This window comes from Parus major, chromosome 7 (assembly GCF_001522545.3).
Source record: "Parus major isolate Abel chromosome 7, Parus_major1.1, whole genome shotgun sequence".
NCBI classification, from domain to species: domain Eukaryota; kingdom Metazoa; phylum Chordata; class Aves; order Passeriformes; family Paridae; genus Parus; species Parus major.
The window spans coordinates 15,717,727-15,789,815 of NC_031776.1; the positions used below are offsets into that span (position 1 = coordinate 15,717,727).

Sequence of the window (72,089 nt, forward strand, 5' to 3'; positions counted from 1 at the left end):
TTTTATTGCATTTTCATCTGTCTGAGGCCATTTTTAACAGACTTCCATCATTTGTACTTAGCTTATTATCAGTGAGGACAAGGGGAGAAGCTCCTTACTTGTCTACTTTAATAAACACTCCAGCCAGTTCATGATAGGTGGATAAGGGAAATCTCCTGATCCCTTTTACCCCACTGTGGTTCTTGTGGTTCTGGGAGGGTTATTTCCTTGCATTTACATAAATTTATGTTTCTTCTTCAACTACCCCTTAAAGCCTGGGGTTTGCCTCTTTGCCTTATCCAGCACCCTTGCCCCTGCTCCTTTCTCTGCTCTTTGTTCTAGATGACTACATTAGACTATCATTCTCCAAAAGAAAAGCATTTTTGTTTTTTTCTTAATTTTCTCAATCACATCTCATTTGTCTCCTCAGTCATCACAACTCTCTTATCTTGTCAGGCTCAAAACCTTGGCACCATCATTAGGTATTTGCTTTCTGTTGCCAGTATCTATTCCACTACTCAGTATTATAGATAACCTTCCCCTAGTACATCTGTTTTCATCTCTTTCTGTACATCTTCTCGCTGTTCAAACTATGGAGTGACTCAGCTCTATGCAGCCTCTTCTTGACATGGCTCTGTTTGTATTTATTTAATGAGATTCACCTCAAACACTCATTTAAAATTTAGGCTTGTAGACAGAGGTCAACCTGTGAATCACTTGGATCAGTCTTTGAGTTGAACAATTAGCAATTAACTCAAAAACAATAAGCTGTTGAGGTTTACTAACAGAGAACCAGTCAGTTCTGCCAGCATTGCACTGTAGATGAACAGAGCACGGGTCTATTCCCAGACACCAAATTAACCTAGGTGTTTCAGAAGGCAAATGCAGTGTTAAGGATTCTTTCCCCAATATTTGACATGCAACAATACTGCGTCACTGTGCTGTGAATATCTTGCTGCTTGCCTGTGATGCAGTCCACAAGGCACAACAGCTATGAAACGTGGATCCATCCGAGATAGTTCATGCTTGTCAGGTTGGAAACCAATTTGTGCTGGTGATGAGACTTGTCTGAATTTCTGGGCATTGCAGGCCTCTTTCTGTTTACCTTGCCAGCCCATTTGCAGGCAGCTGTTCTCCAGCAGGAGACAATGTTAAAGCAAACACACACATGGATATTGTCCGTAATAATTAAGATCCCAAGGCAGCAAGTCCCTTAAACATGTGCTTAACTTTGTTTAATCAGGTGACCAGTCTAAAGCTTCTCCTGAAATGTCTTCTACACTTGTCCTATTAAACTTTCCTCAAGGTCATAAGAAATGGTCGTCCATGGTCTTCCATGCATATATCATCCAAAAATGCCCACGTGGCTTTGAAGTGGGCATTTTCCTGCAGCTGTTTCAAAATTTCTTTCATATTTTTGATTCCTCCCCCTGTTGATTCTCTGACAGTATTTTTGCCCACCAAACTATCAATTTGTTGAAAATTTCTCTTCTCACTCTTGATGACTTATGTTATTTGAAAATAGAATAAGACTCTTTATTCATTAAAAAAACTGTTTATATATCCTATCTCCGCATCCAAGATACCATGGCTTATGTGCTTTATGGGAATAAATGTGCTTAATAAATGTCTTTGAACATGATCATCTTGGTCATTATCATCAGTATTTAGGAGATGAGCTTCCCCATATATTGTTGGTATTCATTAGAAGATTAAAAGTTGTTGATATGCAGAAATGGAAGCAGATATTTGTAGCAACTTGTAGTCTTGGAGGAAACTTAGTAATTAGACAGATAAAGCCTGATGTAATAAAAGGTCCTAAGGCACATGACTTATAAAGCAGACATAGCCAGTCATGGGCTCAAACATTCTTCTGAGGGACAACCCTTGTCAGACCATCTTTCGATTCTCATTTTTGCAGATTTCCAATTTGTGTCTGACAGGTGAAGTACTTTGGTAAAACAGAGTTGCCCCTGTGGAAGAGAGGCTTGGTGGGTTATAAGGCTGCAAGGACACAGAACAAAACTGTCAGCTCTCCCCAGATGGGCATCACTTGTCAGGAACACCAGAAAGGTTTGGTGCAGCTGTACAAATCAGACTGTCTGCAGTACAAGCAGGCTCACTGGAGCTTTCAGCTAACACAGTCCTCTGCTCTGGGTAGTGGGCTTCCCTCTTCAGCAACTGCAAGAAAAAACTATCAGTAATTTTAGACCTGAAAATTTCTAAGAGGAAGAAATTTAAGAGTCTGACCTTTACTAGAAAGCCCTTCTGGCCATCACTTCTCTGACTGAAGTCTATCACAAACTTGAGGTAAAAAAGCAAATACAGACCATGCAGGTTTCTCCACCACGGTTAATTCTTAGCCTGTTACATAATACATACACAGAAAAAACTGCTTCTCAGGATCTGAGTATCAAGAACCCCCAGATCTGCAAGCTTGCCTCAGACAGCTGTATGCAAGCCAAAATCTCCTGCTTGGTGACTGGCTCCCATGTAAATAGAGAGGAGCTACGCTGCTCCTTTCCCATCCTCACATGGTGGTCTGAGGAAATACCGGAGTGGACATCCCAGCACCACTCCTTGTTCCTCTGGAAAAATAAAAAGGAGGAAAAAAAAACAAAAAAAAAAGGAGGAAAAGCTCCACAATGGTTACTTCCAAATGCCATTAACCTGATATCAAGAAAAATCTACACCACTGCATGACAACAGAGCTGTGCTTCTGAGTATGATGAAGCATAGTGGAGCCATCCACTTGCAGTGTGTGGCCTGAGTCTTGGGCCACAAGAGTGTCTGCAAAATTTGTAGCACATTTCTGAATGTCCCATCTCTGCTGCAGATGTTTCCATCTGCACTGCAGTGTGGTGCTGTGCATCTCACATGCCATAACATTTGCAGCTCCTTAATCTCTATCACGGGTAGTTCTAATGGTGCTGGTTATCATTTGCAACCAGCATTCTTCCCCTCATGACTGGATGGCATGAGATATACTAATGGTGGTATTTCATCTCTGCAGCACCTGTCAGAGACCCTCAGCCTTCTGAAACATTGCTATCAGGAAAAAAAGGACATGAGTGTTTCATCGCTTCTTTTGAGGGACTGTAGCTGTGGTGCCACCATGGCAAAGGGGCAAGAGAGGGTTACTGGCTTCTGAGAGATCCATTCCTGCTGTTTTGCCCTCAAAAGAGCCACACTGGGGATGGTGCACACTCCTGTAGGTCCACACTGTCCTGTTGCTCAGAGCACTGATCCCTCTTCCTGTTTAAAGGGAATCTCAAAGTGGAATATGGGGCAAATCCCCAGAACAGAGAGCTGAACAAGAGCTAAGAAACTGAATTTCAATGGTGTGGAGGATATTCCCCCACAAAGCCACATAAAAATCATAAAAATTGAAATCCAGACTCTTAGAACTCTTAGCCAGCACTTTTAGACAACATGGATACTTATTATCATGTCCACATTGTAAGGGTTTTGATAATCTACGATGTAGCATAGATACAGTCCCAGAGACTTTACCTACCTGCATTTATCATTCCGGAAAGATCATGTCTATTAATCACAGATAAGAGCACAGCCTATTGTGTCCCTGACAATTAGAGATCTCTGCCAGCAGAGCAGACACAAATGCTAAGATGAACAAAATGTAGGGTCTCTTTACAGGGTTCAGGTTGTTTGGGTTTTTTTCATAAAATCTCCTACATGCTATAAGTAGGGTCTTGAATTGCTGTGGTGTTCTGTAAGTGAAACACCAGCAGGGATGGGAGGGCAAATATCTGTTTCTAGCTGCTAAAAAGATATTCTGCAATTTTCAGTAGGGTTGGAGGGTTGCCATGTCTTTGTGAGCTGTGCTAGAGAGAGCTCTAATTGTTTGTGCTAATTTGGTTGTGCATTTTTTAATTTTTCTAATTGCTTGCTCTAATTTGGTTGGCAATTTTAATTTCACTGGGCCTGGATAAATAACAGTACAAAATAATATTTTATCGGATTTTTTTGTCAGAACTTCTTCATGTGGTTTTATTACCTTCCCAAGTAGTAAGCCAGTTTTAAAAAATAACAGATTTTTTTCTGAAATTCAATTCATTTATTCCTTCTGTTGGACTCTTGTACACTCTTGAGGGCAGATCTCTAATCTTCATCTGTCAAGCATCTAGTGCATAAGGCTGTAAAGCACTGATGCAGGGACTTGGAAAACTGCTCTTGTTTTTTTGTGGCTCCCAGTACAAGGGGTCCAGGTCACAAATGTGTTTTTCAGGGTTGGGGCAGCTGATGGTACATGCTGGGAGCTGCCACCTGGGAACCCCGAGGCAGCTTTGGGATGCTCAGGGCTGTCAGAGCCATACCCTTCAGTGTCCTTTCCATGGAAAGACAAGGGAGAAGCTGGGATCAGAAAACCCAAGCACATCTGGGCCTTACCTGCAGGAGGCTCTGAGATGGCTGGAGCAAGCACTCCCACCTCTGGGTGCACACTCCAGACATACCCTGGGTTTCCTCTCTCAGATATGGCCCAAGGGGCTGCTGCGGTGCAAATGATAATTTATGATACAAGCACATACATCTGCAAGAGTAACATGTTCATAATAATTAATAAATGCTTTCAAGGGTGATTCAGCAGCCATAAAGAGCACTTTAATTTGCTTCTTAATTTCCCCAAAGAAGTTACCTGCTATATGAGAAATCCAAAGCAGTGTTCTTCAAGCCCTAGCAAGATATACAATCCTGAAAACAAGACAAAAATTGCTCCCATTTTTTTTTCCTTATAAACTGATTTGTAATTTATTTCTGTCAACATTCTGAACTCTTGAGTAAGCTTGCTGCTGGAAGAACAGAGACAGAGAGCACATTTTAAGACTATTTAGTTTTTTGAATTTTACAAGTTCGTAGAGAAATAACATTTACTCTTGGTTGCTATATATTTCCCCTATATTTATTTTCAAATCAGCTGAGTTTTCTGCAGAAAACGGGACTCTCCTTTTCTAGGCCTTCTATAGAAGGATTTATTTATGTTTTAATTCAGGAAGGCTGCCATTTTTAATTTACTGTTGTATATCAGATTTTATCTGACCAACAAAATATCTTGTCATCCCATCAACCAGATCCTGACCACCCCCAATATCCCTTCAGAACTCTTAAGAAGCTCCTGATATTCATGAACATTATGGGTGTTATAAGACAATGGTAATTTTTTTCATTGTTAGGTAGAATAAGATGGGTCATTTAAAACTGTTGGGTTTGGGATCAAAATTCTCCCTTCTAACCATGCAGAAAATATAAAAGGCAAACTGACAAGTTGATGTTAGCTGAAGGCTTAGAGATCATTTACATGCTCTATTTGTGGGGGTTTTTTTAATGTTTTTTTATTTAGATAAATTTACCTTTAAATTCTTACATGCAACTGAATTGAACCCTAAATAATCCAGAGCCTTGGAAAAGTTCTTGGGAAGAAAAGGATTTCTCTACAACAGGGAAATGCTTTGAGAAATGTCAAGAATTAAATCTCTGAGAAGACAGGCAAATGAAAATTTGTTGGAAGACATCAATGGGGTTCACAGGTGCTTTCTGTGACTAGGAGTGTTTGGGGTGTTGGAAACTTAGCCCAGGTCTCTGTCACTGGGATGAATTGATGTCACCTCAGCTGAGCTGGAACCTGTTTGCCTCTCATGTCTGTTAGGAGGGCTGTGCAAAGTGAGTTGCCAGTGTGGATGTAGCCTTTAGTCAATAAGGGATTCTCATTTGCAGGACATCCTTCATTGTTTTACACAGGGGTTTAGGAACCAATGGGGCTTAAGCTGAGTCACGTTGTGGGGACACAAAAAGGGAAGTCAGTTTTTTTCAGCTAATCAAATGGTTTTGAAACTCCTCTAGAGGTAAAGTAGATCTGTGTCTGAAACAGTGTATTAACATTTTTATTAAAATATTCTTTCACTGTCATTGTGTTCAGGGACATGCTCACTAGCACAGGCAGATGTGCAACTCAAAACATCTGAAAATACAGCACTAAAATATCTAGGAACTGCATCAACAGGCAACTCACTTCACACAGAACACTGAAGAGACATCAGATGCTAATGAACTTGAGCCTTTGCTGAGGTGATGCAGCAGCATAGGTCATTGAGTTGAATGAGTAGAATTAACCCAAAAGCATTCATAATATTTGATTAGAGGATATAAGCATTGCTAAAAATACAAATTGAAGTCACACATGAGGAATCAACAAATAATTTGCATGCTGAAATATGCAACTCTTATCACCCCACACATGTGCAGGATAGAGATGCTCCAGTGTTGACCTTATTCAGTCAGCACCCAAAACTAAAAGCATCACACTAACCCGGTGCCTTTGCTTGCACTTAGCCCAGAGTGACATCATTGTGCTAAATCACTTGTGCAGGCAGAACTGAGATGCTGAGTGTAACAGAGACATCTTCAAAAGAGGAATTTAGGAAATCTGTTCTGCAGCCATGATGCTGACAATGTTCAGAGTTGGTAAGTGCTGTAAAGGCTGTGTGCCATGGAAATCAAGGAAAGACAATCAGCCAGAAGTAAAGTGACCAATTTGTGTCCAAGCTGTAGTATCCCCTGCTGCATAACAGGCACAAGAGTAAGCTCCTGGGCAGCCAGTGATATTGGCTACATTTTTGTTGAATAGATATGCTTTTAGAAACCCTGTGGAGCTCTCCTACACTCTGCTCTATCAGTTCTTCCTCCTACTGAAACCTTATCTTCAGCCTTTTGTTGTTATTCCTTGCCCTACATTTCTTCCAGATTTTACTGGGAAAAACATGGCATTTCTGTTCATACAGCTTGAGTTTCTCCCCCTTTCTGAAAAGCAGAAGGAAAGAAGGAGCAGAGTATTAGAAAAGCCTCAGTCTTATTTTAGTCTCATTAAGAGTTTCACATAAGTTATCATAGCAGTCCCAAGCATAGAAAGTACTATCTGTGAAACAGTTTTTATAAACAACATTTTGTAAATGTTTTATAAGCTGAACTGATCTGCAATACCTAAACTTTTCATGCCTTTTCATGGCAGAGGAAAGATGTTATAAATATGTAAAATAAGGCACTAGTACATTAACATAAATAACTAATAAATTGTAAAGCTTTGTGGAAAACAGAAAACTGCTAATGGAATAATGCACATTTGTTGATTCTTGGAGCATACACTGGCCATACATCATGCACCAAAGCAAGTGCTAAGAGCATCAGCACATAATAGCATTATTTAAACTTCTTTTATGGGAGAGATTAAATAGTCATTAAAGCAGCCCATACTGAGTCACTGGTTCCATTTCCTATTTTCCATTTTTTGTTTGCATACAAGACACTATCACAGGATTTGGAGTTTTCATTTGTACTTATACCCTTCAAGCAATTCAACTTCATGGCAGCTGACCACCAAATTATCAATAATGAAAACTGCCCTTCCAAAAGGACCAGCCCAAAGATCAGAAGTATAAGATTCAGTAATTCCATTGGGTCATCCTACCTCACTTAAGTTTGCCAGACAACTTCAGGAAATTGGTATCATGTGGTCGGTCATTCCATTTCTGTGCTGCTTTGACCAACAGATACAAAAAACAGTGACAAGATAAATGATAATTAGTACTGGTCTTCCTACTCTGGCATAGATTTAAATGAAGGAGTAAAGGACATAGACAAAGGCACATGAAGATCAAAGCTCCTGCAGAGGTGGTTGTTTTCAAAAATATGGATTTGTATGTAAAGATCTTGATCAAAAAAATTTCCCCTGCATGTTTCTGCAGCTCATAGGGTTCACTCACATTCTTAAAATTAAGCTGAAATGGAAGCCAAAAGCTGCCACCCACATAAGCCTTCCTCCATTCAGAATTAGGGACACCAGGAACAAAAAGTAACCCACTCTTCTGAGGAGGAAACTATTAGATCCCATACTTCCAGCCAAAGCCTGGGGAAAGCCAAGTGCCACTGCTGTGCTCTGGTATCTGCTGCAGCTTTGTAAATTTGGGCCTTCCTTTCATTTAGGAATGAAAATAGTTTAGAGCCAAGTTAAAGGGATGAATTGCAGATTGAAAGTCCTTGGGTTGTTGATGCTCTTTAGGCCAGATAAAACAAATAATAGAGCTCAATGGAATGGAAATCTCCATAGTCTGACAAACACTGAATTTGTTTATGGTTCACATGGCACCATTTTTTTCCCCTTGGACAATAAATGGACTTTTAAGCTGAAAGTAAATTTTTACTTTAAGCACGCTCTTGCTGTAAAAAATGGACAAATTAACAGCAATGAGTACTTTCACACAGGAGAAAATGATTCATTAACTGTTCTTTCACCACTGTAGAAAAGCCCATTTTTGGCTGGTCCTCAGAGAGTCCAAGGATGCTCATAATACAAGCAACATTTAGAAAAACTTCATTGCACAGAGAAAAATCCAGGCTTCAATTTTCTTCTTGAGAGAGTTCAGTAGTTGCTTTATTCTCTGTGTGTGTGTGTGTGTGTCTGTGTGTATGTTTATACACAAAATTAGGTTCTAGCAAAGGGAAAGTGCATTTATGCAAAAAGCAATTCATCAACCACTTCTGTGCTCAGAATTCACTGAGGTAATTTAGATACTTTAATGGCAAGGTAGTTTAGGTAAGGTATGCAATAAATGTTTCCCCCAACCCCTTCAAACAGTTAGAGTAATGGAAAATGTGCGCCCTAAATGAATCTTTTCAGTAAAGTAATTCTTGTTTTAATTATTTATCAGTTAGAAAATATGAAATATAATGACATAGCAAACTTCTCTGGAATCTCTTTTCATGTTGAGGGAGCACTCTTACATTAGCTGGAGTTTTATGCGGGCTGTAACTAAAAGGCTAACATAATGCAGTGTGCAGCACTAATCTGTTTCTCGTAATATTAAATGTGCAGCAAGCACCTACCACAATGAGGAGACCCTTTGGATCTATTTGAAACATTTTCACCATGGCCTTGACCTTAGTGATGTCAGGCATATATTATATCTCCACTATAATTTACTATTGACATCATGGATTAAATTTGTTGTTTCAGCTAATGCAACAGAGCAAGCAAGGTAGATTGTGAAACAAAGCCAGCTGCTGAAATACGAGGGTTGTCAAGTATAAATTTACAAAAGATATTCAGACAGAGCACAGAAGACAAAAATAAATGGACAGAGAAGCTGTTTTTGACAGACTGCAAAGGGCTAGAGACTTAAACTTGAGCATTGTAAATCCAAATGTCACAAAACACTGCTACAGAATGTGAGACGTGTCTATTTCTCAGGAATATAAATGGTGATATAAAACCAAACTTTCAAGATGCTGTGCATTTTTGAAAAGTCTATCACTATCTCCTGATAAGAAACTTAGTGATCTTTTCCTCGTAGCCTTAAAATAAGGAAATTCATCATTTAAATCCAGTGACCAACATAACAACTGTATTTGGGACAGGTAGTTTATAAAAATGGAAAAGAAAAAAAAACTTGCTATATTTTTTTGGATCTCTAGAAAAATATATTAGACTGATATGTTTGTTCTCGGTGAAATTTAGCCAATCATATGTAATTAATTCTTATTAGGGCATTCATATGGATAGATGGTAGGTTTAGCTGTTACATGTCTGCGGAAGAACAGCTCTATACAAAAATAAAATCCTTTTTTTATTTTTAAAGTGTTACGTCAGTCACATAACTCAGGGTGGGTTCTCTTGCCAAGGGTTCTCTGTGATTCCCAGAATGATGTACTGCCTGTCTGCCTGAGAAAGGACTCGGTAAAGAGAGACACCCACAGAGCAAGGTGGGCAGCGCTGCTCATGCAGGCCTGCAGCTGAGACTGGGGAGCGTCCTGCAACGGCCTCAGCTTCCAAATTCTCCTATCTTGAAGCTCAGTAACTGAGGCTGAAAAAAGAGGCACAGCATATTGGCCAAAGGCTCCACCTTGGAGACTTTCAGCTCCGTGTTTGACTCAGCAACAAGCACGCCCTTTCTTATTTCTTTGCAGCTGAGGGAATAAATCTAAGCCAAGGAAATTAAACTCTGACTCCATGACCTAAATAAGTTGTCAGCACAGATTTAAGAGGAACATACCATAGTCACAGGACCATCAATGAAGCAACTGTGGGTTCTACCAAAATATAAACAGGGGGCACTGTTTTGGGATAAACGCAAGAGAAAGGAACGATACCTTTCTGTGTGACATCTGGAATACCTCCAAAACAGCTGCATTTTATGGAAACCTTTCTTCTGGTGCACATGCATTCATGGCCTGAGTGATGGGGTGGCTACCTCTTGCAATTGAAGAGCAGAGGAGGTAAAATAATGGCTAGCAAGAGCAGGGTTTGTTTTGAGGGGGCTTATCATTTCTTGTTGGATTTTTTCACTACTCAGAAGGCCTAATATTAAATAAAAGTTGGGATGGGTTAAAGCAAGGTTTTGACATGTGAATAAAAGCAGTGTTAAGACAAATGGTCTGTGGCTTTCTCTTACTGTGTCAAAGATGCTGTGGAAGATGATCAATGTAGGCCAGACCCAGAGAGATTCTATGCTCCGCTCACTGCAAGCATCTCTCTGGAGCAGCTCGGATACACTGTGCTGCAATAGGTAAGAGCAACAGCATGCCACAGGAGCTTAGCATTAATTTTGATTCATTTTGCAGGTCAAGCATGAAATGCCTCTTGTAGTGCTCTCTGGTGCTAAACGATTTACACCAGTTTAGAATTTTCCAATCTTAGCATCAATTATTTGTGACAATTTCAGATAGCTATCTAATTTTGGCAATCCAGTATTCATTCCTAGGACTACATTCCCTATATATTGATTTCCTCTAAGCTCTGTTTTTTGGGGAAAATCTTTTCCAGTGATACACCTGGTTAGCAGATGTGGCTGGGCTATTATATGTGATGCAATTAATCTGGAAGGCTGGCGTCACAGGACTTCGGGTGATGCTGTGGCAGCATTATTGTGATTCATTAGCGCCACTTCCTCAGCAAGTTGTAATTGGTAGTGCATATTGTTTCTGTAAAAAATCACTCACTGTGGTGGTAGGAAAAAGAATGGCATATTTTCTTTTCAGAGGAAAACAAAGGTTATCCCTGTTTACACATCGAGTGTAAATGTAAAATGAACAAGCTCCAGCCTTAATTTGCCTCCTCTACCTCACTGCAAAGCCTAGGTGTTAGAGGATGGCGCTGAGATGCATTCACCAGACAAAAAGTGTTTCCTATTATTAATGGCTGGAGGAGCCCTGTGTGTAATCAAAGGGCACAGCTGCAGTGATATACAGCCAGTGACAAACGGAGAGATCTTTCCTTCTCACTGCTACAAGCTTGCCAGCTTGCAGCCAGCAACTTCCAGCGCTGTGTATCTGCAAGATAAATAGCACGAGATATGAATATACGCAGTGCTTACAGTCTTGAAAAGTATTGTTATATCCCCCACATACAATCATTCTAAATATGACTTGAGTGCATTTTTCACAATTTCAGAGCTATTCTTACTGCTTGGAAAAAGATACAGTTTCTGAGCAGAGATCTAAAACCTAACAGCGCTGCTTTCGGAGGTCTGGTTTGGAAGCGGATGTTGTACAGCTGATGGTGTCAGCAAAGCAGCTTTCATGAGATTCATAGCTCTCTCTTGCAGTGACAGGGAGCATTGAACTTTTCTGTGAAAGGAATCAGCTAAGGGATATATAAAAGAAATATTTTTTTATTTTCTGATGCACCTATGACAAAGCAATCTAAGGAAAGAACTCATTCTCTTCAATATGAGTGTATTTCAGAAAAAGCCATGTTAGCCATTTCTTTTGTAGCTGTTTCTAGTCCCATTTTAGTCCTTTTGTTTTTTTTTTAAAAAAAAAAAAAGATTTTCTGTGTAGCACCATTCCCTTAAGCAAAGGATGTATCTGAACAGAAACAAAACTTTAAAGCTAAATAGGGAGCAATTTCCAGCAAAAAGCAAAAAAAGGTCCTTGGTAAATAAAAAATTATGTGCCCTTTAGCCTGGTTTGCCATTAGTATAAGCGAGTCCAGATTTCCACAAACATGAGACCAAAACTGTCAGTGGGCAAGGCCAGCCCTAGCGTGGAGCCAGTGTCAGGAGGGTGTCCCCACGCACACACACGCACATGCAGGCACACAGGCACACACCGAGGAAGTTGGTGCCGCTCTGTGACCTTTCCATGAACTTTCCAGGAGATGCAAAGATCAGTCAAGAAGCCAAAGGTCAGCATTCATGCTGGTCACAAGCAAAAATCAGTTTTAACCAGTCACTGGAAGAGTGTTTCTGCGCCTTGAGTTATCTCAGCAAAATACTAATAATTGCATTTGGTACAGTGGAAAATTGACTCAGTCAGTGTTTAGTGTCTCAGCATGGCTCAGCGTTGTTGCACTCATTTGACAACTTGTTAGAAGCTATGTTCACTTTTCCCCTGTAATATATCTGTGCAGGGGAAAGATGGAGTTAAATAATATGAAGGAAGTGGCACAATGTGAGAAAAACCTGGGAATTCAACGTGAACAGTACCGCTGCTGGTGTTCGTGAGACACAAAAGTATGAGCTGAAGAAAGGAAATTACATGTTGATTGCCTATGAAGAAAAACATTGAGTTAAAAGCAAGGCAACAGTAAAGGAAGTCTGCAATTTCAGTTGTAATTGACTTGTCCAGCCTCTCACACAGTACTTGGTATCAGATTATACCACAGTGGTATCTTTGTTTAAATCGGAGTTTAAAAAAAAAAAAAAGAAAAAAAAAAAGAGAGAATCAGAGTGATATATACAAGTAATATAATCCTACTTTCAGCAGGTCAGAAGTGAAAACAAATGTGGTGATTTTGCTTCAGCGGTAGCCTGAGGTGGACATTTGCCCATGTGACAGCATACAAGATACATTTTAGCACAAAACTCCCATTGACTGCAGCGGGACTCTGATCGAACCCAGACACAGCAAGTGCTGTATCCTAGAAGAAGCACAAACCTCTACCATATGAGTGTCTTTTCTACAGCAGGCTGGGAGGATCTTGTTCTAAGAAATGAGTAATTAGGAACATTATTTTGTTTCCCCTTGCCTTTGCTTTTCTTGTTGGCACAGTCTAATAAATTAATAGTAAAGTTCCACTTAGGAAAAATAATGAGTGAAACTCAGGAGATGAAGCTACAGAGATGTGAAATTTTGGTTATGGATTGGAAAAGGATACTTTGAGTTTTTAACAGTGTACTTTAATAAAAGCAAGTGGTTCATGAATATATTTTTATCTAACATATTATGAAATTTCTCAATATATTCTTCAACTCAGAAAGTTTCCCAAGTAAAACAAAGTAAAGGGAAAAGAACATAAAATATTTTTCCCATATTGGCTTATCGGTGACTTCAATTATTTCTCATGCTTTTTCTGTTTTAGAATCATCTGGATTCTTTTGACGACATTTAGGGGTCTTTTAACTCCTAAAACAAATTATTTTACCAATAATTGCTCATTCTGGGGCTTTACTGTGCTTTCTTTTGTAAAAAAAAAAAACAAACAAAAAAACAGAACAAAATGGCTCAGCTCATTGTCCAACTTTTGCATTAGAATATGAGTGAAAATGTCTCTGCACAGCCAAAGCTGCAGCATTTCCTGCCCTGTCACTGAGAACTGAAGTGCTTTTCAGAACAGGGTCAGGAGCCATCAGGAGCACTGAGGGTGCTTTGTGCCTGCCCGAGCAGTGGGAAGGCAGCTCCTCGCAGCTGGGAGCTCCCACCTGGATCAGAGCTGGGCTGAAGTTTCCAGCTTCATCGTGAAGGGGTCTGGGGACTGTGGACTCAATGGTAATTCTAGATGAGGTTTGCACTGGGTTAGTAAAGTAAGGCATAAATTGAACAAGTTCAGGGCAAGCAGTATTTAATATAATAATACAGGGAGGACTTAGAGCCAGGGCTACTCTTCTGTGCCCTGTTACAGAGAAGAATAATGGAAAATCTGATCTTTTAATCTTTCTGCAAATATTTTAACTCCTTTTAAAGTCCTTCTGATGATTGCATTTACTTCATGCTTGTGCCAGCACTTCTGTGTGTGGGAGTGCTCGTAGATCCTGAAGTGACTGCGGAGCCTCTTCTTGTTCCATCAGCCAGTAGAGAAATATTACCCAGCAGCAAATAAATGGTGCTGGCCAACTTCTACTCGGGTATGAAAGCATCTTGCCAGGGAACACTCTGATCTGCAAACACTGACTTCTTTTAAAAGCTGGAAGAGTCTGAGAGGACTATAAAAGAAGCTAAAGTCATGCTAATGTTTTAAAATGGTCAACATGATGACTAATAGACATTCAACCTATTAAGATGAAAAGAGGCATCATCCCAGTCTTGGAAGCTTAACATTGGAGACAATCAGTACATAATTAAATGACAGCAGCAGAACATTCATCCTGGCACATTTTCAGGGAAGTTAAGTCTTGTCAGACAAGCATGGTCTCAGTTTTTTTTATGAAATAACAAGTTCTGATGATAAAAACCCCAGCAAAGCTACATAGTCACATTGAATGGACTAAACCAAACAAAGAGTAACTGAAAACTGAAAGTCACCATGCTCTGTTGAGGTGTCACATGCCTCACCCCTCTCCTGTTCTACAGCTGATGGTGACAGCAAGGCAGGGGCAGGAACACACCACCCATACAGGAACAGAGCCAGTCCATTGACAGTAACCAGAGTCAGCCAAAATCCACAAGCCAGACAAGTCCACAGAGCCAAGGCTGCTCTGGGGTTAAGCAAGGGCAGTCAGGTCAGCAGGGCCAGACGGGGCTGGGCACAGAAGGAGGTGGGCACAGACACACCTAAAATGTAACTTCAGCGAGGACCAAGGGCAGAATCCTGGCCTTAAATGCAGCTTGGAAGCCACTGGACAAAAGCCTCACAACAAGGCTTTCTCCAATCTTTCTCATGCAGCTCTTTCTCACTCAGGCTGCTTTCACAGCAGCTTGATCCAGGGTTCCACACCTGCATGGCATTAGAGCAGCCCTGGGGTGCAGCAGTGAAAGCCATAGCAGGGCTGAGGAGAAGAGCCTGCAGAGCAGCTCAGGACCTCAGCTGAGATTTGGGAATGACGGTAGCTAAACAAAGGAACACAGACTTTTCATACAATATACAGAGGAGGATGTGAAGGCAAGAAGATACACAGCTTTAACTGGATTTCAGAAGGGGCTACCATATCTGAAAATAGCACTAGTGAAAATTCTCGTGGGAACATCAGGCTGGTTCTTGAAGTACACTATCAAACTTTTAAAAAAACAGGTTTAAAAAACCCCCAACACTCAAAGGGAAAAAAAGAGTCAGAAAACATGCCTTAATCTGTTGAGGTTATCCAAGAAGGAGTTAAAAAGTGACTTAATCAAAGTCTGCAGGTATCTACATAAGGAAGAGATTTCTGATAACAAATAGCTATTTAGTCTAACAGAAAAAGGCACAATAAGATCCAATGGTTGGAAGCTGTCGTACTTTCTCTAGCATGGGCCATTAATCATTGGAACAACCTACCACAGGATGTGGTAGATCATTTGAAGTCTTTAAATCAGAACTGAATCTTTACAAAAGAAATTCCTTCTCTCAAACAGAAAATCTGCATCTGATGCAGAAACTAAATTGTGCAAAGATTGAGATGAAAGTCTTTAAAGATATATAGCTCAGCGGAAAGATAGTTAAGACAAATAAGTGGGATGTTATAGGGCAGCATAGCAGATTCCTGTGCTTTTGTCACTAAAACTCACATAGCTGCTTACAAAAACAAATTTATGGAAAAGAACCAGAGAGGGGAAAGGAAAAAGGTATTCTTTCTAAAATATATATCTTCTGTCCTTTAAACACAGTATGAAAAAGACATGCTTTTTCCTTGAAGTTCATCTGGTGGTGTCCTGACTGCATATGGTGATGGGCTCACCAGTTGTTATTTATGAAGCGTGGATTCTTGGGCATGGTTTAAAAAATACCAGTTGGCCTTCTTTCACTTAAATCCCATTCCTTTGAGATAAATTTAATCATGCCTGAAAGATATCTGTAAAACAGAAGCACTTTGAGTTTCCTACAGAGAAAAAAGGAAGATACCAGCCTGCTGGAGAGAATACAACTCTTATGCCAAAAAGAGCAAACAGATAGGGTGCAATTCCAGGGCTATACTTTTGAGTTCAGACCACCAAAGTTTATAGTCAGAGTTCCCATGAGGAACGACAGGAATATTTGAGTGTATTTGCTACTTGTTAGTAGCATTAAACATTTATATAATTCTAGTGCTCTGCTTTGATAGGAATTTCTTTGTGCTGGGAGCTGGAGCAAACAGAAGAGAAAAGGGCTGGGAGCAGACAATCCATGCATGGGAAGAGAGCTGCAGCCCAAAGCCTCCAGCAGCACAGAAAACTTGAGCTGCTCCGTCAGAGCAGCTGAAAAAGGCCTCTGGTTTCCTGCCTGCTTTCACCATGGATGAGAAGTCTTTCTCTGAGACTTTCTTTATGATTTTAGACCCTGATATGCAAACAGCCGTTGGATAGAAGTTTGTGTTCCAAGTTCACTGAGTTTTTCATGATCAGAGAATAATAGTAAAGTGCTGGATGCCGAGATTATGCTGGCTTTGCTCCACCTGTCCTTTGGGATCCAGTAGTTATGTCCCTAACCCTTCTGCGACCTAAGCACATGTACTACATGTAGCATGGCTCGAGACAGCGCCTTAGGAAATGAAAATGCATAGGGATATACCCGCTAATTTATTATCTGCATACCCAGGCACACAGAAGCACAGCTCACATGCTCTGTGAGCATGCATGCCACATGTGCCCCCCACCCCCTGCTGCAATAGGACAGATTCCCAATTGAAACTGGGACCTCTGTGAAGTAAGTCGTTCATGCCTGCACTGTTCCTGGAAAACCTGCTGCAATACAAATAAGAATCAGTTGCAGCAACTCAGTACAGTGCTTTCTGTCAAGTCTTTAAATTCATTAGCCATTACACATACTCTGCCATTTACATTGTTGGATCACTTCTTCTCTTTCCGTAAGCTTATAAAAACAAACAATTAGTTAAGACAATTTATATGGCTTTTCTCTCCACACAAGTCATTTTTAGCCTTCCTTTTTCTAAAGCCTGCTGTTGTGCTGAGCAGCATTTTTACCCCCTGGCGTCTGTGTTTCACCAGTGATGGTCACCAGATGAGGCTGTTTGAGGCTGACACAAAGTACCATCTCCACAGAGGCTGAACATCTCTGAATTACCCCACAAGTGCTGCTGGCTAGAGGAGCCAGACGTAGTTCAGCATGTCACAGCACCAATCTGTCAGTCAGCACAGCCCAGATCCCACACAGAAACCTCCATGGGCTTTGAATCAAGCCTTAAGCATTATAGGACTTTGAGACTGTGTGCATGTGTGTGGTTTCTGGGTGTATGTTTTGATTTTGTTTTGTTCTGGAAATACCAAGCATGTCCTTTGAGACCATTAGAAATGAAGTTTATATAGACATGGTAAAAGACCACTGTAGGCAAGGATAATAAAATATGAAATTATTACGAGAGACATAACAACTGGTTTAAAATAGGAAGTGCTGAGTTTTTCAAGTTCAGCAAGTATGATTATTTTTCTCTTTCATTTTCTGAGCGCCTGTAAGTATATAGAGTCCTAATTTGAGAACTGGAACAAACTGGATTTGTTTATGAGCAAGCAATATAAACTCATCTATCAGATTCATCAGTACATGGGCCAAATCATAAATTACCATCTCACTGTTGGCTTTTAGAGAATAGTGACACTTCCTCCATGTGAAGATATGCCCCTTATTTTTGAATCAGGAAAGCTAAGAGCTTTGCTGCTGGCAAGGACAACTCTAAAAAGAATCATTCCTAATGCAATCTGCCCTTGAAATAAAGCTTCCTCTCATCTGCATTCCCCGTGTCATCTGATACGGGCTTCAAATATAAAATTTTCATTGTTTTTCTATGACATTGTCAGGATGGGAAGAAATATTAGCAACATGATTCCTAACAGAATCTGCATGAAGTCGTCACACATTTGACTTCCTGCTAGACATAAATCCATTATCCTACAAACTGTGTTGCTCACATGACATTCCTACTAAGCAGCTGCAGTTGATAAGAGCTATTCTGCATAATTCGCTTTGAAGTATCTTTTAAGATAGGATTAACCAGATGATGTATTCCTTTTTTTCTTTCCCTCTCTCCCCCTGTCTTTCTTGGTGGTGTTGTTGTCACCATCATGGTCCTGCTCCTACAGAAAGGTTTGTGGACTGCAGATACCCATGTGGTATCCGTATACCTTGTGAGCAGATTGTCTGTATCTTACATTAAATGTGTTTAAACCTAAATAAAACTAAAACTAAAACTGCCAGAAATAACATAGAGAAATCTGGAACTGCTAAAATCAGAACATAAAGAGCCACTGTAGTTAGCCAGTGTGACTGCTTGAAAATACATCTCATTTACCAAGAAATTAATGTTCTGTCTTTCCATCAGTTTGCTTTCAAGTCCCACTATGCGTTGTTTTTCAAACACTATCTCATTAGCAAGAACATTTTGGCGTTATCTGAAAAAAAGAGAATAGTTTATATTTGTACTGAGTGACAAAATCCCTGTCTCTAAGACACTGAATTGTTTTGTAGCTTCTTCCAAGGGATAGTTTTGTTGTGTGGAAAATCACATCTTTGCCCACTTGTTTTCTGCATCACTTGCCATACACAATGCAAAGGAAGTAGCTGTGAAAATGCAAATGAATATTCACATGTAAGTGGTGCTGATATAGCTAATATAGCATGCTGTCCATCTGAGTGGCTCAGAAAAATAAAGGGCACCATTCCGAACTGTGGAAACATGAGCCATGGTGAAAAAGTTGGAATTCAGATTTATTGCTTCTTTCTTCTCATCTCCAATGCTTGAATAAAAGAAAGAAACATTGAAAGGATGCAAGTTTAAGTATCTTAATCTCATCAGCTTCGGCTTGGCTTTTTGCTCTTCTATTTTCAAATGAAGCACCTCATCAAAATTACATTACAATTATAAATAAAATCAAGGTCCACTTTTTATTAACTTTTGCTTTTTATCCTCCCTCTGTTTAAACGCATTGGCTCTGAAGTCTCCTGGCTGCAGCCGCTGGGTGTTTAGAGGCAATACTGCAGACTTTTATGTTTTATGGATTCTACAAGAACAATATAACATGATACTGACAATCATAAACAGATACTAAGTTGTTTCAGTTTGGAAACAATTGCAGCCATATAACCCTTGGTGGGCTCTTTTATATGAACTTTTATTTTTCTCCGTACAATGGCTAACATGGGAACTATCCCCCATCCAATAGAGCAGCTTGTATTTGCTCAGGAAATGGTTAAGTTACAGCTGGTCACCCCTGTTACTTCATGGAAATGCTTTGATTTGTCTTCCATACTAAAACAGTTAGAGTCATTTGTTTTACTAACAACTCCCCTCAGAGCAGAACCTCAATACCATCTTAAAGCAAAATTAACTTCACACATGACTTTGTCGAGAAGCTTATTTCCATCTCAGGAGAGTTCAAATTTCATGAAATCTGGACACAGTGTAGTTAGGAGGGCAGACTTTGGAAATGTTATTTCCTTCTTTATGCTGCACGTACTGGCCATTCACCCAAGCTTTTTTCAGGTAACATAAAGGCAATGCTTTCTTAAGTGTATAAAAATGCCTGTACTTGACCGGCTACCCAATCTGGCCATTGCCAAGAGGGCACTGGGCAAAATATTAATTGCATCTCCAACATGCACTCTGACTTGTTCAAAGTGTAACCTCAAGGATGTGTCCACAGCAGCTACACTAAAATAACTTTTATTTTTACAGCTTCTGATAATTTGTAAAATATTTGGCATATCTAAGAGAAGGGAATACTTCTGGACTGGCTCACCACTTCCAAAATGAGGAAAATGTAGCTGCAGCCTCACAAATCGACTGGCAAGGCAGTTTAAAGACACCAACAGGAGTAGATGGACAGCAAACATGGGATCTGTATGAATCTTACTCCACCCTTCTCTGAGAAGTCATATGAATATGAACCCTTTTACTGTTAAATTTAAGTCCTGTAAAGGGAAACAAAAAAACCAAGCAAAACAAAATAAATAAAATAAGCAAAATATTATTGCAGTTTAATGATGCTAATTCTAGTTTGTCTAGCACATCCATATCAGTTGAGAACACTTTCTGGACCTGCAACAGAGAAAAATGAAAGATTTCTCTTTGTTAGAATTTCAAAGCACTTCGCATTCACCACAACCCGCCTGCAAACAGTAAAGCTCAGAATACCAGCCTGTATCAAGTCATTAACCTTTTAGGACTCAATCAAAGCAGTGTTGTGTGACATTAATGAATGCTTTAATGTGGTATATAAAAGCTAACAAACATGGAAACTGGCAATGATTCATCAAATTTAATATTCCATCAAACATTTAATTTTGAAGACTGACACTTTTTTAAAATAATGCTATAGACTACAAGTTCAGAAGAGTGCCTTTAATGAAAGTCATTCCCCTCTTTTTAGGACTTTTCCAAATGGTATTTAGATGCCCAACAAAAGCAAGAAAAGTGCATTAAAAACTGAAACAGTTATGCAACCTTCTAAATAACATTTGAACATATTTTATGGAATTTGTTGAGAAGAGTGAAGGAAGTTGTCCTTATAAATACACTTGCAGTTTAGGTCACACATTGTCTGCAGTCATTGCTAGGAGGCAAAAGCCCTGTTGTAAAACAGCTGGGCTTCTTGGCTTGGGGCAAAGGCAAATTCCACAGCCAGAAACCTAATTAGACACTTTTGGAATTCACAGCACCCTTTCACGCTATGACCTTTTCCTTTCTGCCTTCCCCTTGCTTCTCTACAGCTCACTCCCATATGTCCTCCTCCCCCCTGTCCCCACATGAACATCTGATCCTCTCCTTACTAAATATGTTGCTCTTTATTGCATAAGTACTGTCTACTGGCCAAATTCAATCCTGCTGGTAATAAGACCAACTTGGTAGTCAACAAGTTTATGTCATGGATAAATTTCGGCCTGTGATGCATTTAACTTGTAAAAGACTCGGCTTATCCAGTCTCCTAAAAGTTTTTGAAAACATGGACTGCAGAGAAGTGATTTCAAAGAAACAGTTTTATCTATCCTGTAAAATTTCAAAGTTCCCAAAGAATCCTCATGTTTTCCCTGGAAAGAAAAGACAAATAGTCTGACTTTTTTTAAAACCCATCGACACACAGTCCAACCCTGCCCCGTTGCCAGGGCACCCAGAATGCAGAAAGCCCAGGTTCAAATTCCTGGAGGGACTTGAACCTGGGTTTTCCACATGTGACAGGTAGATATGCCAGCTCCTGGTCTCACACGGGCTTCTTTTTGGACTGAAGTAGCCATTCTGTTCTGAACCTGGCTTTTTTCACTGAAAGATTTTGCATACCCACAAAGCATTTTTCCTGTTGACAGATAGGTATTTTTTAACAAACAGTGCCTCACCACAAATTTGCCAACCTCCAATACCCTCAGGCAAACATACTCAAAACTTTTCTAAAAGACTGGTACACTTTAATTTAAATGTTATTTTTGTCAAGGGGAAATAATAACCAAAACCACATAGATACAAGAATCTAGGTGTCTTATAAAATAAATGTGCAACTGATAGAAATGACAGGCTATTAAATGCCACTGAAGATGTATAATTTACAGTGAGACTATTATATATCATTTTCTTAAATTGTTTCTATAACATAAGCTGCAGTTCTTATCCAAATTCATTTTCAGCCGAAGAGCATGTTCCTTCACACAGATTTTTCACTTAACTAAAAACTGCAGGATTCATTCCATTAAAAAAAAAAAAGTATGATAAATAGGATATTTTAACTGAATTGGGTAATGGAGAACTGCTGTGCCACTCCTGAGAAATGTCTGTAATTCACTTATGCCTTCTGGTATTTGTATAGCATGTTGACTCATGAATCACAGAGTAGCTATCATAAAAAAAAAACAACAAAACAATGTCTCCTTGACAAAAAATACATTTAATTCAGCTGAGATTTGCAGTTAAGATTCATGCCTACATTTTTTTAAACTCACAAATGCTATTATGTTACACTTGGGGAACTGTTTTTGTAAACCTGTGCACATTGGTGGTACATTTCCTGTTCCAAATCCCAGAAAGCACTAACAAATTGCTTCTCACCACATTCCTGGCAGCATTATTCTCACCTTGCAGGTGGTAAAACTGAGGCAGAGGAGCTCAGTAACGAGATGAGGGGAGAAGCAAAGTTCAAAGCCCAAAGCAGAGGGCAGAAGTAAATGCTGCTTTGGGCAGCTGATGCCCAATGTTTTTTATGGTTGCCAGCTCCAACAAGAGGTACCTTGCTTCCTCTGCAACTTCCCACCAGCAGCACCTTTCCTCTAGCTGCCCTTTTGCAGAACCAAGTGGACTTAAAACTTTTTGGTTTTTATGGAAATGCATTTTTTTCACTAGCCAAAGGTATTCTGATAACTGTGTTGGCCCTTGAGGAAATAAACAGTAGGGTTTAGGCAGATTTTTATGAAATACATAGAGCAGTTGGAATAGGAGCAGGTGAGAGGTGCCTACCGGGGGGACATCAGTATTCTTTTGTCACATCTGAAATGGTGAGAAACAGCATTTGTCTCAATCATCAGCAATGGGAAAGGGAAGAAAATACCTACAAGCTGTGCAGAGGAAATGGCCAGATTTGGGTTTTCCTCCACAGAAAGAGAGTTCATCTCTCAGGGCCTGTGAGGCAGAGAGTAAATATCAGTTGGTATTTGGAGGGTGTCAGAGGTGCCAGGTGAAAGGAGATCCTGCAGAACAAAGTCCAAATATCAGCAGAGAAAGAAACAAAAAACCAGAGGGCTCTCTGTGACTTCAAAGCCCACAGAATATTGCCTCTACCTTGGCAACTGGGGATGTACAGCCCTGGGCTTTGCTTCACAACCAGAGCCAGGCACCTTGGGCTGGCTTCCAGTTCACCCCAGCCTCACCTCCTCAGCCAGGACTGAAGGGGTGCAGCATCTCCCTCAGCCTGGGCCTTAAAAATATCTCTTATTTCATCTTCCCCAACAAGCATCTATCTACTACACACTATTGCTTTTTGCTTGAGATTAAATATTTGAATCACTGAAAAATACCATTCATTATAATTTGCAAATATAATTTAATCGTAAACTAAACCTCAAAGGAACACTAAGTGTGTGTATGATTGCTAAATGGTCAGCATTATCAAAGTCCCCTGGAAAAACTAATTAGTATGTTACTATATATCTGCATACCTGGGAAATAAATGTTGTTCTCATCCCCTTCTCTAAGGACAGAATGGAGATGGTTCAGTAAAACACCCAACCTCTTAATATGCAGGGTTTGTTGTAGGAGCAGCTCAATTCATATTTCCACCAGTTTGATGGTAAGTGAGCAGCAGTAGCAATATTAATCTGCAGTAACCTGTCAGTGAACTCTACAGCTAATATGATGTAGTTATGATTTTACCATCAATCAGAACTGAACAGGCCCTGGACAATCCTTACAGCACTGCCTCAAAAAATCTAATTGTGCAAAAGCTTCATCGGTTTCCAACATTTCTTTTTTATCTGTCACAGACTTTTGGCCTACTACACAACCTTTTATTATTGGTCTTATTGCATTAGCTTGTAGGACAAAAAAGAAAAGGCTAAATCTAAGAGTTCCCCTGCATTCCATCATTTGTTACCCTGTAGGATCCTATTTGACAGTTCCATATTATTTTAGATTTAGATAAATATTCTTAGGACATATGGCATTGCATGAACTTTTGAACCACTGATTGCCAATGTATAAAAAAAGGCTAGCAATATTTTTACCTCTGCATTTGCATGCTCAAATGTATAATAGATAACAAAAATGGGAGAATGAAGCTGTAACTAGAATTGGATTAGTCAAAATGCAAACCCAGACTTTGTTTTTTCTTTTAATTAATTGTATTCACAGAGCAGAAGAATAGTTGAAAAATGAATTATTAACAGCAAATATGAACTTCTACAGGAGTTAGAGTTCTACTAGTAATTAAGATAACTGTTCATTATTCTTTTCAGGCATTTTTAGTACAACCATTTATTATGTAATTTTGTAGCTTAAATTAGATGTGGATGTGTGTGTGTGTGTGTAAATATCATAAAATAAACACAGACAGGCATTCTGAGCCATAAGCTTTCCTTCAAACAGTGGCCATAAGAGATTACAACCTGCAGTGAGAAACATTACAACCACACTATTTCTGGTGAGTTTACTATGCGAGAAGTTCTGGTGTAACTTTTGTGATTTTAAACATATAAACCCATCAAGGAAGATGAACTATTAACATTATCTGTTTAGTCATTTTAATCTTTTGCATCTTAAATGTAATCAGGCTTTTCAGAACTGAAAGTGCTAATCAGCATGTTGGATAAATGTTTCCATTTTAAAATGTGCACATCTAGACATAACAGCTGGCTGTAAAGAATATATTTATATATGTGATTTAATGTATCACAAACTTTATATTTGATTTCATTTAGCTTTACCAAGAAACTGAGAAAAATTTTGCTAGCATGATCTGTTTTGACAGCAGTTTTACAGCAGCAGAAAAGCATGGAGTAATAAATGAGGTGTGCATACAATGCATTATGTAGTCTTTAAAGCAAGCATGTCTTTTTAACAAAGCAAATTTTTTCTACACAATTTCAAGTGATTTCATCTCTTTCTAACATGAGCTCAATTCATGCGAAGCAATACAGATCGTGCATAAACAGAACACGGCACTCTACTACGATGGCTGTTCATTAATTTAGCAAACTGTCTTCAAAACTGAGGGGAAATATTGTTTTTAGAAGAATTCTAACTTCAAAGAAATATTTTTGATGATATGAACATCAAATGAATAGCTGAGTTTTAGCCTTCAATCAATCAAAAGGTAAAGTAATTGTAATCTAATAAAAATAGCCATACAAAATAAGGAAATGGCAGTTGCATCCTGTTAAAAACATGCAGGAATGCAGCTTTGGAACTACTGAGAGAACCGAGGCTGTAGAAGGACAAAAACAGGATGTTAAATTCTTACGACAATTGGAAGCAACTGATTTTTTAAGCACCCACCACCACCCGTGATAATTTGTTCAGCAGCCTCTAGGGGGTTCTGTGTGACTGCAGAACCCTGCAATTTCGTGTGCACCTAAAAACAGGTTATCAGAGATACAGGCATTTACACTGATGTTGAAAATGTCCAGCTGCATTGTCACTGCTGCAAACTTGACTGCTACACTAGTGCCAGTGTTGTCTAGAGTGAAAATCACAAAAGTTCTTGAGAACTTCAGCCCACTTCAGAATGTGTACTGTCATCATGGCAATAATAAAAACATTTGTTATAATTAATACAATTATATTAAACTGCATATAGTCATTCCTTAAGCAAGTATATTTAAGTGCCAACCACTAATTTATTCACTTTCCTTTATTTTTTTAAGAATTATGTAACTCCGTGGTTTAGAAGACTGTAAGGAACACTAGTTTTCCTTCATTATTTCATATTTCTGTTTTTGCAAGAGGCTGGAATTTTACCACCACATACTAACTCTCCTCTGTACTTTAAGAGTCAATTACAGGATATTATAGGATTCCTGCTATTAAAAAAAAAAAATAAAAAAAAAAAATCACTAGACCATTAATAACAGACTGAAAAACAAAAAATTAAGTTACTGTGGTACAATGTGTCATGCCTGGCCAACCACAAATATAGCAATAGAATTATAAGCTCAGTTGGTTAGAGAACAATAAAGCCACCTAAAAGTTCAAAGATTAATAACAGTATAATTATCAAAGAACCTCAAGTCATTCTTTGATGAATACTACAACAAAAATAACAACATTTGGGGATTTTAAAATGTATTAGTCTGGATTTTTCAAACATGAGAATGTGTAGACAGAAACCCTGATTTTCTGTAGGGAAGGTCATTGAAGAAAAGGATGAATATTAGCAGAGCCTGCTAAATTATTCTGGTTTGCTATGATACCTGCAAAGCAGCTCATACATTGCAACAAATTGGTCCTCTTAGTCATAGCTGTCACAATAATCTGATTCTTACCTTATACTTGTGGGGAAATTGATAGAACAAGCTCTACAAATAATTCCTATAATGAGCATTTTCTTAACCTTTATTATTCACATGGCCTCACTGTTAGGTAAAAGGTAAATAAATGAAAGATCTAGCTGACACAACTTTAACTGCAAATTATAAAACACCTCTTGCTAGTCAGTAAGTTAATTTTAAAGTCAATCCTAGACATTCTAGAGAACAGGGCTGGATGAGACTGGGAATCAATGCCTGGCTTTGCTGGCCTCATAGCTCATAGCTAGAGGAATGTTTGAGTACAATTACTTCTGGGGCATGGTCCTTCTTGTGATGGACTGTCAGGCAGGGATGTCATGCCCTCTTGTGCCCGACACACTTTGGTCATCCTACATCTTTGGAAATCAAAATTTAAATGAGGCTTGTCCAAAATGGAATTGAATACCCTGCAGTTTAAGCTGTCTGTAGGACTTAGGGTGAGTTTTGTCCTGGTCACAAACCACAGTTACACACAGACTCCACCACAAGTATGCTGTGACTGGGTCAGAGGTTTGGTGGTTCCTGTGGCATGGGAAAGCTCCTGGACAACCTCCTGAAAACACAGCCCCACCTTCCTGTGGATTTATGGCATGGAAATTGAAATAAGATTAGTAAAACCAAAGTGATGGGCTATAAAAAGGATTGCAAAATACACAGTGAAATTTGATATTGCCCAGCTTACAAGAGAGTGTTACACTGCAGCCAGAACACCAGTTACCTACCAGTGAGGTCACTGTACCTGCACACAGTTTATTTTGCATTATGCCGGCACTGCAATACAAGTTGGAGTAAATACCAGTTACGAGCAAGCAGAGAAGCAGACTATTTAAAATTGCCAGGTAAGACTGTGAGAACACTGGCACATAATAGGTGTGGGGTTTTTCTCATTTAAACATATTTTTTAAAGATTTATATGTATTTCAAGACAGTTAAACCCAATCTTTTCTTAGACTACCTACTACTCAATATACATTACAGCAGCTACTGCCTATTTCATCTCCCAAAACAGATGCTTATCTAGTGAAAGCAAGAGAGCTGGACAGCATCTTCTCAGCTTCTGCTAACCAAGAGTGATGTAACAAGACCAGGATGTTCAGAACTCTCCAAAAGGATACACTGAGAATCCATTTTTTCCAAAATGTCATTGAGAGATGGGTAACATGCATGCATGAGATGTGGACTATCTCAGAGACAATCCAGGAAAGAGGCAGACAACATGAATAACAAATGTTACTCTGAGGTCAGTCATAGGAGACCTCACTCAAAATACAGTCAGGTTAATAACATTTTAAATGTTTAATCCAAATTAATTTGTCTCAGATTCTGTTTAACTATGAACAAGTAAAAAAAAAGGCTTCCTTTTGTTAAAAAAATATGAGATATCAAAATCCACAAAATTTAAAATAAAATGTGACAGGCAATCAAACATGTCCTTACTAATTTCAAAATACTAATATTTCCTTTTTGGACATTTAAGCTTGTATTGAGTTAGCCTAAGTTTCAAAGGAAAATGTAACTTCAAACAATTTTTGTTTTCCATTAAGAAGATGTTGACACAAGTCCTTCAAAAATTAAAATGCTTTCCCACTACTTTCTAAATCAAACAATTTTGAAACTATGACCCTTCCTTGAAATCATTTTGGTTGCAATGACTCACTAGTTTTATGAGAAAACATACCATTGTGACTACACGTGATTCCCTACCCCCTTGTGAAATCCCAGAGAGAGCAAATTCCCATCCTGTCACACTTTTGGGTCCATTGCTTAACATTTCCTTGAACTGGGTAGACAGTTTGGGAGAATTTTAGTTCTTCCTTTATATAATAAAAGAAACAACCAAAAAAAAAAAACAACCCCAAAATAATCACCCCATTGTATTTTCTGTGACATGCAATAAGGAGATTAATGTCAATCTTAAAAGGAAAATTAACTATTAAATAAAATCCATAATCAGGGCATGAAAGCTCTTGAAACTAGCAGCTTGACTGGCTATTTTCTGATACATTGACCCTATGTACACAGTGAGGGCAGTGAGCACAAGCCTGTTCTCCATTCCCATCTGGGCACAGGGGAAGGGTTACAACAGCCCATCATGCAGCTTCTCTGCTTTTATTCTAAGCCAAGAGGCCAATAGTTTCCTCTGTAATTGAGCTGAAGGATATTTAAAAATAATTAATTGGACTTAGTGCAACTACTATTATTTGTTGTGTTGTGTGCTTTCTAGTTTTTTATTGCCTGCTCCCAGAGCTTAAAGACTTTTCTTCAGAAAGGTTGAATACCAACTCTTCTGAAAGTAGTCCCAAGGCAAGACAGAATATAAATAGCTCTGCAAGCACAACAAGCTGAAGGCTCCACAGAGGCGAAAGTACATCAAGTAATTAAAAAATACTGAATCATATAAGTAGGGAATATCCTTTTACAGGATATTTGCATGTGTATGTTGCAGGACATACACATTAAAAACACTACCAGGATCTGAGTTGTTTTTAACTGTCGTGCCAATGGGAGTTATGCACAAACAGGAAGAGTAAATGCACAAGGGGAACCGTCTGGTCCACATGCAAAACTCTCCCTGAGGCAGGCCCACCTTCCCCACTTCCCCTCAAGGAAGGAACAAACTTCTGTCACCCTTCTAAGAGCACGTAAACCATGTGTCCTCTTCCTACAGCTGCAGATCCACCAGCATGGTGTACCTAAGCCATCCAGTCCCAGGTGCCTCTCGCCCCCTCCAGTCCCTCTCCAGAGGACCAAGAGCTGCCAGAACAATGGGCATGGGGTGCACATGTGGACGAAATCCCCACCACAACCCCCTTACATATATATTTACTTATTTACTTACTTACTAGACCATTACCTATATAACACGACTGCTTTACTTTCAGAGATGTGGTTTCTCCACGCTCCCACAGGGGGAGTAAACCCAGCCGTGTGCACCAGCTCTCTGCAATAGCAGCCGGGTCTGCTGTGCAGCAGCTCTCTGACCGCACAGGGGAAGGTGTGCTTTAACTGGCTCTTTTTCTTGGGCCTCTCATACTGGGGTTGACTTGATTTTCTAGGAAGTCCTGACATGGAACCAGTGCACAAGGCCTTCCGAAGTCTCGGGAGCCCCTGAAGGGGGCCTAGGCAGGGCCCTACCTGACATTGCAGCACCATCCATCATGCCAGCAACCTCCAGAGCCCTGGGAGCACGATTTCTTAGTTTACATAGCCTTTGTTAGCTCACCCTCCAGTAGCGTACACCGACTGAGATCTACAGCTTTCCAGAAATTTCCAACAACAGACAAGAAGGGACTTAGCAAAAACTAGACCAGCTCCAAACGATGTACTGATCTGAATCAACCAAAAATGTGCTCAAAAATATTTGGGTTTTTATTATCGCGATGATATTTCTTGGCATAGAATCTGAGGCAGATTATCTTGCAATTAAAATGAGATTGACACTCCTTAAATCTACTTTTTATCTCCTTTTAAACATATGCAAGGCATAGGAAACAGAAACCTTATGGATGTGGACTTTTGCATGTTGTTATTTACCTCTTTATTTATAAGAGCAAGTATATATGCACCACAAATATTCTAACAACTACTGGTGGTGCACTGCATGCTGTATCAGAGGAATAAAGGACAGAGCTGATGGACAGAATAATTTGCTGTGCACTGGTTTCCGCTGCCAGTGATTGCAACGGGAACTCAGCAGATGTTTTCTTGATAAAGGTTGTTTCGTGTTGCAGAAGCAGCAGCAAAATCCATAGCATTTTTCTGCAGGACTCTGCACATCATGATTCTGCCATTTCAGTTAGTATTAACAGCTGGAGGATAAAAAAATGTTCCACTGCATTATTTGAAATTTGTCACGTTGATTTAGTTTCATTACTGTTATTAAATTTTATTCTGGAATGGTTTACATATCAAGAATACATAATGGGTTTCTGTGTGGCCTGGGATTTATTCCTTGAATGGGGAAAGGACTCTACTGTGACATAGTCATAAAGCCTTATTGACTTGATCCTTTGCCATAAACATTGGATTCAGGGAATTAGACTGAATATTAAATTGATACAATGGATGTATTTTCATCAGGAGAATAACTCCTTCCAAAACAGAACCTAACAGTGAGTCTAGAGCTGTGGAATTGTTTTAAAAATCTTCTATTACAAATACAAAAAGGCACAAAGACAAAAATATTCTCCTAATTAGGCAATAAGGGTAGAGAGAAACAGCACAAATATGCATATTTAACATATTGTTCAGATCCTGAAGGAAAGTAAGACAAGAAATGTAACAAAAATTAAATGTGCACAGACATATGGAAGGATTTAAATATGCAAAAGGGTGTTTCTAAACAAAGAAATACCAAACACAAAAAGGCCTTTTAAAATGTAAGTTTTATTGAAAGACAAGATGAGCAAGCAAATTGAAATTACAGATGATACTCCAATTGATTCAAATTCGGTTTTTGGACCTCTTCCATTGGGCCACTCACAAGTCCAAAAAACTTTTGAGTTGGCCCTAAATTTTGTGTTTTAAGCCAACATTTAAATGTGAGCGACTGCCATTTTGTCACGTTCCTGGAAGGCAATTTGCACACAGGAGAAAGCTGCTTTGTCATATAATGTAAATTACTCAAGATCACATGTCACCTCAGAGAGATATACTCTCGCTGATTTGTAAATTAAAGACAAGCCACAAAAGTTCCTAATTCCTTCACAACATAACTACTCATGAGTTTCTGCTGAAAGACTGCCATCAAAAGGCAATAAATCTTCAGGAAATAATATCACAATGCTAGTTCTAAGGCACTCATGATTTTTTTCCAACTTTCTCTGGAATATTTCTTCCAAAAGAAAGCAGATGGCAAAATACTCAGCGGGTCAACTTTTGTGTTCAGACACTCCCAGGGGTTTCCATTAATTCACGTTGTCTCTGCACAGACATAGACAACAAGAGAAATCACTACCCATCCTTCCTTAAGATCACCACATTTTTCCTTGCCTCACTATCAGAGGCATTATTTGAAACCAGCATGGCTGTTCAGTGCATTCTGGATGCATAAGGGGTAAAGCAAAATAACGCCTCTCGCTGAATTGGATTCACAGATCATGGACATGCCTGGGTCCAACCCAAATCCATCCTTTTCCTGGCGAAGCCCTTCAAGAGATGACCTGACCTCACTGCTCCTCTGCCAACCCGGCCACCCAACCACACAAAACCAAGTCTTCTCTGAAAGTCACACAGCACTGCTGAGCTGAAGTGCCTCAAGAAGCTAAGTCATTATAGAGTACCGGATTTATTTATTTACTGGTTTACTGGGGGAAGAACAAATTCCTTAGAGGACAGATTTGCAGAAGAATTCAGTGCTGACCTCATTGTGTCATTATTGATGTCAGCAAAACCTGCTGAAACAAAATAAGCCCAATGATGGATGAGTCTGAAAACCTCACATGCTGTAAACCACGAAGAGGTTCACAGCACCTTCATCCGCTGCACTGCTGCTAACGAACAAAGCCAGCCAGGAACAAGGGCTTCTGGCAGCTCATGAGGGAGCGTGTCGGGCCACACAGCCCCAGAGCGGTGTCCCCAGCCGGATGGGCGCCAGAGACGTGCGCTCGAGCAGGGGAGCCCCATCCATCGTGTTTGTGCCGAGGTCCCGGGTGTTGCCAGGGGTTACTGTGCACAGAGCGAGGGACAGGGGCCGCACAACGAGGGGAAAAGCGTTTCAGCCCAAAAAAGGAAAACATCGGCTACAGAAACGCAACAGCAGAGGCAAACCACCAGAGATAATCAAATGTTAATATAACCACATTCCTTTCCAGTGTAATGAAAAAACATCAGAAAGCATGAAGAACATGTTTCAAGTAACAGAGGGGGTTTTCTAACAATAAATTCAGATAACTCATATGCAACTGTATGAAGACTAGAAAAGAGCCACTGCAGACCTACAAAATCAGCTTGGCACACCTCCATGAGAGCTGTGCTGATGGGTCAGGGCCAGGCAGGACCCCCTCACTCTGTTCCCAGCTGCTCCCAGTGCCCACAGCCACCACCAACCCTGACCCAGCAGAGAACGAGGCTGAAATATTTGCTGCTGGCACCAACCAGCCATAAGGTTCAATCGGTCCACAATTGGGAGGCAGTAAACCTTTACAGCTGCGTGCGCACCAATGGCATCTCCTGAGCAGCTGTGCGGGGGAAAGGCGGAGGAGCCCCCCACAACACCTATTCTGAATGAAGGCAGCCAACAGAACAGCCAACACCTAAAAGTCGCCTGCTCCATCTTCAGACCACACACATTTGCTGTTAGTCACCTAAATGCAGGCTGTTCTTCAGGTGCTTTCATTTCCCAAGCTTGCACACTGTGAGAAAAAAATACTCTCGCTAGTACTAGGTTTAGAAAAAAAAAACTTAAAAATTTTATAAGAGCCAAAAGCTGTTAGCTTGAGAGTCCTGTTTTCCATAAAACTCACATTCATAACAAGCAATAAAAATGGAACTTTGCTGTAATATAACTCACGAGTCTGTCTAAAAGTTAGATCTGAAGAGATCTCCATTAAAGGTAAAATGTAGCATAGGCTTCATGCCAGACCATTCTTTTGTTTCTTTTCAATAAGAGAAAGAGTGCCAACTATGATAAAGTTTTACAAGGAAGTCACCCATGTTCTAACAACATAACTGAAATTAGCCACTCATTACATGTAGGCTCTTAACTACTATTAATTGACATCTCTTTCCTTCTCATCTCTGAGTAAGCCAAACTGTATTTCTAACTCAACATTGATATTTACTGCATTCCATATAAAATTAAATATTCCTCTATAAGAACTTTTAAGAGGAATCAAATGAAGAGACCTGACCTGCAAAGTGTGGTACTTGTCACAATTTTTATCAATTTCTTTGATAAAATTCACATGTAAGTCACAAAGTTGTAGCAGAACATCAGATGACACATGCAAAAAAAGCATGCTGCTCTGAGTCGTTTCTGCCTGTTCACAGTGGATTCACAGCACACTGAAATCAAAAGCAGATTTTGCAGAGACAGTATTGAAGTTGAGCTGCAACCAGCAGTATGGAAAAGGTACAATATGCAGTGGGCTGCAACAATGGTTCTGTCAATTAACCTGGCTATAGTGCACTGCTACCATAGCTGAGAGGACTACAGGCAATCATTGTAGCATACTCCAAGGAACTTCTGAAAGAGTGAGCCCTACCTGTGATCAAATTAGTCACTGTAAGAATATCACTAATAACCTAAACTTAGAGGCTGATGAACCAGACAGCATCTCAAAAAAATTGCTCTATCCAGGAATGTAACTCAGAATGTTAAGTATTAGAAATGTGAATTATTAGATCTGTCTCATGCCCTTCTGCTGACAACAGGAGAATCTCCTGCAACATTATTTTCTAGTGCTTTTGTGTGCTTGGTTTTTGTTGTTTTTTTTTTTTTAATATACACACTATGTGGCAAAGAATGTTGGTTAATAGAATAAGAAAGATTTTATTTTTACTTCATTATAGGTTTTGTTCATGCCACATGGTTGATTTGCCTCATTGCCGTCCCTTTGCTTTCCCACCTATAATAGGAGAGATAGTAATACCTGTCTGCTCCTTAAGACATTTATGCTGATTACTTATCACTTACCAAAATCTTTCAAACTGAAAGAAGTGTCACAGAGGCAATATGAGACATAAATTTGTCTTTCACTGTTTCTTACTTGCTTTTTGTGTTGAGAGCCAAGACTCATTTCTGATAGCTATCATGTTCTAGTCCTTCTCTCATCAATTATTTGAAGAAGTTACTGTCATCCAAGGCTGTGTTTCTAATGATTTTTTTTAGTTGTGTAATTTAAAGAGTGCAAAATCATTCAATTTCATCTTATTCCAGAGATCACTAACTGTAATTATACATGGAAATGATTAAATGAACAAAAACTAGATATACTCTAATCCACTTTCAGGGTCTAGCATAAGAAATCCAGGTCAGTTATGCTAATTTCAAGCAGTGTAAATTCACTAGTGCTTCAGAAAAATAAAACTGCTATCAAGTTATGAAGCAAAAGTTTGTTCACAACAAGGATTTAATTTTCCCCACAGAAACAGTGAAGCTAAATAAAAAGAAAAATTACTCTCTTCTGACTATTTAATCAATCAAGACTTGCAAGTCAAATATAAACACACCTTATACACAATCCCAAACCCAAAAGACACTCCTCTCCAAAACCTACAGCCCTCCCAAACCAATTGAAAAAAAAAAACATATTTCAAAATTTCATGTTATGCAAAGAGTTCAAGGAGAGTGACCTTGGTTCTTTCAAAGGCTGTAATAAGTATTCTTTGAAGAAAAGAAATGCTAGTGAGAACAGATCCTTTGACACATGAGAAGAGTAAATGAAAGATTCAGAAATGGCTCTGACATTAAGTTCCTTCTCAAGTATTTCCTCAGTCAGAAAAAAAAAAAAAAGGAAGAAATGCTGGGAGCACTGAGGGAGAATGGGATGAGGATCCTGTGAAAGAAACTGCAACAGCTAATGAAGGACATATAGGGAAACACATTAGGAAAACGTGAACAAATAAAAAAACCTAGACAACATGCATTCTACAGGACTTAAAAGAATTAGCTGAACTCCTTTATGTTCACTGTGCACAAACCAAATAACTGAAAAATTAACACAGAGGGAAATATTAACATTACCACCTTAAACAACAGCAAAGGTACTGCAGACAGATTCTCGCAAATCCTGTTTCTGTTCCTAATGGTCAGTGTCTTCAGCGAGCCTTGGGTGCAGGGCCTGGAGCAAGGACAGGGGACTATCCAAGTGCAGATGAGCTTTAATAGGGGCACAATGTTTTATCTCACAGGATCTTAGCTGAAAAAGTAATTCACATTGGCTCACCCATTTCCATGTGGCTTTCAAGCTGCTGAGGTAATGAAATTACAGGAAATAAGCTGCAATGTAGCAAGGTGGTGGGAACCGTCTCCTGGCTGCCATGTGGATGACTGCTAGGAACAGTCTGTTGGACTTCTTTATTAATGATCTGGAAAAGAGAGTGCACAGCACTTTGATGGAACTCACAGATATAAGTGTGAAAGACAGAAAGACAGTGTACTAAGAAAATAATAGAGAATTTCCTAGAGAAGATAGAACCATGGAAACAAAATAACTAAAGGAGACTCAACTTGGAAAATAATGCAGCCTGGGAAAACATCTGTGAAGGAGCAACAGGAAGGTGAAATCTAAGATGCAATAATGATGTAAGAGATGTAGGGAGACAGCTCACGCTAAATGGCATGAATTGGTAATGTGCTATGGAGTGAAAAGGCCAATATTGCACTGAGAAAGAAACAAATACCACATTCTGCATGCTGCTGGTACAGCTCCATCTGGACTATTATACACATTTCTGGATATTGACAAATTTGAGAGTTCAAAGGAGAGCACCAAACATGATCCAAAGCCTAAGAGGATTGATTTATGAGGAGACATTAGAAGAGTTAAAAATATAAATTGCTTGACTTAGAAATTATTAATAGGGGACATGGTAACAGCCTAATATTTGAAGAAGACCACCGGTGAAGGCATTTTTCAGCAGGTTTCTCAAGGAACACCAGAGTCCAGAGAGCAACTGAGAAGGAAAACCATATACTGAGTATCAAGAAATGCTTACTGAAATAATTTTCTCAGTAGGAGAGAAATGAGGCTTTTACTTGTGGCTTTTAAACACAGACTTGAAGAATCCCTTAAGAAACCTATGTACCCACAACTGTGAAAGTCTGAACTCCGACCTCTCTGATCCATTCCAGCTTAGCCAAGCTGGTTGCCGTCTACAATTCCCTCTTTCCACAAGACGATTTGGCCATATTTATAAAGACATTACATTCTTATTTGTGTATCTTCCCATGCTTTTGCTACCCTGGCATTCAACAAACTAAAATAAATAGCTGCTATTAGTGAAGTACTTTTGTTACTTGAGGGCCAGTGAAAGTCTCAGCACCTGTCTTACCACTGCATGCAAATAACAAACCAGCAGTCAGACACCTACAGAGCCTTTCAGTGACTGGGTTCTTGATGAGCTACATTCAAGGTAAGTATTAGATGCAAGTGCTCCTTCCTTTTTTTTTTAAGGTGAAAAAATAACAGTATAAAAGCCCGACTACTCTGGTTTGTCAGATAGCTCATGGTTGGCCAATAATACTGGAAAAACAGTATGAACCTGGCAAGGCTAGGAGCTGGAAGGTAACTGGAATCCTTCTTCATCCAGCCACAGAGTGTTTCTTAGGGAGACAAAACGCCGTAACACGTGTCATGCAGCAGCAACAGAAGTTTTAAATCTTGCAGTTCCCTTAGCTAGATATATCTCCCAAAGTTAGATTAATTGTGTATCTTTCATCTTCAGCCATCTCTGAAAGGCCTTATCTTTATCTCTGCTTTCAGAGGTCCATAAATTTCTCTGTGTTCAAAGGCTTCATCCCTTCCCCCAGTCCCTCTCTAGTTCAGATATCCAGCACGACTGGCAAACCTCTCTGTATTTAATCCCCTTAAATTATCTTCCCCTTCATACCTCCTTCCATGTCTTTCACCTATTTCCTTCCAGTGCTTCACTGCTAAGTTCATCCTTGCTGAATCCTTCTGTTGGCAGCCTCCTTTCTACCAAAAACTTCCCCATTATGGAAATCAACATTGCTACTTTCTTTTTTTCCTACTACATATTTCCCTGGTACTGGAAACCTAAAATATTTAAAGTCCAATTCAATTTTAAACCCATGAAGTTTGTTTGAATGTTTTCACTTTTTCCATGGACATCTTTTCCTCCTCTCCAGAGGCAAAATTATCCATAAACTGTTGCCAATGGTTATGTTTAAAGCAGTCACTGAAGAACCTAATGTGAAATATATTCAACTTTGACACTTGTTTTCTGCTAAGTAAGGGAATTTAAATCCCAAAACAAAACAAAACAAAAAAATTCATTTATAAACAGGCAGCTATGTTTTCAATGTAATTTTTATTCATGTTTTTCTTCATCAGATACGACTGATTCAGGTAGATCAGTCCCTGTATACTAGGTTACCATAATTACGCACTATCCCCATTTCAAAATTAGTTCCAGCTAGTTAGCTTCACTGCAAGACAATTCAGAGGGCCAATTGAGAATTTAACCTGGTTTGATGATGGATACATATAAACAACAAAATCCATTATTTATAAACTGTAGAAAATAAACTCTCTAGCTGGCCAGGGACATGAAGCATATGAAAGGTTTTCATTTTAGATGGTTGGAAATTTTAAACTCAAGCAGCTTTTAATCAACATCCCATTGAAAACAAATTTCAGCAGTTGCATTTCTCATTCAGCAGTGATACAATGTAACTGAAAATAGAAGCTCCACAGGCTTGATGGTCTATTACTCAACATGTGTTTATAATAAATTATATGTAAATAGCTATGGTGTAGTAAGAGAAGCCAGAAAAGACAACCAGTTTCAATAAGCTGGAGGGGCTGAGAAAAAGGCCATTTCTGTCCTACTGTTCTGAAATAATTCCTGTAATTCAAACACTCTCATGTATCACTGGTTTCTATTATTATCAAGTTGCAGTAGCACCTAGATGCCCAAATCCCATAGTACTAAAATAGTTTCTAGAAAGCTAGGAGCAGTTATCAGAACTAGACACTGTTACCTCTCAGCATCAGCAGCAGGGCTGGAGCAGGCTCTGGGCTGAGGAGGAGCTGCAGGAGCTGTGCAGAGGGTGGTGAGCACCAAGGGGTACAGGGGGAGGGCACCTGCACAGAGTGAGCTCCCCCGAGCCTGTGATCCCACTAATTCCCCTTGGGCACTCAGCAGTGAGCAGAGCAAACCACCTGCAGGGTCACACCTCAGACCTTCCAACAGAGGTGGGGGCTTTATTCACCATAAAACCAAGGGGTGTAAAGACCATTGTTAATTTGCCCTAAATAGCCATGGTTACACAAGTAAAAGGGAATTAAGAAAAATGTTCAGCCTGAAGTACTGGAGCAATGAGCATCTCCCCACACATGCAAATTTACTGAAATAGAGTGAATTTTCGCTGCAAGTAAAAGGAGGACAAGCTGGATTTATTTCTGAGTTTGGTTTCCTATACTCTTAACAGCTTTCCTTTTACTCTAGGTGAAGATGGCTAATTATGAGCCACACAGACAGTGAAGACTGCACACTCCACCGAGTGACCAAGATACAGGCTACAGTTTTTCACAAGGACATCATAAGAAGAAAGTGTTATAAAAAGCAGTCATAGATTCACCATGTGAAGCAATGGCCTCCATCACTCCCCAGCATTAATCCCTATCCTGTATCCCTGTGCTGTAGCTGTGGAACCTCATTCATTACTGCCATGCTGTGGATCCACCTTAGTCCCTCAACTCAGGGTGATGGCTGGAGGGAGCCAGGTGCTGCAGGAAGCAAGTATATGCTGGAGACCTGCCCGTATAACACAGGACCTAGCATGGGCTGAGAGGGCAAACTGGTTCCCTTTGGACTGTGCATATTTCTGAGGGAAACGACAGAAGTTTGTTGCAAAAGTTTGTGACGATTTGGTAAAGAGGACTAATTGGGGTGAGTCATTGGTAAGAATTCCAGGTTGTGAGCTGGAACAGTACAAGAATTATTTAAATTTTTTAAATTATACTTTGTCATGAAAAAATGAGAACTCTTCATCCAAAGGCAATTTTACAAGAGTGACTGCTCTGACACGAGCAGCGAACAATAAGGGAGGTGCCAGCCCAGGAAAATGTGCCATTGGCAGGACACGCATAGGAAGATAAAAGCTAAAAATCCTGGTGAACTCTCTGGCATACCAGTAGACAATATCGCAGCTGATGACAATAAAGTTCCCACACTAATACTTCAGTAGGAAAAGGTGCAAATAAAGAGCTTATCGAAAAGCATACAGAAACAGAGCTTGATCTGTATTTAGAACAACTAAGTTTCAGAGCATGCATGGAGCTGTCACCTGAGGACACATTCTCCGACAGAAAACAGAACCCCAGACTATTAGACATTATTAGACACTGGGGACTTGTAAAAAAGGAGGCTGAGACAGCAAAGCAAACTCCTCAGTCAAACTCAGTGCTGTCAAATCCATCTCTTCCTGGAACGAGTGAGAGCTGGTACTGAACTTCATGGGGATTCTGAGCTTCCTGGAAATTGCAGATGTGTATTTTTACAGTAATTGCTATATAAGTGATCCTTTAATTTTCTTCCATACATCCTCGTAATACTTTCTGCAGACTCATCAGCCTTCACTGGTTATTATCCCTGACCTGATCCATTAGGTCGACTGTCTTACAGCACTGGTCTTTATTTCCTATCACACAAATAGGGTCAGGTGCACATTTAATGCAAACCTGAAATGTGCAGTGTTAGAAATATGCAACCATAAACATACTTTTGTTGGACAAAATATACAAATACCTAAGGAAAACAGCCCTCATATCAAAGGCCATAGGCTCTCACAACCGAATTCCAAAATTCTCAGCAGAAGGAACAGAATTGTAAAAAGCACAGAAAAGCGTCATGTGCTTGTCACATTGTCAAGGCCCACCACTTACTGCACCTCAGAACAGCAGATTGTGATGGGGCCAAAGTTTTTTAGCAGGGCCTGTTGTAATGGAACAAAGGATAACGGTTCGAAAGGAGGGTCGATTGAGATTAGATATAAGGAAGTTTTTATGATGAGGGTGGTAAAGCACTGGAACAGGTTGGCCAGAGGTGCGGTGAACATCCCATCCCTGGAAACATTCATGGCGGTCACGCTGTTCCAGTGTAAAGTGCTCGGGGGTTGCACTAGAGGCGCTTTAAAGCTCCGTTCCAGCGCCCTCGGCTCAGCGCGGCGGCGATGAGGGCCGCTCGCAGCGCATGCGCACTGCTCCCGTGCCCGCTGCCTGCGGCCCCGGCTCTGACGCAGCGCTACCTGAGCGCCGCCGTCACGCGCGGCACGGGGAGCGCGCGCGGTGTGACGCAGCGGGCGGCGGCGCTGTGACGACACGCGCGGCACGGGGAGCGCGCGCGGCGTGGCGCACGGCAGCGGGCTGCTGCGGAGCCGAGGCGCCGCTGGGTGTCGCTGTTGCCGGGCGGCGGCGAGCGGGGCCGCAGCGCGGCTACAAAGCCGGGGCGGTCGCCGCCATCTTGTGCGGCCCCGCCCGGCCCCGCGGCTCCCTCAGGCGCGGAGCTGCCGAGCGGAGCTCGCTCCCTGTGGCGCCGGGGGGACCCCGGCGCTGTCGCCTCGGGCAGCCCCTGGTCGGCTGCCGCCAGGTCCTGCGTGGCAGCTCCCTCGCAGAGAGGGCGGCCCCGCCGCCGTGTGTCTCCTCGCTGAGCGGCGTGTGCCACAAAGGAACGCGCCCCGCTGCCAGCGCTCGGGGGACGCTTGCGAGCAGCAGGGATAATTTGCTGGAAAATCGAATTTGGGGGCAAAGAGAAAATGAAATTAGGGACAGAAAAATGATAAGAACGCTGAATAAGGGTTTGTCCTAGAAATAGCAGATGAAGCCAGTTTTGTTGCTGTAGAAAAGGCCGAGCGCGCTGAGCTGCCTGACATTGAGGGAGGAGGTGGGAGGTGGTGTAAGGTATAAATGCCCAGCACAGGTGCACCTGGGCTTCGTCTCTCCCTTAGACCTGGAGTCAGGTTTATAGGGAAGCCAGAGCTGGGAAAATGGACACGCGTTCCTGCTCCCTTCTTAGGGAAGGTCACATTGAGGCACATTTTTCATCATGCAACTTAGCCTTCATCCACTTTATCTCTGAATTTTGTCCCTGGAGATCTATTTAGGCCACGTTGTCCATGTACACATTTGATGGCATCATCTGGTTCCAAACGGGAGATGTTTCCCATCCCCAGGGTAATCCCAAGTGACAGGGTAACACTCCCCCACCAGGAACCCTCCAGTGAAAGGGGCACAAGGAGGGTCAAGGAGCCCAGGCTGGGTCTGTCACAGCACCACGTGTCATATTTGAGATTCCTCTTTGGGAATATGCCAGGAGCCTTTCTGGTTGGGGCCACTGTCAGCAACAGGCTCTGTTCAGATGGATCCCTCCGGCACTGCCCCTTGAAACTGCTCCCGTGTGCAGGAGTACTCTGAACACTTAATAAAAGAAGGTGCAGAAGAATGCAAATTAGGAGATGAGAAACTTGTAATAGGAATGATTTGTCATGACAACTGTGTGCAGAGGTGAAAGACACTCAATGCCTTAGGCGAGTAAAGGGCCCAGTACTACTCTGACACAAGTTGTTGATTTTGAAAGGCAGACTCAATGCAAAACAGCACAGAATCAAGCTTTTGGGCTGTTACAGGAAAATTTTTCAGTCTAAATGAGGGTCTGCAGAAGAATAAGATACTGTCTTTTTCTAACATTCTGTGATTTTGTGAAAATTACTGAACACCCACAGCAAATCCACATATTTCAGCTCAGGCAGCATTTTGAGGCAGGCTGCCACCTCTGCTATGTAGGATTTTTTTTTCTCTGGGGGTGCTGCCACCATTAAAGGGCAGAGATGGGAGAGATCCTTGGATTTAACACCCTTCCTCTTTCCAAAACTGAGGTGAAGAGTGAACTGCAGCTCCTCATTCATGCTCTGGTAGTTCATTGCAAAGCCACAGCTGTCACCAGCCAGACCCTGCAGGGCTGCTGCTCTGTGATGCCTTAGCAAGTTTTAAAAGGAACTATTGGCAGTTTGTTACTACAACATAAACAAGAACATTCTCCTTTTGTGCCCATCTCCTTTCCTCCTTAGTCCATGAACTTTCTTGAAGAGCTGATTTCGGCACTTGCCTGAGTTTACAGGGAGCAGTATCTTGGATCTCTCTAATAAAACAAGGTATTTCAAGAGCTCTGCAAATCCCCTTTGGACTGAGGGAACCTTTGGAGCTCTCTTCCTCACAGCGAAGTGCTGTGTAAATTCAGCTTTAAAAATGTTGCAGTTCAAATGACAAGCCTACATACATCAATAGTGGCAGCACTGATGCAAGAAGCTTTGGCAGTCCATGAGAGCAGCAGCAGGGACACTTTGGGAGCCGGTTCTGTTTTGTGTGATTTTTCCACCTTGTGCACACACATCAAGGCACACACAGTCCAGTCTACCCTGGCAGCAGAACGCTGACAAGTGTGAAACAATCATTTCTAGACAGGCTTAAATCAATTCTCATGGCTTTGCCCATGCACTTCTCATCCAAAGTAGGGAATTTTCTAGTTCCAGCTAGAATTTAGCTGGAATATCTGCAATTCAAAAACGTCTTTAGAAAACAAAGAAAACCTGTTAAACTGGAGTTGGTGGGCCTCAGCCTGCTAACCTTTGGCATCTTGACTGAGTGTCTTTGCTGCTTAACATGAATCAGAAAGCACAGATAGCTGGAACAGGTCTTGGGAAAGACATCAAACAAGTACCAGAAAGGATTAATGAATACAAGGTTTCTCCTTCCTTTTTATGTTTTGGTTAATCTTCTGCATTTACAGCTCTACTAATTTCCTTGATTTTAGGAATGAGCAATATTTTATGGAGATTCTGAATGTTGCTGCAGGAAAGGTGTTGGGTCCCAAAACCTGCTGTGTGCAGTTTGTGTCATAGCCTGACATCAGTTAAGACATAAAGAACAAAAGAGATCTTGCTACTACTGAAAAAGGGAACATATTGAAGCCAATCCCCATCCCCAAGAACATGTGTTTCTCTACTAGACAGATGAGATTGGGAGTTCATCAGGGAGTTGCTTTCCTTCTTGCAAGTATTATTCCCAACCTTGTTTTTGAGTTTAGCCATAGAATAAGTAGAACATGAACAGCAGCATTGTGAGTAATCATCTGAGGTGTGTCCATCCCAAAGGAAAAAGCCCCACAGCTGTGGCAGGGATGCTCTCCGCTACCTACACGGTCAGTAGGATCTACTGGTGGCAGCAGTCTGTGTGGTGGAGAGTCTCTGTTAGAGCTGCACACCTCTTTTATGTGGGTGACCATCAGATGATCACACCAGTCCTTTCTGGACTGCTGAACTGAATTTGAACAGGCAAATGAGATTTCAGTTGTAGTAATTGTCCTAGGCACAGTTGTTCTGAATAAAACCACAGATGTTGAAGTCTCCCTCTGTTTTTCTGCTGGTAGCAGAATACAGCTCGCTGCAGCTGATTTTCTGGTGCTTTCAAGCTGGTTTTGAGTGCCATATAAAAATAATTTGTTTGCTTAACCCCAAGTAAGCACACAAGAAGGAAGTCTTTCGCACAAATGGCAAAGATCCTAAATACAGTCCCTTTAATGTAGTGGAATGGAGTTGTAAAAGTCCCACTTCTGCAGCAAAAGGATTCCTTTGATGTAGAGAATGTGGAGTACGCTTTGTAGAGACCTTGCAAATTCCAGTGCACGGTATGTGTGCTGACAAGCAGGGGTTCTAGATGGAGGTGCTGTGGAATGAGTCCAAGCAGTGTTCTGGCCCCTTCAGTGACTCAGGGCAGTGGGGGCTTGAGCAGCTCAGACAGTCCTCCACGTGACTTCAGTGGCTCAGCAGACATACCAGAGGCTTCAAAATAACTCAAACTGTGGGCACCAGGGAAATTTCCCGAGCTACTTTACACCCAGATTTCCAATACCTTCCCATTAATTTCATATATATTACTTAAGCAAAGTAATATGGCAAAGATCTGTATTCCTGAAGCAATTGCAGTTCATTCATATAGAAACCCTTACAGGATCAAGGAGACTTCAAATGAGCTGTGTTGCCTGTTTTTTTTTCTATTTTATTCAATTTGTATCCCAGCTATTCTGGGATATTTACAATTGTTTTTGTTCTTGGTTCCCATCTACTAACACCATGTTTAAAGTTAGTGGAAAGGAATTCTGTGGGTTGTTGGAATAAAAGCTTTTTTTCCAAAATTTAGAGCATGATAATATTCTTTTCTAAATGCACAGGTAAAATGTAGTGTTTGGGAATGCAGCAGTCCAGCCTCCCTTATCCTTGGAACCATCTACACAAATCTTCACTGAGCGATGACCACAAAGGGGGGATGAGGAACTCGTGAAGAGGTTCACAAGTGGCACGGGACAAGAGGTCCTGGATGTTCTATCAACCCACTCAACAGGGCTCAGATAGGCAGGGCTATTCCCTCTCTCCCTCCCATTACAGAGGGTTGAGGTTAATCAATAACTGATGAGTTCTGGTTGCGTGGTGTAACCCCAAGATGAGAACAGCACTCAGACCAAAGGAGACAGGCCTCCTTGGAGAGCTGAGGCCATGTGTGAGACAGCAGAGGAGTACTAAGGTTTAAACATGAATCGTTACTGTGTTAAAGTCTGATGAGATGCATGCTTGTGGCTCAGCTCTGACCCTACCCCCACTCACATGACATTTTTGAGAGCTTTTCCTTACATTAGCAAACATGTCCAAATTCTAAGTTGCCTGCCAGCCAGAGCTGGCCTTTGCTTCTACAAAGAGGCAGCTGCCAGAACATGTGTTTTCCACTCGCACCAGGACTCCAGCATCAAACACGATGGACATTTTTTTCTGTCTGTCTTCTGCTTTTCCAGCAGTAGAATATTTCACAGGAATAACTTGGTCTGTGTGAATTTGAATGACACTATATTCCCTGAACTGTTTGGCCCTGAACCGTATAAAGGGTAGAGAGAGGGTCCCTGAAATAGGGGGCATCATTTTATATGGAATAATGATAAATAGACATTTAATGTCATAGAGAAAACTACATAAAAATTAATTCCCATTCCTGCTGCACAGTAATGGCCTTGTTTCCAGAATCAGAAAGACAGCAGAGTAAGTAACACAAAGCATCAGAGCCATTTTTATGAAATGGCTGGTTTGTGTCAGTGATAGAAAGGACAAGAGAGAAAATGCCTCCATCACGCTGCGCTTTCTGGTATATTTAGTGTACATTCAAGTGCTTCCTGGTATATTTAGAAACAACCGAATGATGGAAAATACAGTTTGTAGTTAAGGTCCCTTATTAACACTTTGACTGAGTGCAGAGTAAGGAAATACACAATATTCTGCAATGAATAAATGAATATTTAACAAATCTAAATGAAGATAAATTGAGAAAATCCTGTCATAAAGACAAACAAATACATCTTTATTGGATAGGCAGCAGCTCCACATTGCACATGACAAGGTTTGCTTTATGTAACAGGGTGAGGAGGTATTGCTAATAGTGTGGAATACAGTTGAATTGAGAAAATATATTTTTAAATTTCCATAATGGAGGAAGGCAGCATGTCTGAGGTTACTCACATTTTAGATTATTATTACTGAAGACATTTTTTACATCATTAGTTTTTAATATAGGTTCTGTTTGCTTCCATGTTACAACTTAACTCTGGTTTGAAGATTGAAGATACAACACATGGGTGCCTGGAATGTAGGTTCTGTTAGAGCAAACCAGGTCTTTTTACTGAATTTTACACACATATATTTAGAAGAGTAACAGTTTCCTATATTTTTCATTAAACGGCCCATCTGTTCCAGTATTTTCCATTTAAAAAAAAAAAAAAAAGGGCAGAAAAAGCAGCATAGCAAAGTCAACATGCTAATTTTTGTAAAATATCTATTTGGGCAAAGAAATTTTCTCTTTATTGCCATTTGTCAAAAGAAGATAAATATTTTTGGAAGTTTGCAATGAAGGTGTAATGGAATTCATTTCTTACCATTCCCCTTCAGAGGCCGGTGTGGATTCCCACTCGTTCCCAGTGGAAAGTGTGTACCGCTGCAGAGCTGCTGTTTCACAAAGCTGCTGGTGTGCTGGCTGCTCCATAAAGTCACATTTAAGAACATTGCTTAAGTTGTTTAAACCTGTGTATTTTTGCATGCACAAATCAGTGTAAGTATCTATTTTAATATCATAATAGGATTCAATGGCTAAAGCGACTGTAATGATTTTTCTTCCTCCTCCTATATTTAATATGTATTCGTCAGAGATCAATAATCTGAAGTGTTTCGTGTAAGATTCTACTATGCATGTAAGTCTCTGGAATTCTTAGAAAGCAAGTTATTCAGGTGGTTTCAGCAGGGTTACTCAGAGAAGTCAATTCTTTATGTGAAAAAAAAGCTTAATTTGCCACTCACTTGCTCCATTTATATTCCAGAGATGCCAAACACTTGGAAGTAATGTATTTCATTGGCACTGTAGTGATGTAGTATAAAAAACACTGGCATAGGTGTAAACAGCAATATCTAACACTGGTAGGAAAATATTAGTTTTACTTTGAGACAAGTTGAGGTTAAATCTGGGAATCTACCATATGCCTAGGTATTCCTACAGAGGGTAGAATACCATCAAAACTCAGCTGGTGTGGACCCACTGTGAGGTGTTTGCAGTGGCTTCTCTAGATAACTGGAGCCACTTAGTCTGCTGTTTGGTATTCCCAAATTTGAGAGAAACATCATCACTACAGATGGCACATGCAGCTGAAGAAAACCCTATTCCATAAGTGGTATGGAACTGAAAACATTCTATCAATATCCACTATCAACAACGATATTTTTTTTCTTCACACTGTTCTTTAAGGATGACAATGAATTAAAAGAGAAAAATAGGGAATTTACCCCCACTGAACTCAATGATTATGAGAACCAGGTAAAAATAGTGATGGTTATTGTTCATATAAGCCAAATGGTCTTGGTATTAAAACTTTTTCATTATGCAATAAACACATTATGCAAGAGTTTAGTAACTAAACCCAAGAAATTAAACTTTATTTTTAGAAGTTATAGTCTGTCATGAAGAGGGAAACTATGAGTCCATGAAACACATCTGCAGTCATTATGGGTCTTTTTTATTGTGTTGCTGGAGTTTTTACTGCAGTAATGGTAAATTTCTAAATACATTGTACTAATTTCTATATTTATTTTTGACTTAGTTCTCATTGCAAGTGTGTAATGTATGATTTCATTAGTCTTCACTGATTCATAGGAAATGTGATATGGACTGTGTCTTTTTATTAATGAAAGGAAAAATAAGAGTGACGATATAGTTTGTGATGAGGTCTAGAAATACGTTTGCTTCATCTTACAGTGATTGTGAAGAAAACTATTACAAGATTGGCAAGTCTAAGCTGAGTTGTGTATTGTTTCTAATACAAACTATGCTTAATGAAAATAATTATGTGAATAAAAGCTGTATTTTTGGGACTCAGTCTTCTCTATCCTTATGAGCAGGACTTCTTATCATAAACTAATGAATTAACTTAGGTATTAAAAGAAAGTGTTACCACTATAATAAAGAAATGGATATATTATTCAGAGAGGAAGAGCAGGGGAAGAACAAGTATTTAATTCTTTTTGCTTTTTCTGATATTATGTGGGTTAAAAGTTAAATTTAGTTACTGTATTTTCCCAAAGTGTTTCACAAACTGAAAGAAAAAAATCCCTGCTTGCTCCAATGACCTTTAATAGTCCAAACCAGCTGATATGCTGTAGGAATTTGATACAAGTATTTTGGACACCAGACATGCATCTTGGGGATAAAGTTTGTAGTGGGAGAACTGTATAAATTGGCACAGAGTCAAGGCTAAACCTTATTAGAAATTATAAGATATATTAATTTTCATAGTTTGTAGTTTATGACAATGACTGCTTAAAGGAAAACACATATGAACTTGTCAAGGAATAGGAACAGTAAATCCAACAAAACCAGTTTCAGTTTTCAGTATCATGGTAAAACGTATTCAAAGCAAAACTGTCGTATTAAGGGAAAAAAAAAGCACAAGCCATAGGAGAAGTAAATAAAAATGCTTTCTTATTTTTTCTTTTCCTATTTGTTCGCATCTTTACGTAGTACAGACAAATACAGCCTTTAATATAACAGTCTTTTCACATTAAGGTTCTGAACAGGGAATTATCCTCCCACTCTAGCTTCTAATTTCCTCTTCCTGTCCCATATATAAAACAGCTGGGTGCGGTTGTCTGATGAGACCAGCTGCCTTGGTCTCCAAAGCTATTTTACCCCTTCCTGTCTGGTGCTTGAGCTCTGCTCAGTTTAGGGGAAGAGGAGAGTGGTGATTAATTCTGGTCTGGTTTTCCATGATTGTTTTAATCTCTATGTTTCTAAACCCTGAGAAATCAAATTAGTACTGTATTTGTTCCATTCAAAAATTCAAAAAGAAAATGCAGTCAGGAAGGAATAGCACCCCAAAAAGTGCTTAAAGAGAAGGCCCAGAGCTAAATCTAGAAGAAGGATTTTTGTTCTTTGCTTTTGAATGAGGCAAAGCTACTTCAGTTAGATGAAGAAAGAAGGATTTTCAGTCAAGCTATGAAAGGATGAGAACTATGGGGAGTTGCAGCTGAGAAAATTAGACTTGGTCTGAATGCAAAGACTAGAGAGCTCAAGACAATGAGAATCTTCCCAAATTTATAACACAAGTAGGCTAGTAATCATGTGGTGTAGTTCATTGTGGCCAAGATCAAGAGATGGGTGGGAGGTGCTTAAAATGGAGGAAGAATATCCTGAAGTTGTGCTAGCCTTTAGCTGTTAGTTGCTTATCCATTAGGTTTCAGTGATGTTGACAGATTGCTGCTGTGAACCCAGAGAGTCAACAAAAAAAGTCTCTAATCTTGAAATTAGGCCAAAATCATCTAAAGGATAACATTTTGTGCGGTACAAAGCAGAAGTCCCACAGGAACTGGAGGAAAGAAGGGTAGACTTCTCCTAAAGGATCAGTGGAAGAAAGAAGGCAGTTGGGATATGATATTGTCATTGAAATTCAGAGGGTGTAAGGATGTAAATATTTATTTGAACATATGCACTGGAGAGTGTTAAAAATAATGATACATGGAGGGAATGAAAATTGAATAAATGATTATGAGATTTGTCTAGGAAACAATCTCTCAAAACTCCAATGACAGCATTTTTATTGAAATGTGAGGAGAAAAGTCATACTAAAGAGGGTCTTGGCTGGAAGTGGTGTGAAAAATAAAGAAAACAGCTATGTAATGGTATTGACATCACAGAATGAGCCAAGAGATTAAGAAAGTTCATCGTTGCTGTGTTTTTGTGCAGTTGGATTTTGTGTATGTGTTTCAGGAGGAAGAATTTGTTCTATATTTCCATTTTAAAAGAAAATAGTAAAAAAGAATGCAGCACAGCCTGAGGGGGAGGTTCAGGAGGTGGTCAGGGACTGACTGGAGGAAAAAAGATGAGAAATTTGCACACCTGCAGTAGAGATCATATGGAAGAGACTTGTGGGTAAATCACTGATGGCAAAGGTAAACTGATGAGAGGTCAAGCTCTGTTAAGCTGCTTTTGAGAGATTGCTGCAGCCCTGTGCAGTGAAAAGGAAAGCAGAGGAAGGCAAAGAAGATTGGTATCACTAAAAACTGCAGTCCAGAGGCTTCTCTGAGCTGGGAGAGGTGTTCTGCTGGGGTGACACCAAAAAAGGGAAGAACTGGTTTCTGATTGGTTTCTGATGGGGAAAATCATTCCAGATTTTTGCCAGATACATTCTTGAGCCCAAGAGCAGGGGTGGAGGAAGCAGATGTTTGAGGGACTTGGCAAAGTGGACAAAAATGTTGAGGCACAGAAGATCTAGGGGAGGGGGAAGGAACATGCAGCAATGGAGGGAGGTGCTTGAGAGCAGATGTAAAGTTTCTGCCCTTTGCTAATACTAGGCAGGTCCTGCCCTTGAGAAATGTGAAAGAGTAAATAATAAGAATGCATCCAAATAGAATGTAACCTAGCAGCATCTGCCTGGAAAAATAATTGGAATCAGAAGGGTAATTTTATAACTGTCAGTGCAACTCTTCACATCAGCAGGAAGAGCCACATTAGGGTGCGTGGGGAGAGAAGAAATCCTGAGAACATCCATTCATTCCTGTGCTTCCCAACAGACTCCCATTGCCTGAGAGTGAAAAGGGGCAGAGACAAGAGTAGGAAGCTGTAGCAACTGCAGATAAGGCAGAAGGTGGAACAGAATGGTCCCTTAAAATTGGGGTTTTTTAAAAAAAAGCCCATAAAAAAGCATCTGGTTTTCCTAGGTAAAAGTAGTCTGTTTTTATTGTGTCTAGTAGAACATCCAACAGAGACAGGGTATCCTAGATAGAAGAAAAGCTAAATTAACAGGGTTGCAGTTGATTTTCCTTTTTCCCCTCCAATGGGGTCCAATGACATCACGTAACTTTACTTTGCATTTTTTTTCTGTTTCACAACATGATGGTATTTCTTAGCACTGTGTTTCCCATCAAACATGGATTCCGTTATAACCTCTCCCTCATTTTTGTAAAAGAAACGTGATTTGGAAAAAGTTTTAAGCAGGAAAGCTAATTCTGTCGAGCACATCTGTAGACAGTCAGCTGTTCTTCGCCAAGAGAATTTCTTCTGTGAATGCTGCATCTCAGAGTCAAGAGCAGTGGTAAGGCAGGATATTCTCAGGTATAAAATACGATAAGCTCTGCCACATGTGACAAAAGCCACATGACGCAAAAACTATTCACGTAAGCCTGTGCAAGCAGCAGAAGGAAAATGGCGTAAAAACCAACATAATTGAACATGAAAACACCATCAGGAAGTATGACAACTAGTCCACTGTCATTTCATGCAACACAGAAGTGGCACCTTATTCCTTAGGTTGCTGGATATTAATCAAACCTTGAGCCACCCTTGAAAGGATACTGCCATCGAAGGGAGAGAAACCTTTTGTATATTCACTTAGTATTCTTTAAGAACTGCAGCCCAAAGTAACAAATGGCATCTTAGACCATTTTTCACATGGGGAGCCAATGTGTCACACAAGATTTCTTATTCCATACCGTACTGTCCTGCCATGTTACCCTGCTTGTTTTTCAGTATCAGGATATCCTTTATTACATGGCTTTTGGCTTGGTTTTTTTTTAAGATTACTTGTGGGTAAAAGAATGTCTTTGCTGAGCTCCACTGCTGTTAGAATTTTATATTACTGAAGCAGCTCTTACAGCTATGTACATATTTTAAATTCTCTGTCCTCTCCTTTTCACTTTGCCCTGTGGTTTTCCACAATTCTTGACAAGTCATAGTGAAGCTGGGAAAAAAAATCCTGGTTTGCCTGGTTTGAAAACCCTTGAAAGACGTTCAACCAAGTATCAAGGTCAGATAGAACAGTGTCAGTTCTATTGGCCTGTTCTGGTGGCTGTGATCTGTAAAAAGCAAAGATATGGCAGATACAAAATGTTTTGTTATTATACTAGTTCTCAAACGCTTAAACCATTATGAAGCATGTTTTTGCAAACTCCTTTTCCTTCCTCACCACCCTGCTCTCCAGTGTCTGTGCTGTCCTTGCTCAGTCCCCATCCCTCCTATTTTAAGACAATGAGTTTGAAGGCTGGAAACTTACGTGGCTAGCGATCAGTTGGATAGAGCCCCGCGTGGTCCACGAGCCGTGGCTGGCGTGTTCCTGCAGACATCAGCCGCTCAGTGCCATTGCAGAGGATTTAGGGAGCAGTTGCCGCAGGGTGCGAGCCACAGCCTTTCCTGACACTGGCAGGCATGGGGAATTGCCAAAACCTGTGTCCTGCTTTAGCCTGGGGAATCTAAGCAGTCTTCTCCAGTCGGTTTGTATGCCAGGGAAGGATGACAGCATGGGTTCAGACTCCAAACACAGCCACGACTGCGGTACCTCCAAATCCTCCCTACGTACATGATTTTCCCAGGGTAGGCTTCTTCACTGGGAACTCCCCCGCAAGGAGATGTATGGCCTGACATTTAGCAGGGTGGCAAGCAAACCTGTGGAGTCTGCTAAAACGTTTGTGGGAGTCTGGAAGCACTTTAGAGGCTGATAGATAAGAAGTTAGAAACATCTGAAGTTTTGAGGAGGAAAACAAGATTTATGGTGACTATGAAGAGCAGGAAATCAAAACTGTTAAGAAATCCGCTTCAGGTCATCATAAAGTTTTGATCCCTAGTTTCACATTAAGGAACAGAATACTACTAGAAAATCTTGCCTGTGGTAATAAATAAAATTAAAAATTAACTGCTATATAGTGCTTTTCATCTATAGATTGTGGTGATAAGAAGAACACAGTGAAAGTCTAATTTATTGCAGCTAAATAGTTGACTATTAAACTTTTTTTTTTTTGTGGGACTGTAAATTCTACCTGTTGACATGAGCTCAATCTTAGCTGCTTTCTGGACTGGATTGCTTTATTGTTTAGAATTAGCTCCATGCAGACGTTTTGAAGAGTTATTGTTTCTTACAAGTGTATTATGAAAAGGAGAAATCCCAAAGGAGAGAAAGAAACAAATTGACAAAATACTTTGGAACTAATTGTAGCCATAGCTATGTTTATTGTTATACAAATCAATTAGGACCATATTTTGTGAATCTAATTGAGGAAAACTGCCATTTTATTAGCCTGCAAAACTTGACCCTTGAATGTATAATTTTTTAAACACATCATTTGTCTACAAGGGGAAACTTTTTTTAGTACGCTATGAAAATGTAAGATCATGTTGCAATGGTTACCTACTGTACATCTTTTTAATATAAGTAATAAAATTCTGAAGTGCTTGTTGAAACAAAATGCTACTGAGTTCTGTATTATTTGAAGGCTTTGGAATTTGCCCTATGTTCACCCATAGATTAAGACCTTAACTCTGCAGAATTACTGATCCTTTTTGTTGTCCAGCTTGAGCATTCAACATGACTCCTTGGGGTGGGTTCATGCAAAGAAGAGCAAATTTGGAAATTAGGTTATTTACAGTTCTCAAAAATTGGTTACCCAAATCATTGGTTAGAGTTCCAATGTATGTTTGTAAATCTATTTCCAAACATGATGCATGTGTCCAAGGTACAACAAAGAATTACTGCAAGCATCAAGAAGACTCATAAGACTGGGACAATATGAAATCCAAAAGATATCCTTTGGTGTGGGTTGGTTTGCTTGAACAATTAAGAGGGATGTATGTCCCAAAACATGGCTGGAAGCTAAACTTGGAAGCAGGCCCAAACCCACATGCTTAAACGTGTCCTGGTTTCATCTGGGGTAGAGTTAATTTCTTCCTCTCTGGTGATAGAAACTGGATCATAGAAAACACACTGTTGAATCTTTTTAGAGAATTGTGAGGAAAAAGGAGGCAGATGGAAGTATGATTCAAGTCTATTATTTAATTGATGAGTAATTTTTTCTGCTTTCTTTTTCATATCTGGTAAGAATCTTATGAAGTTTATGTCCTCTTTAATTTACATATGACATGGATACTGACTGGTGATAAGAGTTACTTACTGCGGTTGTGAACCAAAGCCAAAGATGGTTTGGAAAGTCTGGATACAAATGTAAACCTTGAAGGCCTGAGTCATCAGTAGGTGGGCTAAAGGTGTGTTAATATACTTTGTACAAGTAGGACTTTATTTATTAGATCAAGGAATTTCCCCTGGACCTTGGTGACATCCTCCTGGCAACCAAAATGATTGGGCTGATGAAAAGGAAAAAGCACCTATTTGTTGCTGTACTTAAGGAAGAATAAGCTGTAAGGGATAAGGATGGCAGGGATCTCATGGGCAAAAAGATTAATGCTAGCACAAAAAGAGAAGGGCTTCAGGAGGAGATGTTGCTTTGGCAATCTCTTTATGGGAGGGGATGAAGGGAAACTTCTAAAAATAGTAAAATATGATCATCCAGGACTGGCTTTTGTTACCATCACCCACTTGAGTTCTGCTTTCAAGATTTATTATATCACTCTTAAATCTCTTGGAGTCATTACAATCTTTCCTTTCATCTAGTCTGTATATAAATAATTGATCATCATAAGGATTGAAAACTGTGGAAATGAAGACAGCTTAACACAGATATTCTTTATGACATCAATTACAGGGGGAATCATTTGATGAGAACAGAGAATATTTCAAACGGTACAATAATGCTAGCTCCTAAAATTACTTTGTATTTGAAATAAGATGTGTACACTGATTGGTTCTGTTGCCAGTTTATGGAGAAAGTATATTATGGTTCAATGAAAAAGATGGTTAATTATCTGCACACAGAGCTTGCTTCACCCCTCCCCTACTTCTTTTACACTCTCCAATTCTGTTGAATTCAGCTGTGCACAAATGGTGTAATGCAGTGGTGAATCAGGCCTATATTTTGTAAGTAATTTATTGCAAGCATTTGTAGTACTGAGAGAGGAAACGTTCAGACATTGTTCAGTGCTGAGATTTAAACGCCCTGAGTGTGATTTCTGTTGGCAGCAGTCACATGTGCTGGGCCAGGGGTGATGTAGGGTTAAACACTGAGCACTCTGACAGTAGCTGAGCACACTTATTGTACTGAAACCTGGTAAGATGCTAAAATACTGTAAATAGCATCATTAAGCACGATGAAAGGAAGTCAAAGTTCAAGTGAGTCTTTTTTCTTTTTTTTTAAGGTATTTAATATAGTGTTGACCAGTGAATTTATGTGTTTGGCTTGACTGGAGAGGACACTTCCTCTCCCTCTTGTTTGCTGTCATTTTGTTTTGTTCCACTGTTCATCTGTGTGTGGGCCATAGGTGGTTTGGACCAACATTGAAGCTGAAAGGAAGTGTAGGAATATTCATGCTGTTCTAGGATGTGCGTAATGGTGCCTGGAGGACTTGTCCTCCTGTCCCTCTGGCTGCTTGGGAACATGTAAAGCAATACTTTATATTATATGTATAATACTGTAGAGCAGCAAAGCAATCTTATTTAATCTGTCTGTGGGAAGAGTGTCATGTTGAAAAGCACCCACTGTACTTCAGTCTGTGCAAGTGATTGATAGAAAGGACATTGTAACAAATTCTGAAAAATTAATCTGAAATGTTTCATTTTATACAAGCCACTTCTAGAACTAGACAACATCAAACAGAAATACTTCATGTAATGATCTGATGGTGGACAGTCCCAGGAAATTGTAGGAATTGCTTGAGCTTGGATTCCTGTGCATTTGTAGACACTGAAGAAGATGGCAGTTAGCATGAGTGAAAAAGGCGGTATTAGCTGTGGGTGTGTCTTGTGTTTCTCAGGAACAGTTGTACTAATTTGAATTAAGACACATCTGTTCCATTACTCTCTAATGCAAATTCCTTTGCAACAGATTTGATATGGTTATATGTTTTAACTGCAAAGTTTTGGGAACTGGAATGTGGGGGATTCCAAAAGACCTTTCATTGGTGATGAGAAGTAAACATCATCACTTGTCGTAACAGGATTCAATTCAGCAAAATACTGAAGTGTGTGCTTTGCAATCGGGTCTCCAAACTAAAACATTTCAATACCATTTTTTAACAGGTGCTGCATGAATAATCCACATATGGGTTGTGATGGTTGATCTTTCTGTCCTTTGACTCTTGACAAATTCCCACAGTATGTCCTAATCATTCCATTTCTTACTGGTACTTGTTAATTTTAGGGCAGACCTGAGTAGCTCTCTCTATTTATGCCATCCATGTGCTAGTATCTGTAGGTACAAAACATTTGCTTTGCAAGCAGACCTGTGTCGGGATATGTGAGCAGCACTTGGATGCCTAGGATGTTTAAGGAGTCTGAAGCAGATGCTTGATTTTAGTGTAATATATTTTGGATTTATATAGTGTTTCATGGTATTGTCTTAGACAAAGTACTTATTTTCTCTCTCTTCAACAAGAAAGCTGGCACCAGAACACAGAATTTCATCAAACCACTGCTTCCAGAGAGTTTTGAAAGGCCATTGCCTCTCCCAATTTAAAGTGATGCTTATGTGGCCAAAGAATGTATGGACCTCACTAAGTGATAGGAACAATGACCCACCACTAAATGTGAGTAGGTTCAGCTCAAATGCCTCCAGTGATTGCTAGTTCTTTTATGAAGTATTATTTATTCTGGATTGTTTACTAGAATTCTTCTACATCTACTTCTTTTTTTCCTATCTTAGTGGAGATCACATCTAGAAACAGCTGAAAGAGCACAAGTATTGCTTATTGACCCTGTCAGTTATGCTTGTGTCAAATCTCATCTCTAAATATCATGGGGTTGTTTTTGCAGAGGCTTTTGGGACCTTGTTACAGATAGCACTTCAGGGGAAACAAACCCCACAGCCTCGTGTTAACAGTGAAGCGTGCATCTAGCCAGGCATGGCTAAAGAGCAGATGTGTTGTGAGTTAGAAGGGTCATCCAGAATTGCAGAAGATAAGAGAACTTTGTAGTACAAGGAAGTTCAGAGACAAGACTGTGACATTTTGAATATCACTTTCTTGAACATTTTTCAGCCAAGACTTTCACAAATCACAGTCTAAAATAAATGTTCAGGTTTTTGTATTTAAGTAGATCTTAATTGCAATTATCTTTGATTTTCAAGGGTTTCATTTTCAAGAGTTTGATTGCTTTGAGTTAATGGGAACCACAAAATGTAATACAATATCTTGTTGATTTAGACAGTAGCTTATTTTCTGTATTTCTCCATTTGACAGCCACAGGTTTGAACAACAGATGTGCAGATGTTAGCCTGGTGTGTAGTGTGCCCAGAGGGAGCAGTGTAGGTCAGGGATGAATTTTAAAACTAATTTCTTTCTAAGGGGTGGGATATAACTGCGCCTTTAATCATTACCTTTCTGAAACTTCTAGATGGCATTTCTGAGACGCTTCTGAGAAAAAAAAAAAAAAGCCCTTCCATCTCCATAATATCAAAAGGAAGCTGTGCCTAAGAAATAAATGTAAGATCTTGTCCCACTGCTGAAAGATGTAATTTTTGTGTGCTGTTTTGGAAAATGTCCCAGGTTGTTTTTCATTGCAAATCATAGCAATGTTTTCCTCTGGGAAAAGAACACTTAGTTGTTGTTACAGTTAACTGAGTTCTGCAGCTCAAGCTAAAGGTGAGGAAGCTACACTGTGGCAAATTGAATGTGAATAGTGGTGGACATTCCTGTGCTAAGGGCACATACAAGAAGAAATTTGAAGATATGAAGCAGAGTTTGTCTGTACAAATTCAAGGACAGGTTGCATCTGGTGACACTAAGTGCTGAACTTTTTCAGCCATTCACTTAAGCAGCTAAATCTGACTGTAAAATGCAGCCTTTAAAATTCCTGTAGTCATTTCACACCCTGATTCTGTATGCACTTTATAAAACACAGCATTATTTTATTGACTTATGTGGTGCATGTGAGCCCAAATGAGACTGGGGCATTGCTTAGGGGCTGCTTTCTCTGCAGGAAAATGGCTTGAATGGCCCCAGATTTCCATGTGGTGTGACTGTATTGGCTGTGTAGGTTCTTTGCTGGAGCCTCTGTAATTTTGTCCCCCTCATCTGTATTAAACAAGTGGGGAGTGATCATGGATATAGCCCCGTTTAGAGGTGTTTTAGACCAAAAGTACTAATATTTTTTAAGCTCTTGGAAAGCCTATGCAGGTATAAACCTTGACACTGTTGCAGCATTTATTAAGAGCTTCTGAAGTTGAACAGTGTAATTCTGTCAACAGCCTTTGCATTTAGAAAGTTTGACCCATCAATAAATTCTCACATGAACTTTATTCAGGAAAACATTTAGAAGTCTGATTGAACTCCCAGACCCCTTGGGCTAATAAGAATTTTCTCTTCAGCCTGCTCTTATATCCCAGATTGTCTAGATATCCACATAAAAATGTAACTAATACTCCTGTAAAGAGGAAAGCTGGAGTACCTCCATGGCAGAACTTTTGGAATATCTCTGCTTGCTTCAGTTCCTTTCCTATTAAAATCATTGGAAAAATCTGTTCTTGACTTTAAGAGTTACAAGGTTAAACTAGCACAGTATGTTTTGAAAATTCCAAACTAGTAATTTAATCTTCAGATTTAACCATAGTGGCCCTTGCAATTTTTTTTTCCCAAAGCTGCACTCAAAATAAATGATGTGTTAGTCCCTAATAAATGGTCCTTAGTAAAAGCATGTATTATGCTTCCTTTGAGCAGTCATTTCTTTCTTAGGATGGGTTTCTGATTCAGCTGTCTTCCAGCATGCTGTTCCAACACTTTGTCCCTTCCAGGAGTTTGTACAAACCCTGCAGCTTGCTGTGTTTCTGTGCAGCAGCACATGTGCATCTGTGCATAACAACACAAAGAGGATCACCTCAGACTTTTTAGCATGGTTGTCTTCAGTTGAAAAATACTTTCTGGAGGTTCATTTCTTAGAATCAGCTTCCTGATTTCTCGTTTATTAAATCATGCCATGTTTATTAAATAAGAAGATTCTCAGTCTGTCAGTCAGAGCTCTAAAGCCTTTTTGCAGACCATAAATTCACATTCTAGTAGTTATAAATAGAAAACACAATTGCAATGGTTGTGAAACTCTCTGATGATTTTTTTGTTGTAGTGCAGCCACAAATCGGAGAAAGAGATGGTTGGAATACTGTTGTCAACACCTTTTTGCACAGAATTTCCATCGAGCCAATAAGTGAGCTCCTGCTGATGATTTGTAGTATCTGTTATCACCTTTCATCAGACTCTGAGGAGAAAGGAAATACAGGATATTCCAGATGGGAGTCTGGTGCATGTGCACTGAGGAATCTGTTTGTTTCCTCTGATTGTTAGTGAAGGACAGTGGGGGTGCTGCTACTTGTTGCATTACTTTTTGAATTAATGACCATATCCAAGTGACTTCTGTTAATGTGCAGTAATTTACAATCACTTTAGGATGTAGTTATTCATCTTTTTGGTAATTTTGGCTGCTGGTGAACACTTTGCAACACTGCAGATCAGAAGCTGCTGAAATTACTCTTCAGAAGACTACATTTCCTTTGTAACCATGATCCAGTGTTCCCCAGCTTTTCCTTTACATTTTTACTTGTTACTCTTAGAATCAGTCTCACTAGGTTACTAACTTCTGCAATGCCCTGGTTAATCAATGCTCATACAATTTTCTGGAGATGTTTCCTATGTTTCCGCCCTTTTATTTAAAACAGAAGTATTTGATGTTGAGAATTAAATCTACAGCACACCAAGTGGTTTTTTTCCTCTATAACTGGTGCTGTGGAATGGTATATACCATTTTGGTTTGGAATATTCCTTCATACTTCATTCCTTCTTGAATCCTTCATACTTTTCCAGTCCATCAGCCACAGAAGAACGCCTGTACCCAAGTGGTTGGAGTAACAGCAGTGTATTGGAAAGGATGGAAATGACCAGACTGTTATAGGATGGACTGTTTCACTGCTAAATTAAAAATAACACCAGCTGAGAGGAAGAAGATGGGCAGAAATGAAACGCCTGACTGCAGGAAACAGTGATGAGTCCAGCAGAGGCAGTAGGAGAGGCTTTTAGGGATAACATGCTAACTTGGCCACTTCTGTGGTCTCTTCTCATACTCTGTCAGCATCACAGTTGGTGTATTACAGATATTTGGGGGCCATACACCTGTGTGGTCTTACTAGTGTTCATGGACACATTTCCCATTAACTTACCTCATTCTCACGTGAAATTGCTGATACTGTCTGTTGGTGCTAACAGTTTCCTGTGGCAGCAAGTTTCAGAGGTTCACTACTCTGTGAAAGTACTGTGAAAAGTGCTGCAAAAGTGCTGTGGAAGGTACTTCTACACTGATTAAATCAGTCTACTGTTATTAGTTTCATAAGAGTGTCCTCTACTCCTTTTTCAAGTATTGCAGGATTTTTACTCAGTTTGATCCCGCTTGCAATTCAGCTTTTCACTTTTTCTTGGTATGGTAAAATGATGATACCTCCTTTTTAGCTCTCCATTTTCAAGAGAGGGGTCCTAGACTATGCAGTGTAGGAGACAGCTGCTCTATCCCCTGATGATTTTAATTGGTCCTCTCTAAGTAGTCTTGAACTTCATTACAAATTTAAAAGAAAATTCTTAGCCTTGTGCTACAGCTAGTATGTCAAGCAGAAGAATCTCCTGAACCACCTCAGCAGTAAAGGTAGAAACAAATAGTTCCCTGAGTGTCTGCAGTGGTATTATCATCCTTTTTATGTCTTTGTCATCAACTGGTCCCACTAATCACAAGATAGCTTCCTGCGTTTGATGTGTTCAAAGAATGTTTTACTATCAGTCTGAGCATCATTTGCAAGTTGCTCTTCAGGTTCTTATTTAGCCCTCTGTATTTCCTGTTTACGTTTGAGCTACTTTATTTTATGGGATTCTTCTGTGCTCACTTCAGAAAGCTTTCTGGTGATTTTGTTGTTCTGGGTTTGTTGGTTTTTTTTTTAATGCTGATCTTCTACCTTTGAAAGATTCCTTTGCTTTCCAATTGAGCCATCTGTGCAGAGGGGGTTTAGACTGCTTCATTTTCTTCTTCTGTGTCACACACATTACCTAAACTTCTAGTATAGTTTTTACAGTATTTCATTCTGTAGGCTTTATGTAGACCTCTTAGCTTTTGAAGCATTTCTTCCTCTTTATTTTATTTGGAAGGGAAATGGGATATTGGGTTTTTCTTTTTTTATAATTGCTAATTGTTAAAAAGATTTTTTTTTTCTTGAAATTGAATAGTCACAAACTAGATCTATTTACCCTTCTCTCTTTTTCTACGTTTAAGCTGTAGTGTGTGTGCAGTGTTGCACAGGAGTCACTGACTCAGGGATGTTTAGTTAGCTGCTGCCCAGCATGTCTTATCTGGTGTGAGTAGCAGGCTTGAGGGAAAGACATTTTCAAGGGATCTCTGCAGAAAGTCAGATTTACCACTGTCAGGGAATACTGAGGACTAAAGTGTCCTTTTTTATAAGAACTATTTTCAAAGGAAAAAGAAAAGGGGGAATTGTCTTTGTTTTTGGTAGGAAAAGGTGCTATCCTCGTAACATTTTGCCAAGTCTCTTCAAGGCAGATAAAGAAAACAATCAAGGGGTAAAATTGGACATTCTTCTTTGAGGAAAAAAAATACATCACTTAGAATGAAAATGTATTTTCATTGCTAACATTGGATTTTTTTGTTTAATTTACTTTGAAAGCTTATGTTCTTTATCCATACTGGAAGTATAGAACACAAAATCTCTGAAGAGATTTTAAGACAATGCAAATGTTTTCAGATTTTCATTAGAGGAGAGTCTCTGCAGACAAAAGGGCTTTCAGAACATAAAAACTTTTGGTGCTTCAGTAAACCAAATTGAATTTTGCTTGACAGCTGAAAGATATTCCCTGTGGGTCATTTTTGCTCCTGTCTGCAGAGTTGATTGAGTAAATATGCAGCAACAAGGAACAATCTTATACCTTGTCTGGCATTTTCTGGTTGATATTTTTAACTTAAGGTAGATACAGTTTGATTATGTAGCTTGCACAGCTTGGTGGAATTCATCAAATACGGAAATGACTTTGATAAATACACCTTGCTGCATCTTCAGTTTTTAACAGCAAGATTTTAAGTTGGAAGAACTTGTGTGTAGACTTCTGGGAGAATGTTAAATCACCACTGAGGCTCTGGATAAGCAGTCAGTTCCTGAGGTGGGGCTAAAATACTTAAACCATAAAGTCTACCCGAGAAGTTCATGAAGACCCTTTAGATAAGGTGGCAGGAGATTCAAATTCAGAAGCTTTTCCCATTTAAAAAGGGAGAACCTTTTTCAGCTTAAGCAGATAGTTTCCATAGGTAGTAGGTCTACGACAAGTTGCAAGGTTTCCCAGTTAAGGGCCAGCAGACTGGGGGACAGCTTGGTGGGTGGCAGGGTACAGAAATGATCTCCAAATTCTAAGGACACATCAAACAGAAATTTCCATTACTCCCCATTATGGACTGTTTGATTGTCTTTTGAGTGTCACATCACAGGGACTCCCATTTGTGACAGAGAGTCTAAGTTGTCTCATGCTTTCTCTAACCAAGTGAAGCTCTGTGCAGACATTTGTATTGCTGTTCAAACACTTAAAGTCATTTTCACATCCTTATTTTGGCCCCAGCAGTTACTAGCTGATACATTAGTGATGTTATTAGATCTTTAAACATAGTGATTTCATTTTTTTTTAAGTGGAAAGTAAAAGTAGCCAATAATGTGTGCTTTTTTTAAAAAAATATATTTTTTACAAAGCTGGAGTTGCATTTGCCATGTCTTGTGATCATGTTTGGGTGAAGAAGTGAGAGATGATACCAGAAACTGAAGGGAAAGTGTTGTTGAGATACCACGGGCTGTTAAGAATTTGGGTTTTGAACAGCTCCGTAGTAACGCATTGCACATGTCCTGTGTGGGTTGATGTTTGTGCTAAAACCTTTCACTTTTTGAGAATATTTTCATGGATTTACAGCAATTACTCAACTATTTACAAGGGACAAAATGTGACCCCTATTAATCATAACCAATCAAATTCAGCATGTTCAGTCATAAAGATTTCAGTCACTGTTTTCACTACTTTCATCTTTATTCATATTTTCCAGGCTAGTCATGATTCAGAAATTGATATTTACGACTACCATGTGCTGTTATCTGAGAGCTTGGGGGGTTTTGTTTTGGTTTGGGTTTTTTTAATAGACATTTAGTTTTGCTGGTATGTAGCCTGGAGCTACTCTAATGTAGAATTGCTGTCTTTCCATGAAATTAATATTCACACAAGTAGCAGGACTGACAGCTTCTGGAGATTATAATCTGTAGGAGAGGGAAGAAGAGAGTGGCAGAGGGAGCTTGCAGTGTCTTAGTGTACCTTGGCTCTGCTTTTGAGGGAAATGTGTTTTCTTCAGGTGTCTCACACTTAGCCACCTCAGCCTGCCTCAGGCAGCTGGTAGTGTGCTGCAGTTTGGAACTCTTTGAAGTTATTTGCTACAGAACAACTGAGTCCTCGCTCCTGATGCTTTTCTCTGTAGCAGCTGTTAAGATACAGTAGGAACTTTGATCACAACTAGTGAATTTGTCACTGCAAGCTGCTGCTGGCTCCACTGGTGGTGTGAGGTCTGCATGGCACTAAACAACAGAGACATGCTGTGCTCTGGTGTGTACTTGAAGAAAGGCCATTAAGAGCTGAAATGTCAACAGTGACCCCATGTACCTGTAATAAATGTAAGCTTTGTAATTAGTAGCAAGCTGTCTCAGAGGGCTGCAGAGAGTTACCAAGATTAATTTTCACCATGGTGTGCCCAAAGTTCTTCAATGATATAAGGCAACCAGTTAACATTGTCAGGAGAGACTATCAAGTTGCAGCACGTGTAGTTTGATGACAGAACCAGGCTCCAAATATCTTGTGGCACCAACTGTCTTCCCATATGTTTTTCTGGAGCTTACCACACCCTAGGAAAGCAAACAGAATACCTGTAGAGTCACACCTTCATTGTGAGTATGTGTCCCTTTGTTCCTCTGCCTCATTGTGCATCAAACCTGTGTAGTAAACAACACTTACAGGGTAAAATAATACCAATTTATGTATTTATGGATATCTATATAACATATATAGATATATATTAATTATAAGTGCTCTAGGTGTCAGCAAGTCAGTGAACACCAGCCTGCAAAAAAAAAAAGGCACATTGAGGAGCTCCTGTGCCTGTCTGCTTCAGGCTTTCCTCCTGCCTGTGGAAGGCAGGTGGCTCTGGGCTCGTGTAAAGAAGCCTCAGACAAGAGTAACTGACACTGGAGCACACTTTAACCAAAAAGACATTTCAAAAGGCATCCTAAAGCATGTCTAGACTGGAATTTGCAGTTGAAAGGAAAAACTATTATCCTTTGGCTTGAAAAGTGACCCATGGCTTTAGGCATGAGTGATTTTTGATAAATGGCCTGGTCGTCCCTCTCCCCGGTGTGGGAGGCAATTGGTTTCCACTGTAAACCTGGACCACAGACAATTTCCTTCAACATATTTGTAGCAAAGGTAGCACAGACTAATGCAAGAGAAAAGAGGGAGCTCTTGAAAGTCAATTCCTTGTCTATTAGTAGAAAGAATCTGAAATAACATTATACCTCTTCAAACTTAAACTTTGAATACATTTGCTAACATCAGGGATCTTTTTTCTCCTATTTTATGAATTAGCTGTGTTTTCATGGAATACATATTAACGTGATTTTTGGTATGTTATAAATGTGACATTGATATTGCATATGAACTGTTTTGGTCAAGAGCCATGTTAACTGCCCCATCAATTACACTTCTAAGTACCTGTCACATTTAAAAATGTGGCTCTGGGCCCCTTAGGGTATTTTGTTCTTTTAGGCAAAGAGTTTTTTGTTTTCACTCACTACTTTTGATCTCCTTTTTCTGGAAATATTTTTGCTTTTATTTCATTTTTTGGAGGGGGGTTGGGTTTTTGATTTTTTTAATGAGAGAAGTATTTTTTTGTGTGGGAAGCATTGTGAGATCCAAAACTCCTGAGGATGCTTAAAGAAGGCATTTAGAATTTCTTATGGATGGGTTACTATTGTGAAGGCAGCATTTAATGTGTTAGGTAGAGTCACAAAGTTACAGTGGTAATTGCTTTTATATCTTATTCTGTATGTTTAAAAACGTGTACCATACTGTGCAGTGCTTCTGTTAGCAAATAATGCCATTTCAGCCATGGCCAGGTATATATTTGCATGTAATTCTCCCTTAGTATATTTTTGTGCAGAACTACTTTCGAGGGCCTATGACAAAGTATCTATGCCACTTCAGAACACACAGGTGCTTAATTCTGTATGTTCAGTAGAGCAAACATTATTGAAATGAATGTGGTGGAACACAGCTGGAGTTAAATGAACTATTGTTCTCACAGGGTAGGCTAGATTAAAAACCACCAAAAAGAAAAAGTTAAAAATCCTGTGTTTTTAATAGCTCCAGCTACAAGCCTGTATCGAGACAAGCAGCTGGCAAACATATGACATTTTTTCCCCGCTACAGATCTTCTAAAAATGCATTTTGTGTTCACCCAGCCTTGTCTTTCTAAGGGTGCCTGCTGGCACGTCATTCCTGAAGGAAGTGGCTCATCTGGGAAGGTTGTTGGGGGCTGGGAAGACACCAGTCCTAGTGCATAGGCAGTGCCCAGGGACTGGGAGCAAAACAGCCCCAGGGAAAGCTCAGCTTGTACCCAGCCTCTAATGCTTGTACCTCCCACCTCTAGGTGTGAGGACAGAAGCCTGGCAAGGGTTCTCTGCAGCACTGCTAAATGTTCTTTCCCTCTCAGATAAGCTACCAGCACGTGGGAAAAGCTCAGGGCTTCCTTTTCTGCTTGTGCTGCTGCGCTGTGGTACTGCAGGACCGGACAGCTGTATGAGAACCTCATGTAGTCCTGAGAGCCTCTGTGTAACATTACTTGGCTTATACATCTTTTATTATGTTTGGCTGTTGGTGAGTCAGACGAAAATTATTTCCAGATTACAATAAAGCAACTTCAAACATAATAAGTGTTGTTAGATCATTGACCGTATTAAAATAAAATTTTAAAAGGCTGTACATCAAGGCTCAGAGAGCTGTTTAAAGAAGAAAAAATGTGTAGTATTATTGCCCTAAACATACTGCTGAACCTTGGGAAAAGATTTGTGCAGCGTTTCTTGTGACAGTAACATCACAGAGGATATAAACCAGTCATTGGCACTCTCTCAAGAAACACATCACTGTAATTCATTATAATAATACCACTGTGATATTTGTTCATAATATTTATGAAAGTTAGGCTATGAAAACACTGTGCACTGACTGTCCATGGTGATGTATCATTCTGCAAAAGAGAACATACATAAAAAAATGCTTTAAATGAACTCCAAAAATATACTGGTGACTTAAAACAATTTGCCTGGTCTTACACAGCATGCCAGGAGGGGCTTCCCAGGATATGCTTCTGGATGACCTTTTTGAGGACATATATCAAATAGTCATGTATTTATTATGGTCCAAGTCAGTCTTCAATAGCGATGATGAATGTTGTGTAGTGTACGCGGTCATTACTGCTCTGTGTAATTCTCTGCTCAGTTTCCAGTTGCTGTCTTTTCTATGGAAAACAGAGTGGCCTGTGTCATGTCAACCCAATAAACCCAACTTCTACCCACAAAGTGTTCTCAGTGGCATAAAGCTTTATCTGACCTGGCAGTGGGTTGCAGATGTCAGGGAGCCTGCAAGGAGGCTTCTGTTCTGCATCCCTGGTTGTGCCTGGGCCCCGCAGCCTGGCTCTCGTGAGTCAGGAGGCTTTACAAGCCCTCACAGCCCTTTTACAAGCCCTTCCAGTACATGCTGGGACTCGCTGCAGCTCTGACGTCAGTGTAAATCTGGATTTCTGGGCACTGAATAAAGCAGCAGACTTATTCTGTGGCTGAATGGTGCTGATGACATGGCATTTTCCCTCTTTCCCAGCAGCATTGTGGGGAACATAAGCAGCATGAACATTCTGATAATTATTGTAACCAGGCATGGGCTCAGTTCAGTTCATGGTGAGAGGAAGCCAGCAGCCCTGGAAAAGCTCAAGAACAAGAGTAGGCTCCACCTTAAAGGTGCTGAGTTTGGGCTGAGGCTGAGCACCAGTAAGTTTCTACTTGGCAAATAGGTGAGATTCCACAGTGGGTTTGGAATGTAATTTCCCAGGAACAGAAGTAGAACTGCAACCTCTGCCTTCCCTGTCTCTCCAGGAAACCCTCTGACTCTGTCCACTCTAGTTCATGTCTCCCCAGTCACTTGATTGCTTCCTGTGATGGCGTGACAGGAGAGAGATGAAAAGCAAAAGGGAAGGCAGTTGCAACTTATCACCATTCTCAAAGCCTCCAAACAGAATTCAAACTTGTCTGGCAAAAAAGTGGACAAAACTGAAATGACATTTTAAGCTCAGTTTCCTGGCTTCACTGTTCATTGCAGGAATGCTTAGATTTGAAAACAATAAATACCATCACTGCAGGAAGCCCCAGATTTGAATTGTGTGCATGCACAGCTGTTTACAAATCATCCATTTTTACTTAGCCACTTCCATCTAAGGTAGTTGGCTCAGTTTAGTAATGAAATGGCCTCTCCAGAAGTCCTCTGCCAGATCAACTTGTTGTTCTGAAAAAAAGAAAGAGAATCTCCATGCTCGTTTTCAGAAGGACTTTTTTAATAGAAAAGATAAGGTAGATGCCACACTAGACTTACTGTGCTGCAGTCAAGGACTAAAGGTTAAAACATATGAATGGAAAGAAGTGGGATAAATGGCAAAATTAGATGGAATAAATAAATGATAGGAAAAACAACTAAGACTGGATAACAGGAATAATTAAAACTGGAACTAAGATGTTTAATACTTTGAGCAAAAGATTATATTCTACCATGTACCTTTAGTTTCTTTATCATTCTGCTCTCCATCTTTCTTCATTTAAAGCTTATATATTATCAATATATTATCCTCTTGATCTTACAGGTTTTGAGACTCTGAAAGTGTAATCATATTTTGCCACTTTTTTCCCAGTTTGATTAAATATCACGTCTATGCATTTCCTTAAGTTGACAAACATCATTGGCATGAAAATTTCCTACTTTCCCTACAGAAAATTTCTCTTTCCCTACTGAGTGCATTGTTTATTTGGAAATATTACCATGAATTCAGAATTGATGTTCAGGTACATGCACTTTAATCATATTGAAGATGACTGATTCATGCTGGGGTTTCACCTGTGCCAAAGGTTGCATCAGTGATTGTACCAGATAATTTAGACATGTAATTTCAAGCACAAATAACTGTCCAGGTACATAATGAAGTTTCACCTGCAACACTAGAATCAAGGCCAAGATGAAGCTGGCCAGAAGCCAAGGCTGTACCCTTCCTTTTTATAGGTCTGGAGGAATAATACTGTATTGCTCCAGATCAGGGCAGTAAGAAACTCAAGATTCCTATTAGCACTACAGAACCTTTCTCCTTGAAAGTATAAGTGTCCTTGAAACAAAAATTAAAAATGGAAACCAGCACACATTTGGTAGCAATTTGGTTCCCATTTGAGCTTTAATCAAGAAGACCTAGTAATCAGTTTATGAACATTACTGATGACTTCAGTTGGAATAATTAATAGAAAATATGGTGTTTAGATTGAAGTGTAAGGAAAAGGATTTAAAAGTAGGCTGTAGATTAAAAATAATTAATATCTTCATCTGGCCTAAATAATGTTTGCTTAATATTTGCATATAACTCAGATAGAAATTCACATATTGGATGGCTTGTAGAGACAGAATATATAAAGTAACAATTAAGATGTAAAAAATGTGAATATATATCAAGCACGCTATAAACACTCTCCAGATGATCTTATGGGATCATCATCTTGAATGAACAGCCAACAAGATTTCAATATCATCCAGTCTGAATTGTAACTCCAGTTCTTTAGTTATAGACCAACTAATCTTCTTTTAGGCACTTTTCTCAGTCCTGAAACTGATACTGATCTCAGTGCTAATATGCATTTTATTTTTTGCAAAGAGAGATAAGGATATTTTTTATATTGTGTAATAGCTGAGGCTGTGAAAAGTGTCTGTGTCAGTGGAGAAAAGCTATGGATGCTGCTGTTTATTAAATGAGTATCAGTTTAAACATTTTGAATAACATAAACTTAAAAAGAGGGGAGGACTTATGCAGGGTTTTAGTGTCAAACAGCATTCCCAGCTCTGAGCCACTAGAACATCCAGTCATGCAGAAACAACAGATTTCTTAGTCAGTGTGTTGTAGGCCGTATCGTTACAGAAATCTTTTGACCTGCAAGAATTAATGACTTCATTTTCCATTTCCATCTCAGATGGAAGTTTGTTTTGTGAACGGGGAGAGCTGTTGTTACTTCTGAGCTTCATGTTTTCACATCACTTTTCTCCCAGTGTCTTTGAGCAGTCATGAACTGTGTAAATGGCCATAAAGTAAGTTCAGTGTGGTTCTTCATCTCCATGTATGCTCTTTTTAAGGTTACTTTTTCACCTTTCTAATCTCTACAATAATTTGTAACATTTCTTCTTTAAACATTCTACTTTCTTAGATAGCAAATTATATTTTCTTGACTTCTTCTGTATGAAGTGCAAAGGACAGAAAGTAAAGTTTTCCAGCCAAATGAGTGTTCTACCTCAAGCTGAATTCTAATAAATGCCTACAGTTTATAATTGATACTTCCAAGATGTTCTCAAGGAATTTAAAACAATCCAGAATTTAATAGCAATCAACAGAATCGAGACGAAGTGAAACTATTATGCTGAACTTATCGAAAAGCAGGGTTTAAATTGATGCTGCATATTATTCATTTTGACAGTTGCAAATTCACATTAAAGATAGCAGAGACCAAAAGACAGCAACTAGAAGAGGAAATGCTAATTTATTACTTGCAGAGAAACAACTCTGAAGCTAAGCTGTTCAGTTAAAATTATTAAATACTTTCCATTTCCAATGTACCTTTGATCCACAGATGCCCCGAAGCATATTGCAAATTATAAATACAGTTTTAATTTCCTATCATGGCAGGTGATAGGCAAATGTCTCAGGAGTAGAAACATAGCAGGCATCATTCAATAGCAAACCTATGCAAAGACAAAATGAACAATTATTTTTAAGTGAAATGGCATGGAAAGGTTACATTGCTAAAACATGTGTCCTTATCATACTGTGCCACTTGTGTTAGAAGAATGGGGAATGAAGAATTCCAGACTCAGTTCCTGGGTGTACATACACTACTCGGTGCATGACTTAAGACAAATCACTTAATTTCTTGTGCTTCACTACAGAAAGGGAATAATGCTGTCTAAATTCAGTGGTGGCGTGCAGATGGCAAAAGAATGATAAAGAGTATTCCTTCTTAAAGGATTTGTATCTCAGCATTTGGGAAGGTTGAAGTATTGCAGCTCTAAGAATGCTCTGAAATATTATTTTAAATAATTCAAGTGATAGAAAGCATGTAAACTGGTGTAAATACAAATTACTACATAATTTAGAAATTTATAAGCAGAGGGATGTTAGGCTGATGTTTTGCTATGCAATAATTTCAGTTTCCTGTACAAAAATGGCATCATTTCCAGTAACTGACGCTTTAGCAAGGTTTGTTTGGATGGGGAGGCTCAGCAGGGGATTTTTAAACCATTAACTCTCAAGTGATATCACTCATTAATGAACAACTATTAGATGCAAATACAGAGCCTTGTAACAATTGAAGAGAGGGTTATCAACTTTCTAAAACCCTTGAACCTGATTTAAAGTCATAACTTAAAGGCCTGATGAGGTAGGGCAAACCATTCTGGTGATAGTGTGCTTCTAATGTTTTGTTTCCTGAGTATGTCATTTGATTCCTAAGGCACAGTGTGGATGAAAATTCCTAAAACTCCCTTTTCTCCCTCTAGTGTATTAAACAATCTCTTGATTAACATTGTTGCTCCAGCTTCAATCTGATACCATCTGATATTCAATCTGAGCAGTAAGGAAGGGGGAAAGCTCTTGGAAACCTATGGGGAGGGTGGAGTGTCCTCCTTTCCCTTGGGAATATTTAGAGGTACTACACAGAAGACTGGGGGGTTGAGTTGGTAACTTTTACTAATGAAGGAAGTGTGAATGTAAATGTTCAAATGTTACACTGCTGAGCTAAGACACGTGCAGTAAGGCATCAGAGCTGTTTACAGGGATGGTCCTGCATGGCCACAAAGCTGAGAATGAATTCCTCAGACTGGCATCTTCTCGTGGGATCAGGAGAAACGTCTGCCAGGGCTGGCTCAAGTATATTGCTAAAAATAGGCCAAAGCACTTCAAAAATTAATGAGCTGTATGAGTTTAGGACTACTGAGATTTATAGGCTAATGGATAACTATCAGAAGGAAATTTAGAGCCCTTATGTCTCTCTTGGCTTACACTGATGTAAATCAGGATTAGTTGCACTGAAGTCACTTGACTTACAATAATATAAGTAGGAAGAGATTGGGGAATTTATGCTCACTTTGCAGTAACACACTGATAGAATTAAGTCATCTTTTTGGAAATGAGAAATGGGTCATTTCTGAACCATTTTGCAGAGATTTAAGAGTGGCAACCAGATGCTTCCTCAATGCAGTTTTTAGATGGGGGAAAAAGCAAGCTTTGAGAGACTTTTACAGTACTTCTCAAGAGTGTGTGCAATGTATTTGCCAGCTTTAAGTTTGTGAAATTTATATACAGTGCAGGCTCTATTAATTTACAAATAAATGAAAATTATATACAACAAGAAATAGCTTGGTATTCCTGGAATACCAAGGAAGCTGGTAACTTCCTATAAATACTTAAAAGTAGAATATTTCTGCAGTCAGCTAAAAATGCTGTGAATCTTCAGCATAGGACCAGAGCTGCTGCATATCCCAGGCCTTTCACTAACTTTCTGTTTCTGGAGCTCCTGCTGAGTGAACCTGAAAAGGAGACCAGCATGGCTGGATATTTTGTAATCGTTTCAGTTTACTGTGAGAAGTTCCTCCTGATCCAGTCTTAGGGCTGCCGCCCCCACGGGGTTTGAAGCTCTGCAAACACATAGCTAGAGGTGCAAGGAGCTCACAGGGTGAGTGTGCAGAGAGAAGTGAAGGAGAGAGCAAGGACCAGGCAAGGATGCAGTGTGATGCCCACTTTACATCAGGCCTTGCTGTGTGCGCTCAGTGAAAGCAGAGCAGGTGGGAAGAGATTTCATTATGCAAAATGTGCCTCTGCACGGGTACCTCTCATCACCTCTTGCCAGCTGGGGACTACAGGGGTTTCTTCTTCCATTCAGAGACCCTTTCCTCCCAGTCCTGGAAAGCCTGACTCCACCAACCATGGCTACTATGGTGAAAGATTTCTCTGAGCTCCTCTGCCATGGAGGAATGAAAGGCAAAGCCACAGGCAAAGCACAGCATCAGCAGTCAGGTTTTTGTGGCATCAAATCTGAGGTTGAGAGAGGATTTTCCTGGATGGGGAGGCAGGGAATCAGCTCTGATAGAGATGCTGGTAGAATGGAAGTGGGATGGTTTGAAGAGCAGCTCTTTGCACCTGCCCATCATGATCTGGAGCTGCCACTGCCCCCTTTGTTGCTTCCTCACAGGGTGGAGAGGACATGTGCCAGGAGAAGGTAAATAGGACCTAGATAATGATACTCCTGCTTAGAGAAAGGTGCTTTTGTGGAGTAGATTGGTGGGGGTCTAACCTGAAATTCTGCAGTTCTCAAAAGGAATTCTCTGCTGGTGTTCAAGCCTGTAGTTAAACTTCTTAGTTAAATGCGAAAGTCAGAAATAAAGCACGCCAATTTTTAAAGTGCTCCAGA

At 39.8% G+C, this 72,089-nt stretch overlaps 1 long non-coding RNA gene across 1 annotated transcript; it reads left to right on the forward strand.

Annotated features, from left to right (window-relative positions):
* Positions 1-30,097: 30,097 nt before the first annotated feature.
* LOC117244732 lies at positions 30,098-39,000 on the forward strand. The gene is made up of 2 exons (XR_004498329.1): positions 30,098-36,166; positions 38,225-39,000. It is a non-coding gene; the product is annotated as an uncharacterized LOC117244732 (long non-coding RNA).
* The last annotated feature ends 33,089 nt before the right edge of the window (positions 39,001-72,089 follow it).